The 72089-nt window shown below is 38.4% G+C and overlaps 4 protein-coding genes across 4 annotated transcripts; 3 read left to right on the top strand and 1 right to left on the bottom strand.

The window, feature by feature from the left end:
- Positions 1-19335: 19335 nt before the first annotated feature.
- On the top strand, positions 19336-26425 carry LOC134654782 (uncharacterized). The gene is made up of 4 exons (XM_063510252.1): positions 19336-19519; positions 19683-20115; positions 23718-24410; positions 26202-26425. Exons 1-3 carry the CDS (start codon positions 19336-19338, stop codon positions 24400-24402), a joined length of 1302 nt encoding a protein of 433 aa, XP_063366322.1. The 3' UTR covers positions 24403-24410; positions 26202-26425.
- Positions 26426-29166: 2741 nt separating this feature from the next.
- LOC134654484 (uncharacterized) lies at positions 29167-32201 on the top strand. Its single transcript, XM_063509926.1, has one exon. The coding sequence runs from the start codon at positions 29201-29203 to the stop codon at positions 32192-32194; it is 2994 nt and encodes a 997-aa protein (XP_063365996.1). The 5' UTR covers positions 29167-29200; the 3' UTR covers positions 32195-32201.
- Positions 32202-41865: 9664 nt separating this feature from the next.
- LOC134654781 (uncharacterized) lies at positions 41866-45053 on the top strand. Its single transcript, XM_063510251.1, has 4 exons — positions 41866-42624; positions 42974-43402; positions 43594-43822; positions 43936-45053. Exons 1-4 carry the CDS (start codon positions 42328-42330, stop codon positions 45051-45053), a joined length of 2073 nt encoding a protein of 690 aa, XP_063366321.1. The 5' UTR covers positions 41866-42327.
- Positions 45054-45264: 211 nt separating this feature from the next.
- On the bottom strand, positions 45265-45950 carry LOC134654780 (uncharacterized). The gene is made up of 2 exons (XM_063510250.1): positions 45392-45950; positions 45265-45284 (listed from the first exon to the last, which is right to left on the bottom strand). The coding sequence occupies exons 1-2, from the start codon at positions 45948-45950 to the stop codon at positions 45265-45267; spliced, it is 579 nt and encodes a 192-aa protein (XP_063366320.1).
- Positions 45951-72089: the final 26139 nt, after the last annotated feature.

Below are 72089 nucleotides of genomic sequence, written 5' to 3'. Positions count from 1 at the left end.
AGGACAGACAGGTTACTCAGAACGAGGATCTTCATCAAGTGAACGAGGTTTTTCATCAAGAGGACGGAGCTTTTCATCAAGAGGACGAGGTTTTACTAACAGAGGACGAGGCTTTTCAAACCGAGGACGAGGATCTTATGGGAACGATTATGGACGTGGACATTCGTATGTGGCGTCAATTGACAGTGAAGTTGAGCATGCTTTTCTTGCGGAGACTGAAACCCAAGGATATGACAAAGAAGATAAGTGTGACTTAATGTGGTATATAGACTCAGGGTGTTCGGACCATTATGTTAATGATAAAAGATATTTCTCAGAATATATTTAACTCAGCCAGCCTAAGCCCATCTCGGTAGCGAAGAAAGGAGTGAATTTAATGGCAATAGGTGTTGGAAACATTCGGGCAAGGGCATTCATAGGTAAGCGGCCAGTTATTTTAAACATAAAAAATGTATTCTATGTGCCTGATTTAAAGAATAATTTATTGTCAGTTTCAAAGATTGAAGATTATGGTTACAAAATTGAATTTAATACAGGAAAAGTCAGAATCTACAAACACAATTGTTTGACCATGATAGGCAATCGTGTAGGGTCATTATATACCATTCAAATGGAAACATTAATTGAAAAACAATGTAATTATAGTAATAACTGTGACAAAAATGTGAGACAGCTGTGGCATCGACGGTATGCTCATCTAGGTGTAAAAAATTTGAACTTATTATCATCACAACAAATGGTAAATGGTATGGATGACTTAACTAAATTTAAAAATAATATTCCTGTTTGTGAGCCATGCTTGTTAGGTAAGATGACAAGACAACCTTTTAACAGACCTGGGTTACTACGGTCACAACGTAGGGTCCTAACCACTAGACGATCACGGCCCCTTGAATTAGTACACACTGACGTCTGCGGACCAATTACCCCAATGACTGAAGAAGGATATAAGTATTTTGTGACGTTTATTGACGACTATACTCATTTTGTATGGGTATACCTACTAACCAATAAGAGTGAAGTGTTTGACAAATTTAAACAGTACTATTTCTATGTGACAAACCATTTTAATGCTAACATGTTGAAGTTAAGATCAGATAACGGAGGAGAGTATATTTCTAAAGAATTTCAGAACTTTTGTTACAGTAAGGGGATACAGATGCAGTATACAGTCCCGTATAACCCAGAAATGAACGGAGTTTCGGAACGTATGAACCGGACCTTAATGGAAAAAGCTAAGACTATTTTAATTGACTCACAACTTAGGAAGGAGTTTTGGGGCCATGCAGTATTATTTTCAGCGTACGTCACAAATAGGAGCCCGACTGAAGGGAAACAGAAAACGCCAGCAGAGCTATGGGAAGGTAGGAAACCAAATGTATCTAATATGCGAGTGTTCGGATGTACAGCGTACAATCATGTACCTAAAGAATTAAGACATAAACTGGACAACTCCGGTAAAAAACTGATTTTCATTGGATATTATACCACCGGATATAAACTTTACGATCCTGAAACAAAGAAAATTATATTGGCACGGAACGTGATCTTTGATGAGACAAAACCAGATTGTGACAAATATACAAAATATGTACTGGACAAGACAGAAGAGACAGAGAAGGAAGTGAGTAAAGATGAACAAGAAATTGAAAAGGTAACCGAAGAAGAAAATGAACTTACAAATAATGAGGAAAAGAAAATAGAGAAGATAAAGAACAAAGAAAATGAAGAGAGTAAAAATCAAGATGACAAAAACCAGATGAAGACTGTAACAGAGAAGACAGAAAGCTCAGAAAGAGGGAGAGCAAGGAGAGAAGTAAGAAAACCAGTATGGCAACGGGATTACGAAATGGACCTGGACAAGGATGATTCAGCATTATATGCATTACTAACAGGTTATCAGGATGCTCCTACCAATTATGATGACATTAAAGGAAGAAGAGATGAAAATGAATGGAAAAAGGCAATCAATGAAGAATTAAAGACTTTAAAAGAAAATGAAACATGGAAATTTGTACCTGTACCAAAGAATGAAAAATTACTGGATAGCAGATGGGTCCTTACAAAGAAGAATATAGGAAAAGAAGAAATATGTAAAGCAAGATTAGTTGTGAAAGGTTACCAACAAAAAGAAAAATTAGAAAATATATACTCACCGGTTTTGAAGTTACAAACATTAAGAGTTCTTTTATCAGTTGCAGCTCAGAAAGATTATGAAATACACCAAATGGATGTCAAAGGTGCTTTCTTGTATGGAAGAATTGATGAAGCAGTATACTTAAAACCCCCACAAGGTCTGACAGTTCCTGATGGCCATGTTTTAAAACTACAAAAATCCTTATATGGTTTAAAAAAGAGTCCTAAGTATTGGTATGAGAAATTCACTGAAGTTGTCACTGAATATGGATTTACCCGTTCGCAAAATGACTACTGTCTTTATAGTAAAGGGGAATTATACTTGATTTTGTATGTTGATGACATGTTGATTGTAGGGCCTAGTGTGACTGAAATAGAGAGTGTTAAGAAATTTCTAAATTCATAATTTCATATGAAAGACTTAGGTAATGAAAAACTCATGTATTTAGGCATTAATATTCAAAGGAAACATGACGGTATTTATCTTAACCAGACAAACTATTTGCAGAAAGTAGTTCAACCTTATAATATGGAGAATTGCAGAGGTGTCAATTCACCTATGGACCCTAATTTCAAACTGGACTTTGACTTGAGTGAAATTGACTTGACATTAGAACACAAGTGTAGATCACTTATTGGCTCTTTAATGTATGCTATGGTAAGCACCAGACCAGACTTAGCAACAGCTGTGTCATATTTGAGTAGATTCCAAACACAACCAACTTTAAAGTTATGGCAAGCCTTAAAGCGTGTATTGAGATATGTTAAACAAACTGTTAACTATAATCTTATATTTTGTAAATGTAAAAATGAAAGCCTAATAGGTTTTGCAGATGCAGACTTTGCACGTGATAGTGACAGAAAATCCACAAGTGGATATTTGTTTCAATTGTTTGGTAATACTGTGACATGGAAGTCAAAGAAACAAAGTACAGTCGCTTTGAGTACTACGGAGGCCGAACTAGTTGCCTTATGTGAAGCATCTGTTGAAGCCTGTTGGCTAATTAAGCTAATGACAGATTTTAACATTCAAATTAATAATGTTGTTATATTTGAAGATAATCAGAGTACTATAAGAGTTGTTCAAAATCCTGATCAGAAACGCTTGAAACATGTTGATGTGAAATGTAATTTTATAAAAGAAAAGGTTGAAGAAGGCTTAATTACCATTGAATATGTAACTACAACAGATCAGATAGCTGATATACTAACTAAACCTTTATCAGGTGAAAAATTTGTAAAACTGTGTAATTTACTTAATTTGTTCAAATGTTAAAAGGATGTACAAACATTGAGGGAGAGTGTTGAAGTACAATGTCTGTACATCCCCTTTACCTTATTTACTCTATAATATATATAGTCTGTGGCACTTGAGATTGCATCACAATGACAAGCTGTGGAAATTTTTTAGGCTTTATAATAAATCTAAAGATACTGTGTGTGTAAGAAGAAGATTAAATAAAACTATATATAATAAGAAGATGCAGTTTATTTTAAACAATATAATCAACAGGCATTGCAGCAGTAATTGTATGTTCGCACTTGACCAAAGTAAATTGAATGGGGTCAGAGTTAAAACATCTAAGCCAGATTATTTTAATATTTTATTTTCTTTTCAAAAATTGCCAGTTTTTTAAAGGTTACAATCCAATTTTTCACCGAAGACACAGATACTTCACCTTGTCTTTCATCAATAAATTCTAAAATTTATAGCATACAATTCGTGGTGTTACTCGTAGCAGTGGCGTCCCTACTCCCTAGGTGACCAAGGGCAAGGAGTCCGGGGCCCCTTAACTGTTTAGGTTTTATCAATTCTTTATCGTACCTAGGGCTTGCAATATCCGCAATCGTCGACGGAGGTTTGCACTACATCGGTTAGCCGTCGTTTGTGTGTTACGGATAGGGAAAGTGGACTTAAGTTTTTAGTTGATACGGGCGCTGATGTTTCGATTTTGCCGCCAAAGAATCGTTTTTATAGTAACGAGTGCGCGAGATATAAACTTTACGCCGCGAACGGTACGGAAATAAAGACATTCGGGACTAAAACGTTAGTGTTGGACCTTAAATTACGTAGACCGTACCGTTGGGAGTTCGTCGTCGCCGACGTTAAGCAGCCTATTTTAGGAGCCGATTTTTTAGCCCATCATAAGCTGGTTGTCGATTTAAGTGCACGTAGGTTGATAGACCTGACGACGTTCCTCAAGGTCGCCGCAAAAATGGTAAGTACCACTCAGCCCTCTATTTTCGCATTTAGCGAGGAGCATCCCTTCCGTAAACTGTTGTCCGAGTACCCGGAAATTACCAAACCCGCCTCTTTCAAGGAAACGGCACCGCATAACGTGCTACATTACATTGAAACTACAGGGCCACCAGTTTTTGCGCGTGCTAGGCCACTTCCCCCAGATAGGTATAAGAAAGTTAAAAAAGAATTTGAATTGATGCAGGAGTTAGGTATTTGTCGTCCATCGAAAAGTGCTTGGGCTAGTCCGCTACACGTAGTAGCGAAAAAGAATGGCGACATTCGACCTTGTGGGGACTACCGGATGCTTAATGCTATAACTAGGCCCGATAGGTATCCCATTCCGCGATTGCACGATTTTACTTACATTCTGGCGGGAAAGCAAATATTTACTAAGTTAAGGTAAAGGGCCCCTGTTTCGGCAGGTTAAGGCTCTTGAGAGTTTGTATATTACTAAGCAATTTTTTTAAATATTACTAAGCATATCAATACCTTGAAAGCTTTTGAGTAAGTTATATTAGTTCATTGTTAATAATTTAATGTATAAACTATAGGGTTTTAGTTGAAACTTTTTTTTATATGAATATTTTCGTGAACCTCTTATTTGGCTCCCATTTCGTGATACAAATTTAGCTCAGCTCCTAAGTTCGTGAATTCGTGTCCCCTGTTTCGGAATAAAGTTTTCTTAGAGTAATTGGTGATAATTTGCTGATCATCATTTTAAATATTTAACGGTCTTACCTACTAGGAGTAATTGTAAGGTCAAATTAATAGTAATATTAAAAAAAATGATAAATTGAGAGCTAGTTTAAAGTTTTTTGTAGGTACTCGTCGTCTTTAATGGTTGAATTAAGACTTCGTAAACCATATGGGTACTTTAATACTTGATTAAAAGCCGAACTATATAAATAAAAAAAATTAAAAATAAAAATTAAAAATTTACAAAAAAAATTAACTATCTTATACGTTAAATATAAACATACACAAAAATAAATCAAATAAATTGAATTATAAATAAAATTGTGCTAGTAGTTAATATGAGAATATATGTGGAATATACCTTAAAAATTTAAACTCGGGTCACATTCAAACTCGTTTTATGAGAATTCTAGTGAAAAAAACATATACCGAATTTCGCTCATACGAAAGTTCATGAAATACATTAATTGTTTTCTAATTTATTTTTTTAATTATCTCCGTTGTTCTATTTAAAAACAAGCACCCAAAATGTATCTATAAAATCCTTGATTCGTTAGTGGCACGAAATAGGAGACACACGGAAAATAAAATGACCGCTATTTCGTGAGTCGATTTATTGCAATTTTAAGGTATTTCTATGCATATATTCAATATTTTTTCTTATCAAATCAATTACTAAGGAACCCACAGAAACACTCCCAAAAACTTTTATTCGAATGGGTTTAGCTTTTCCTTCCTATAAGCTTAACAAGTGAGAGCGCGCACCTTCGCCTAAAAAAAGTGCACGCATACAACACAGCTGTTCGCGGCCGTCTGATAGTTTCGACCGTCGTATTACTCTCAGTTTAATCACTAAAATATTGGTTATTATTTTATTGAAGAGATTAAATAATACAGATTTTTTCCATATGTATAATTTAAATAAAAAATACTTGAATTCCTTATTATTTGCGCCAGAAACAAAACTAACGAAATAACGTACTAACACGAACTTGGGGCCCTTTACCTTAGATATTAACCGCGCGTACCACTGTATTAGCGTTGCGCCCGAGGACATTGAAAAAACGAGTATAATAACACCATTCGGGCTATTTGAGTTCCCCCGCATGAGTTTCGGGCTCAGGAATGCTGCCCAGACCTTCCAGCGATTTATGAATAATTCCGTACTTCAAGGATTAGACTTCCTTTTCAACTACCTAGATGATGTCATCATAGCTAGCGACAACAGTGAGCAGCATGAGCGACATCTAGCTTTAGTGTTCGAGAGGTTTACGAAGTACGGAATTACGATAAATCTTGACAAATGCTGTTTTGGACGCTCTTCGGTTGAATTTTTGGGGCATCATGTCTCGACGGCAGGTATCAAGCCGCTCGAGGATAAGGTAAGTGCCATAGTCGACTATCCGAAGCCAGAAACCATGGAAGAGCTGCGCAGATTCCTAGGAATGCTGAATTTTTATAGAGGTCACATTCAGGGCGCAGCTGTCAAGCAAGCAGAGCTAGATAAGTACTTAGTTAACACCAAAAAGAAAGACAAAACCAAGATCGAGTGGACAACAAAAGCAGAGGAGGCATTTGCGCAGTGTAAGGCAGGTCTTCAACAGGCAGCTACACTGGCGCACCCCAAGCCTGACGCCATTTTAGCTCTGATGTGTGACGCATCAGATATCGCCGTAGGCAGTGTCCTTCAGCAACGGGTAAATAATAACTCATGGGAACCCCTGGGATTTTTCTCAAAAAAGTTGTCCTCGGCTCAAGCTAAGTACAGTACGTACGATCGCGAACTCCTTGCTATTTACTTATCAATCAGGCATTTCCGAAAGTCGTTCGAAGGTCGCCAATTGACCTTGTATACCGACCACAAGCCCTTATGTACGGTATTTAATAAGGTAGGCGACGACAGCAAGGAAAGTCCTCGACGCGCGAGGCAACTCCTTTTTATAAGCGAGTTCACTACAGACATACGTCACATAAGTGGCAAGGACAATATAGTCGCAGACACGCTGTCTAGAGTCGAAACAATTGATTGCCCGTCAGTATTAGATTTCTCAGAATTAGCCGACGCACAGGCTAAAGATGATTATGTTTTGCGCATGGCGCAATCGAGTCCCAATGACGCGAGCAAAGTGCAACTCAAACTAATAGCATTGCCGACTTGCACTGAACCTATCCTTTGCGAAACTTCTACGCGCGAAGCTCGACCTTATTTACCTTTAGAGTTCCGTCGAAAAATATTTGATAGTTTACATTCATTAAGTCATCCCGGAATTCGCACCAGCAGGAAAATGGTTAGTAAGCACTACTTTTGGCCAGAACTAAATAAGGATGTAGGAAATTGGGCTCGGTCGTGTATTCAATGTCAAAGGGCGAAGGTCAGCCGACACACAGTGTCAGATCTAGGCACATTCCCCGACTCAGCAGCGTTGGAACATATACATGTAGACATCGTGGGGCCATTGATAACAACTTCAAATGGGTATAGGTATTAGGGATTGCAGAACCGGTACTGTTTAAAAGAACCGGGATTTTCGGTACCGGGCGAAAATGGAACCGGGATTTCCCGGTATTTTCGGTACTTTCGGGACTGCCTTCAAAAATCAGTTTTCTTATCAATTTTCAGTAAAAAAAAGCATAAAACGCCCACGAATCTTTCTTCAAACAATAAAAAAGTAGCACAGTGAAGGTACACACTTCTTTTGTACCATAATATGTGTCTTTAAGAGTTTAAGTCACACAATCATTAATATAATTTGTTTTTTTTTTCTAAACTACATCACATTTTTACTATCTTTGTTGATTGGCAAAAACTGAATTGAGGCTCAGTAATATCATTTTTTTTTTAAATATGTAAGACGTTTTGTGAAAAAGGATAAAAAAAAATTGATAATTTTCGCATGCGTTCAAAATGGGCTGTGGACCTTCGAACATATAATAACAGAACTACCAATACGACAAATCAAGAAATTATTCAGCCAGAATTATTAATTCATTAAAAATATCATTATCACATGTGAGTTTCTTATACCGTGTTTGAATTTGAATTAAAAGTAGTATTTTATTAATTACAAAATTGTCTCTATTTTTGCTTCTAGTTAGTATACAAATATAAAATAACTAATTGTTCGTATAAAATTATTTATCGTACAAACATTTATGCCCGTAAAGTATCAAATTACGCAATTTTATATTGTCGGCATTGTCAAACCCATTGACTTTTTTTAAATTTATTTTAATGTAGTGGTCAGCCGTAAAAGTATTACCATCAGCCTTAGATTGATAAAATATACATATTTATTTTCTTTATAAAACATGATATTTCATGCTATGTAACAGAAAGCAGTCAAATATTGTGCCGGAAATTTTAGTCCCGAAAATCCCGGAAGTACCGGGATTTTAATTTTGAAATCCCGGTTCTTTGCTTGGCTCTAAATCCCGGGAATTCCCGGTACTTTCGGTACCGGTATTTCCCGGGAGCAAACCCTAATAGGTATCTCCTAACCATCATAGATAGGTATACGCGTTGGCCCGAGGCATTCCCTATTACTGAAATAACCGCGGAGATAGTGGCCAAAACCATTTACGAAGGCTGGATTGTTCGCTACGGTTGTCCGCTAAGGCTAACTAGCGACCAAGGACGCCAATTTGAAAGTAGGTTATTTGCGGAACTAATGAAGTTGTTAGGGGTAGATAAGATAAGAACCACCCCCTATCGACCAGAGTCAAATGGTCGTATCGAACGTTGGCATAGGTCACTCAAATCTGCGCTTATGGCAAAGCTCGGAGACGGAAGCTCATGGGTAGATCTACTTCCCAGTGTAATGCTCGGGTTGCGCACCGCGGGTAGGTCCGACAGTGGCATAAGCGCAGCGGAAATGACGTTCGGTCGCACACTTCGTCTGCCAGGAGCGTTTTATGAAACGACGCGGGATAGGGACCCCGTTGACCCTTATAGCGTGGTAGAGAAAATTAGGGATCACATTTCGAGTCTCAAGCCAGCGGTCAAGCGTGATAGACGAGATAGGGCTATTTTCGTACATAATGACTTGCTCACGTGCACGCACGTTTTCCTTAGAGACGACACGGTGCGCAAGCCTTTAAAACCGCCATATGATGGACCCTACAAGGTCATCGAAAGGGGTGAAAAAGTGTTTTTAATACAACTTCCCGGCAGGGTAAAGCTCGTGTATCTATCGATAGGTTAAAACCGGCATTTATACTTAATGAGCATACCGACCAAGACGTTACCAATAATCATAGTAGCACAGAAAAGGAGAGTACGTCACAGGATATGGGGGATCGGGAAACGCCATCAGCCGTACCATCGCCCATACCTATTCCGGCGACTCGGACCACACGTAGCGGAAGGACTGTTAATAGACCAGTCCGATTTCTAATCGATGATTGAGTTGTTATTAACCTATGTGCACAGTAGATTTTAGGATCGATCCGTAGTATTAGTATATTTTTTTATTGTAATAATGTATAGAGTTTATGTTATTATTATTATGTGTATCGATTTCCGTGAGGGGAATTTAAGCATTCTAGTATAAAGAAGCAAAGTCCTCCTTACATACAAGTTTTACCTACTGTTATGTTTTATTTGCAACGTCAGTAATGTTTACGAGGTCCGCTGTAATGCAAACGAATCAAATTAAATTGTAATTAAATTGTACTTACCTATAGCGCTATATCTTAGGTTGCAACCTAGTTAGGTAGTGTTTTGAATTAGACATACTTTTTAATAAATCTTGTGTAATTTCAGTTAGTATTTTGTCTGTAAGCAAATTTTGTAATACTTAAATAGCGATTTTGACGGGGCGTAACCAATTTCTATCAGAGACCAGCGTAAGCGCTACTGTCTTACGTTGTGTTATTATTTTTATTAATCATTATTCTACTTGGAAAAATGGGTCTGCGTCAAAGTAAAGACGAGAAGTCCCTGAACAGCAACAACGCGATAGCCCAGGTCCAGTCGATCTCCGGGCAGGTCGAAGCAAAACTAAATTACGTGGGAATAGGACTCATAGCAGTTGGCGTGGTCCTGTGCATAGTGCTGGCGTATGTACTACGCGCCAGATGTAAGCGTCACGTTCGAAATTGGTTACGTAAGGCCGTCGCATCGCTGCCGCCACCTGCGGCAACTCGAGCCGGCAATGTGATACCGGAGCAAGTGTATTAAGTGTAAACAATTATGTCTATGTTTAACAGTGTAATTTTAAGTAAGGTTCCGTCAAGGAGATAATTAATATTTTTTTTGTGTGTTTTTGTTTTCTTCCTTTTTTTATTTCAAAAAGGGGGGATTACTGTGGGAACACACTTGGATAGCCAATCCCACTACGCAGCGATATTGAATCGGCGCGCGGGACGCGCGGGGAGTTTGGCGTCCATGTATGTTCTCACGAGCCCCGCCACTTCTTTCTGTAACATTATTGTGTGAACACGAAAATAAATATAAAATTAGTACTTCTGATTTTCAATGGGTCACCACACCTAGTCTCCTAGACCTTGAGCGTGCGACATTAAGACCATAGTCGCACAAAGTCAATCAAGGTTTTCACTACAGATTTATTCAAATACAAAATGCTAAAACCTTCATCATATCTGCTAATGCATTTCGTTTAGCAGTTCAATATCAACCGAAGTTCTCCTCCGTTGGACTCATTTTAGTTCTGTTCGCAGTTCGCACTTTGTTAATCATGTACTCGTACGCTAACAATAATGACAGCGCATCAGTTTGACAGGAACACGGTACAAGTACACTCAAAGTTACTTTTACGGAGCTAAGTGTCATTCAATAGAACTTCCTAATTATGTAAGTAACAAACCGCCATACTAAAATTGACACTGAATCTCAATTTACTAGTAACTTTTGTTTACATATTAAGCATGTTCTATTGAATGACACTTTAGGTCGATCTGCATAAGATTATTCTCAAATATTAAAAAAATAAGGGTGTAATCGGCAATCAAGGAGTAATAATTTAAATAAACAATTTTTATAGCGTAAAAATGTATCTAAATAAATAAAATCAACCGACAACGTGATTTACATTATAACTTTCAACGTTTTTTTAAGTAGTTATCTTAAAAATTGTAGTATTCGAATTATTCGTTTTATCCGGATATCAACTTACTCGAAATCCGGATAGTGATTTTTACGGATATCCAGATAAAACGGATATCCGGATTGCAAGCCCTAATCGTACCCACCACCGCCGGTGCTGGGCTCGGCCTGTCCTTCGGTCCCCTTGGTTGCGCTGCGCTAGGCCTGGTTCCTGATCCTCTGGGATGCACTGTGCTCGCGGTTGCGGCGCGACCCTTTGCGTAGGTCGGACGGTTAGGGCGGCGGGTACGTTTACTGCTGCTGCTGGCGTTGTCGCGGCTGGTGGTCCAGAGGGCGTGGTTGTTGCTGGCTCTGGTGCTTCTGGAAACGAGGCCGGTGTCCCTATCGTCATTGTTAGATTCATGGTCTTCTCCACCGTTCGCTCTTGGCCAGTGACGGTGATACGTAGGCTCTCGACAAATTGTAGCGGCCCCACTACGTGGATGTCTACTCCTTCAAAGCTTAGTTTGATGGCGGTCTTGGTTGTGGCGTCCATTTTCGTTTTCCTCTTAGTTTTATGATTCTTGGTTCCTTGGTAATTCGGCTTCTGATTCTTGCTTCAACTGGTTTGCTTATATTTGATCTGACTGCTTAGTTTTCCTTTGGTTGCTTATGGCAGGGTCGCCATATTAATATCACCGGTTATGGTGATAATGTGGACCGAGGCAGAGCCGGGGTATTAGGGTAGTATAATGAATAGTCGAGTGCAGGTATAACAATGAACGTGTTTATTAGGATGTTTGCCTGTTTTATACATATGAAGTTATCGCTGATCCAAGCAATGTGCGTCTATGTTACGGTAAACCAGAGTGCTACCGTTAAACACTGAAAGTGGCTAATTGCTATATTACACACTACAGGGCACAGCAAAACCACTTCAGAAATGTATGTTTAGATTAATAGTATTGGTGTTAACGTTAAGCAAGTATTACCAATGAAGTAAATCAAATCAAAAGGTTTATTACTTTATTTATAAACTGCGATACAATTTGTAAATATTATGGCTAAATTAATTTTCATTATCGGCCATGGGGCACCTTATTTCAGGTTTCGTGCCCTTTATCAGGTGTATAAGCATGCAGTGTATGTCGTAGACTTTGGAACTCGTTGGTGTCCCGCAGCAAAAGTAATTGGAATTATTGTATTTCTACACATTCAGCAAATCCCACAAGCGCATCTCTGCAAAGCGGGTTCCCGTGAAATCCGACTCCAAAAACATCCGCACAAACTGCGCTCGGTCGTTAGACAGCAGGTTAACTGAGTACATCTCCAGGGTGGCCACCGAGACACGAGCAATATTCACGCTAGTGTTTAAAGATGATCGCTCCCGTCTCGCGAGGGATTCTGGTCAGCACCTTGTTCAGATCCATCGTCGCGTAGTCCCCGATCTCTCGCACCACCCGTTCGGTTAGCTGGAAATTGTCGTCGTTCCGGGACGCATCCAAGTAATTGTCGGACACGGGCTGCCCAAACACTTTACTGTACACTAGCTGCAATACGATACTCCCTTTTTCTATTTTGCAAACAATCATATAGCTTTCCCTTAGCACATCTTTTGATTTTCAATTTCTTGTTGTTGATGTACGGAATGAAGTATATGCTTATGTTTTCTTTTTTTTTAAACTTCTTTGATTTGACTGGCTATATCAAACAGAACAGAACTTGGAATATTGGTTTTCGAGGGGTCATCCCCAAGTAAATGTTTAATTATTATGTTACATATTCTTCTCCTAGAGCTTCTGCTCAACAAACCGTCGTCCTTGTGCAGGGAAGTATACTTTTGACCTCTGCGCTTGACTGCAGTAAATCCAGAAGTTTCTGATAACCAAAATATTTTTTTAATTGCTGTGCTCATATTATGTCAGCATGATGATATACATACATCTACTGTAAATTTAGGTAGACACCCAAAACTGTGAATAGCACCTGAGTGACTAAGGTACTTAAATAATCAGATTGGGATATTTAATTGCAATGCACTCCTTCACAAACCCTAAACATCATAGCTATTAGATGATTTATTTTTCACCTCAGAAGCACGAAAATGGTTACTTTTTTATTCGAATTTAATGAGCAAAGTTTGGCTTTTGCGTATTTTTCTAATACCGTAGGGTCGGGGTACTTTAGCTCCCCAAGGTTACTTTGTTCACCCATGAAAACCTATTTTATTGTATTGATAATATTTTTTGTGGAAGCGTCTAGTGTCGTTTTTAAGAATATATTATTTCAGTAAATGGGTTTTCATGGGTGGACAAAGTAACCTTGTAAGGGCTAAAGTACCCCGACCTTACGATACCTATTTTTAAGCCGCAAACAGTTGTGCCTCCTGCCTTCACGAACAGTACATTATTGTCACTTCCGAAATACATTTCCCTCACTGACAATATTTTTTTAATGTCATCTTGATGTTCAGTAGTGAATAGAACTGGTATTGGTCTACCTCTTACCCCGGATTCCGATTCTCTTTCATTTATCTACCAATATCCTTTCTGTTGAAGAAATAACTTTGTCGAATTCTTCGTATGTTTCCACAATAACAAGAATGAAGCGCGCGCGCTACGTAAATACGACGGAGATCCAGCAGACTTGTTCACCCTTGACGGCGACGTTATCCAATGGATGCAGGGTTTAACCATAAGCCTATAAACGACTGACAATATGCCATACTATTAAATAAAAAAAAAACAAGAATGAACATGATGTAAATCTGTATTTTCATTTCTATAAACTAAAAAGTATTTTCATTTCTATAAACTGAAAAGTATTTTCATTAATGTTTCTACTTACAGTCGAAGGCGACTTCTGACGGCAGTTCTCACTCTTGTGAGTCTCGGTGGCCCGATATAGTTCTCGGGTCAATAAGCGCCGCAATATTCGTTTCCACCTCGCCGAGAGGTTGCAGAGGCCGGCCTCCTCCTGTTTTGTTAAGGTCCTTGTTTATGGCACCTTTTTTAGATTTCGTTTTGCTTATACAGAGTGCTTCCGGTAACAGGAGCAATAAATTAAACTGTAGGCTGTACTCCTCAAACTGACCAACATTTGTTCAGCACCTTTTGAAAATAACTCAGGTTTTGATTTTTATTACACTTTAAAGTTTATTCTAAGACGCAATGTATTGCAAATTTTGTTATGTTTAAAGCGTGACAAGCAACGTCAAACACACTGATGTCAGCGTACATTGAAGGCAATATTTATTTTGTATGAAAAAGAGGAAGTCTAAAGGATTCATGATTTTTAAAAGTTGCTGAACAAATGTTGGTCAGTTTGAGGAGTACAGCCTACAGTTTAATTTATTGCTCCTGTTACAGGAAGCACCCTGTATTGTGGAGTCAAAACCATCGTGCCGGCGGGGCCATAAATCTCCGGGCCGGCCACGTGCCCTTTTCTACCTGCGTGCCGCAACCTTCGCACATTATCGATGGATTTATTTATAATAATAAGGTTGTATTTAAGTGTAATATGAATATAGAAGAAAATTTCGTAACAAAGGTTTATTTTTATATTTAGGTAGACAAAATAAATTATAAAATATATAAAAACATATTGAATAATTTTAATTTAAGTATTATAATAAGTTATACTCAATAAAAAGCTCTAAGTTTCGCTGTCAGAACTGTCGGTGTCGGTATCACTGTCGTTTTGTAGATTTATTACCACACGATTCTGGTCTCTGACAATATATTTTTGTAGATCAGCTAATTGTAGATCTTCTGCGTGTCGAACACACTTGGCCCAGTCTTCTTGAGAAACATTGTCGACGGCTTGGTGAAATAAAACTTCTACATCTGCTAAACGGAATGTATTATTCTTTGCTGCGACCTCTCCTTTTATTTGAGCCCAGATTAATTCAATAGCGTTGTATTGACAGTGGTAAGGAGGTAAGCGTATCACTTCATGGCCTAATTCGTTTGCCAATTGCTCCAACGCATACACTTTCGATGGATTGCTGGCGTTTACTTTTCGAAGCAGCTCCTCTATAACGTCCGTTCTGCCAAATGGGATATTTTTTTTCGGAGCCATTCTTGAATTTTTGCCTTTTTTGTGTTGGTATTCGGTATTTTTTCCAGTTGAACTGAGTGGTAACTTGCATTGTCAACGACAATCACGGACGGTTCTTCAAGTAATTTCAAAAAGTTTTCAAACCACTCCATATAAGTTTCACCATTCATCTCCGTATGGTAGTCCTCGTTCTTCGATTTTACTGCTCTGAATAATAATTTGGCTTCAGGTACAAATCCAGTTCTTGCAGATCCAGCATGGCAAAGGATAAGTCGGGCTCCCTTTCCAGTTTTTTGATTTTTTAAACATTCATTCTTTTTCTCGAATGGTTTTGATTAACCCAGGTCTCGTCAAGGTAAAATCGCGGTCGAGAATCATTATTCCGTATTAAATTGTCCATCTTCCTTAAAAAATCCATCCTGGCACACACAATATCACCCCTTTCCATTAAATATTTGCGTCCTTCATCGCCCTTCTTGTATTTGTAGCCAATTTTCTTTAAAATAGTCTTCATGGACGTGGTCCCGCATTTTACTCCAGGTATAGCTTCCTTGAATTTCTTCAGTACTTGTTTGACGGTTGGATATTCTCCATTGTCATAAAATGACGAAACGATGCGTTTCAGCACATCGACGTCGAAATCGTCCAAATTTGTGACTTTTGCTGGAGCCGTGAACGTCTTCCTTGGTGTAGAAGGTACTCCGTCTTGTAAAACTTCTCTCTTTATTTTTCCGACGGTCCTCACTCCTGCTCCACATATAGCACGATAACATATTACTAATTAACGTTTAGGACTTAATAATGACCGCTATAATAATCTATAACTACTGTCACATTGTTAGGTCATTATAATACTCGTACCCTAATAGGTACACTAATTATATTGCAACAGTAACAAAATGCCATGATATTAATGACTGCTATTTATAATTAACCATTTAGATATCACTAAAACCTAACGAGGTAAATATATTTATTTATAGATAATGGAATCGATTTTACTTATAACTACCATGCACATGCATAGTACTTTTCATAGAACAAGCGTGATTCATCGATAAGAAATATCGACTTTAGCCGCATCCTTGCTGACAGCTCGTTTTATTGCCCGGCCGGCACGTTGGTTTTGACTCCACTATAGTAGATCTTGCCATGACTAGGGTTGCAAATAGAAAAAAAACCAAATGTTTTTTTTTTCAAATTTATGAAAAAAACCTGTTTTTTTTCTAAATGAGGTTTTTTTCAGATGAACAAAAATATGCCATAATAACGGTTTTTCGTGATTTATTTATATAAGTAACTTAAGACTAAGTACATTAAAGTAAGTATGTCAGTACAGTATCCGGAATCCCTGAATTCCCCGATGCGGCGACGAGAGGCGTTGGTGTTGCCAACAGTAAATTGCGATAACTACCACTACAGATTTCATTTATGTTGTTATTAATCAAAGTTGTTAAATTAAATTGGTTTAATGGTTAACATAAAGTCTAAAACAAGTAAAACAACCGTATAAAAGTATTAACTGCCTAGCAAATTTTGAGTTTTCATACTTTTGAAAAAAAAAAGTACTCCAGAAAAAAACGGTTTTTTTTCACGGTTTTTTTTTTCAAGTCAGAAAAAAAACCGTTTTTTTACAACCCTAGCCATGACTGAAAAAAAAAACAGTGATTAAGCTTAAATGTAATAACACATTACTGTGCTATACAGGGTGCTTCCTGTAACAGGAGCAATAAATTAAACTGTAGGCTGTACTCCTCAAACTGACCAACATTTGTTCAGCAACTTTTAAAAATTATGAATTCTTTAGACTTCCTCTTTTTCATACAAAATAAATATTGCCTTCAATGTATGCTGACATCAGTGTGTTTGACGTTGCTTGTCACGCTTTAAACATAACAAAATTTGCAATACATTGCGTCTTAGAATAAACTTTAAAGTGTAATAAAAATCAAAACCTGAGTTATTTTCAAAAGTTGCTGAACAAATGTTGGTCAGTTTGAGGAGTACAGCCTACAGTTTAATTTATTGCTCCTGTTACAGGAAGCACTCTGTATAATACCATCAAATAGATTTTATAATTACCTTTCTCCATTGCTGCGAGGTCTTATTAGCACCTGGCAAGGCGTTTAATATAACTGCGATCTCCTCCTATTCCCTTTGCGCTTTTTATGTGTGAAATTTGCAGAAAACTTGCCATATCGTAACTCTGGTTTGGAAGCCATAATATTTGCTAGCCTTTTTTTGCGAACTCGTCATATTGTGTTAGAGAGTAAGCCCATTTTTAATAAAAATAAAAAAAATTCAGGACACTAAACCCGCCCGCAAATACAAACAAACACGAAATTCTAAGTAGTGTCGAGAGTGGCGACTGGCGAAGTAAAATAAAGTAAAATAAAATACGAGTGCAGTCAAAAAGTAATATAATATATAGGACAAAGAGAGCCCTCTCGTGGAACTTTTTTGTACCTACAGGAGCCAATCCTGGGTAAACATAACGTTATTGTATGCTATATAAAGTCCTGAATGACTAATATCAAAGCTCAGCCCAAACCGTTTGACCTAGAAAACTGAATTATTGGCAATCGGCTGTTTAAAATTAACGCATTCACTGTCAGTAACCCGCCAGGCGGGTGCACTATCCGTAGTCGCTTTTAGCTACATACGGTTTTTCCCATGTTATCGGCTACACTCGTAGCGTGTAGCAAGCGCTGGCACTGAATGTGTTAGGGCTCATTTAGACGGTGCGAGAACACGCATGCGAGTTTCCTTACATTGCGTTATTTGATCGGTCGGCTGAATTGATGTTACATTAATGGTCCGCAATGTAACTAAAATCGCATGCGAGTTCACACAATATGAGCCCTAAGTTTGGAGATGTGAAAGGTACTGTCTCATCATCTTCCGCGCGTAATCCGAGCTTTTTGCCACGGCTCAATGGGAGCCTGGGATCCGCTTGGTAAGTAATCCCATGAATCGGCGTAGGCACTAGTTTTTAAGAAAATGACTGCCATCTGACCTTCCAACCCAAAACTATATAGGTACCTTCACCGAAAAACGACTGACAAATGTTAAATGCTATTTCGCAAATAAGTTTCGAAAATCTCATTGATACCAGCTGAATTGAATTTGAGGCGTAATAGACATTTCATGAAATATTAGGCTACACAGTCTGTCAGCAGGTTCTTTTGAAGCCATTGTTTTTTTTAATTTCTTCGAATATAATTGTATTTATGACACTGGTCAGTTTACTTTCGCCTAATAATCGTTTAATGGCTTTGCCAGATGGCAGTGAAAAATATTCACACAACAGCCTGTAGCACTTAGGACTCTTTTTGTAAAGCGACATTTCCAGTATTTTTTCTTTTAATGAATAGCGTCGTCCTTTAGGTTGCTTCGTTGATTGTTTTTGCATGTTCACTAAAAGCCGAGCTAGTTTCGTCATGTGCCGCTCTACTTGTAACAGTTGAGATCAGCTCCACTGGTACTTCACCGGGTCGCAACAACGTAGGCATGAAACTGTTAATATTTAGAACCTCAGGGCGCCTTTACTGGGTTGTAATGTAAATGAAAAGATGTAGAAAATCTGGAGAAAGTCTTTATTTATCACTGGGTCACACAGCTACACTTATATCGTCTACTGACGTTGAGTTAGGGCGGTTTCGCACTACGTCCGATCCGAATCAGATCCGAACCCGTGAAAATATGGTCCGTTGTAGCCGTAGAACTATTTCTATGGTAATGTAAGGATGGTGTCCAGTAGCATGACCTAAATTCCCTTCCTTATGTGGAGGAGAGTCATCTTACATGACTCTCCGTATATGGATACATTCTAACCTAACCTAACCTAATATGGAGGAGAGTCATATTACATGCCTTTCCTTATATGTATTACAATAATATTATATTTCGCAACTTCATTCTTTGCGATTTATGGTTTACATATTGTAGTTACGCCCCCACGCATTAGCCTTGCACGATTTTTTAAAGATCTTTTTTTTTTTTTTTTCAATACACTGGCAACACTAAAAACTTGTTCCCACTTCCATCCCCTCTACGGCGTCCCGGTAGGTCCGTTAACCGCCATTTTCAATCATTCAACGGTTCCGTGCTCAAGCCTTCGCACGTCACGCAACACGTTACCTACTCATCAGTCAGCAGTATGAAGAGGAAACGCAGAAACAACGACGACGACGAATATATTATTCGGAATAAAATAAGAAAGTTGGAGCGCAGACTTTGGCAAAAGTCACGCCGCCGCATAAGAGTGGCCGACTCGTCTTCGGATAATGATAGCAGCGGTAAGTCTATAAAGAACACGTGGTGTTATAAAAGTGATGCGTACTGCTAAATTTGGGCTGTTACTGTCACGCTATAAAACGATGCGAGCTACTATCCTGGGTAGTCTCTGTCGTAATTCAAAAAACCATATATATGGCTTTTGTAAAAAGCTTCAATGTAATGCGAGAAACTATCCTGGGTTATCTCTGTTACAAAACACAAGCTAAGATTTTAGCTATATACCTACACGTTTTTTGTTCGAAACAGGCGAAGACGGGTCCGTTTCGGCGGATAATGAACCACGTGCTTCACGTCGAGCCTCGTCGGGTCAAAGGTCTGCTTCACCAGCGCCGGGGACATCGCACCAGGAGGAAACAGCTGCAGCGCAAACCAGTCGAGATCCTGTACGTCTGACATCTCCTCAACCAGGCCCGTCGTCTGCACCAGATCAGTATGTACCCGCCGAGCCCGCACAGCCCGCGCCAACCGCGGAGCCCGCACCGGCCTCGATCGAGGACATAGAATTGGACGAGGATATCCTCAATTTACTGGGCGAGGCTCCAAAGTTGGATACGCCCTTGGGAAAAGGTATTCACAAGGACGTAGCTTGTAGATGGCAGGAGGTATTAAACAAAGGATTACAAAAAGAAGTTAAAGACAAGTTAGTTCAACTTCAACTTCAACTTCAACATTTATTCAGCAAATAGGCCACAAGGGCACTTTTACACGTCAACATTGAATTTACATAAAAGCAAAATAATAATAATTATACATCAACAATTATTAAATACAACTACAACTACCAAATCAAACTAACGTAATACAATTACTTAGAGATGTATAAGGTCTCTTAATGTCGAATTACATAAAAAAACTATAATAATAATATTAAAATAAAAACAAAACAGATACATGGAAAAAAAATCTAAACTTATTTAGAGGTGTAAATGTCTCTAAGTGTCAGAACTAAAAAATAACATAGTTTATCAAATTATCCTTAGAGATGTATAGGGTCTCCAAGAGTCACAATCCTGTATGATTAACACATTACGAGAAAAAAAAAAACATACGAGAACCGAATGAGGCGTCTCACTGCAATTAAATTAAAAAATAAAGTTACTAAATATATTCGTGTTAGCTTAAACAGACCCGTCTCCACAAACAGCACCCGTTCACGAGTACGACGCGTATCTCAGCCATCGCCTCCCTCAACCTTCATTCGGGAAAGTGGCGACCCGATCAACGACGCCACCGTAAGCAAAGACTTTTAAGCGAGCATGACATGTTCAAGCTACCGGCCTATATTAATATTAAAATAGTGATAACACTTAACTGTGAGACACAGCATTTTGTGCTCGTATGTTACATAAAAGACGGTATAGCTTCACATAATTACTAGCCTAAATTGACTTAGAGATGTAAAGGTCTCTAAGTGTCCGAATCATTAAAAATATAAGTATGTACAATAAAATAAAAATAATAAAATGAATAAATACTTAGGGATGTAAAGGTCTCCAAGTGTCAGAATCATTAAAAATAAAATAAATAATTACTTAGAGATGTATATGGTCTCCAAGTGTCCAAAACTAAAATTAAATTAAACAATATAATCAAGCGAGAACATGATTGTCTCATGTGTCAATTCTACTGGACACTAGCATATTTAATTTACAATGAAAAAACAATATTTATTGAACTCTTATCATACTATCGAAATCAAGCTACAGGCTTAAAGGCATCTCTATCGTGTATAAAATCATTTACAGTGTAGTACGCCTTACTTAACAAGGAGCGCTTAATGTGTGACTTAAATTTGGTAAGTGGTAAATTCGCTATGTCAGTAGGGACTTTGTTATAAAAACGTGTACAGTTCCCGACGAAAGACGTACTAACCTTACGGAGGCGGTGGGCGGGCACAGCAAGTTTATGTTTGTTTCTAGTGTTATAGTTATGGATGTCACTGTTAAGCTTGAATTCGTGGATGTTTTTCCGAACATACATAATATTCTCAAGTATGTATTGAGATGCAATGGTAAGAATGTTAACCTCTTTGAATTTCTCTCTCAGAGATACTCGAGCGCCCAGTCCATAGATGGAACGTACAGCTCGTTTTTGCAGCACAAATATTGTCTGAATGTCTGCCGCTTTTCCCCACAACAGAATTCCATACGACATAACACTATGGAAATAACTAAAGTATACCAGCCTGGCCGTCTCTACGTTTGTTAGCTGTCTGATTCTCCTCACTGCATAGGCTGCTGAACTGAGTTTGCCGGCTAGAGTGGCTATATGTGCATGCCATTGCAGTTTTGAGTCTAAAGTGACTCCCAGGAAAACAGTTCGATCTTCAAATTCCAGCGTATCACCTTTTATTTTAATCTTGCTGTTAGTTACCTGCTTGACGTTAGGTAGCGTAAACTTGATGCATTTGGTTTTCTTGGCGTTCAAAAGCAAATTGTTTGCCGTAAACCAGTTTACTACGGTAGATAGCGCTTCATTAATGCTATCGAAGCTATTTTCCTTTCTGTCCACTTTAAATATAAGGGAAGTGTCATCTGCGAATAACACTATATCATGTCTATCTTGCACAACTTTTGGTAAATCATTAATGTATACCAAAAACAGGAAGGGACCAAGAATTGAACCTTGAGGCACTCCGAGGGCTACCGGGGACCCCGCTGATTGAGCTCCATTAATAACTACTCGCTGAGTTCTATCCGAAAGGTACGATGAGACTAGGTCAAGGGCACTAGCCTTTATCCCATAGCGGCTTAATTTTCTCTTTAAATTTTCGTGATCAACGCAATCAAATGCCTTTGACAGATCACAGAAAATTCCCACAGCATCTTGAGCTTTTTCCCAAGCGTCAAAGATGTGTTTTAGAAGTACCGCACCGGCGTCAGTAGTAGATCGACCTCTGGTAAAACCAAATTGATTGCTATCCAGCAGTTTATTTCTGTTGAAATGTGACAATAGTTGATTCAGAATAAGTTTCTCGAACACTTTGCTTAATGCCGGTAGTATTGAAATTGGTCTAAAGTTCGCTGGATCTGTTTTCGTTCCTGATTTAAACAGCGGGATGATTTTACTATGTTTCATAATATCTGGAAAAATACCAGCATCAATGCATCTGTTGAAAATCTCAGCCAAGTATGGTGTAATCGATTCAATAATGGAATGTAATACTTTGACTGACAGGCCCCAAAGATCTTCTGTTTTCTTTAAATTTAATGACCTAAAAGTCTTAAGAACAGTGTTCGGAGTGACATATGAAAATTTGAAGATTTCTGTACATGCCGCCACATTTGTCTTCAAAATTTCTTCAGCGACGTCTGGCGATGAATTAAGAGCCTTTGTCGTTTCTACCGGTATATTCGAGAAAAACCGCTCAAAATGATCTGCCACTTCACGATCGGAACTTACTAAAGTGTCAGCAATTCGTAGGTTGTAGTGCGGATCCTTCATTTTACGTTTTCCAGTTTCATTGCTGATTACTTGCCATACAGTTTTAACTTTATCACTAGAATTTAGGATCTTTTTGGACAAAAAATCAGCTTTCGCGGCGACACACATCATCTTAAAAGATTTAGAAAAATTCTTAACGTACTCCAGAAATTCCGGCCTTTTATCAGTTGCTTTTAAATCATATAAGTCGTAGAGTCGGCGTCTTTTCTCGTGAATATCCGGCGTAGCCCAGTCGCTAAATTTAGTCTTGGTCTTACCTTGAACCTTCTTCTGAATGAAACAGGCATCAAATTCCTTTTTAATACAGTTAAACAACTCGGAACTCAAACAATCGGGGTCTTCCTGAGTACATGAAAGATAACATAATTGTTTAGTGATATTACGATTGAATAAATCTAGGCGCCTTTCGGAAATCGGCCTGCACATAGTATCTTGAGGAATTTCTTCAGTTTTCCCGCTGAAAGAAGCTTTTAGTCCACAGTGGTCAGAACTTAGGTTGTTAATAACAGATTTACTAATCGCATCCCTGTTACTAAAGATGTTATCTATACATGTAGCACTGGTTGCTGTGATTCGAGTGGGCTCACAAAATAAGTTATCTAAATTAAAAGATTTGAAAGTATTTAGTAACCTTCCACAAGTTGGCGAATTTTCAAGCAAGTTAATATTAAAATCGCCACAAACAATTATAATTTTCTGAGTTCTAAAAACACTACTAAGTACTTCATCTATCACAGATTCAAATAAGTTATAGTCCGCCGAAGGGGGCCTGTACACGCATACAATTATAAATTGAAGAATAGCTGAAGAATACCTAATACCTAACAATTGCACTTTGTTAGTTCCTCCCATTTTAAACCCTGAAGCTAAAGCAGCGTTACCGGATGCCTTGATAAAAAGAGATACCTCTTTAATGCTTAGACAAAAACAGATAGCGTTAGCGTTGTCGGCACTCTCGCACGCTACGGATATTCTAATAAAACAAAAGTCTTCATCGCCTGACATACTAAAACCCATTAGCGACGCATGTCGTATTCTATGCGATTCTCATTTTACCGAAACGAAAATGAGAAGAAACTTTGTGATTTCCGCTATAAACACTGATTTGAAGGACACTTTAATTAATACAGAAAGGGACAAATTTTTATTCGGCGAGAACGTGTCCGAAAAACTGAAAGCTGCGCAGACTGTACAAAAATCAGGAGATACATTAAAAAATACACAAAAGTCATATAATCCATTTAATAAAGCAAATTTCATAAAGAAAAACAGGTATCAACAAAACAAAGGAAATTTAAACTACAACACCCCGTATCGGAAGATGACGAATTACAACAACAAGTCGGATGCGGGGCGGCCTCGTGCAGCAGCGGCGCGGCCCGCGCCGGCGCCCTCCAGCAGGTACAACACCCGCTACCGGGCCCGGGAGCGCCAGCGCGAGCGCGAGCGCACGCCTCCTCGGAGATACCAGCGGAGACAATAGACCATGAGGTAAAATACGCCGGCCGCTTGCAGTACTTCACTGAATCCTGGTCTGACATCACTGATGATCGTGTTATTTTATCGTGGATACAGGGTTATAAGATACCATTTTTATCTCCTCCAATTTGTCAAGATCCTCCGGTAGTTTATTCAAAATCAGAGCAAGAAAGATTTGATTACAATATGGCTATTAAAAAACTATTAAATATAAACGCAATTTCAATATGCGAACACCATCCTGACGAGTTCCTATCTAGCGTATTTTTAATACCTAAACCTGACGGTAGTAAGAGATTTATTTTAAATTTAAAACGTTTAAATGAATTTGTAAAAACATCCCATTTTAAAATGGAGGATTATCGTACAGCGTCAAAACTGATTACGAATAAATGTTACATGTCTACGATTGATTTAAAAGATGCATATTATCTAATCCCCATTTACAAACCACATAGAAAGTACCTTCGATTCATGTTAGATGATGTTTTATACGAATTCAATTGTTTATGCTTTGGGTTATCGTCCTCGCCGTTTGTGTTTACGAAAATTCTAAAACCAGTATACGAATACCTCAGACGGGAGAAGTACCTCTCTTGTTGTTATTTAGATAGGAAAAACATACGATGAATGCAAACAGAACGTAAATTTAACAATATCTACATTAACAAAGCTTGGTTTTCTAATTAACTATGAGAAAAGTAGCTTGATCCCTAGCACCAGTTGCAAATTTCTAGGATTTATATTCGATTCGAAAAATATGCAATTAAAATTACCCTCATCAAAAATAAATAAAATTAGAGAAAATGTCAATTCATTCCTAAACGTTAACAGGTGTAAATTACGCGAGTTTGCAAAACTAATTGGTCTTCTTACGTCAGCTTGTCCTGCATTGCAATTTTCCTGGTTGTACACCAAGTTACTTGAACGGCACAAGTATTTATGTTTACTTGAAAACCCTAGTTACAATGCAGTTATATCAATCCCAAAAACCTTACAATCTGATTTATTATGGTGGGCACGACACGTAGATCGTAATTTCAACCCTTTTAGATTTAATCAATTTGAAACTGAAATTTATTCTGACGCTTCTACTACAGGATGGGGGGCTTACAACAATGGTAATGAAGCTCACGGGTATTGGAAGCAATCTGAAAGATTATGTCACATAAATGAACTAGAATTGAAAGCAGCATTTTTTGGCTTAAAGGTTTTCGCTCATGATATGTATGATTGCGAAATACTCTTACGTATTGACAACACCACGGCCATTTCATGTATAAATAGAATGGGAAGTGTACAATTCGAACATTTAAACTTAATTGCAAGAGAATTATGGCAGTGGTGCGAACATCGTAAAATTGTGGTGTTTGCTTCATACATAAACACGAAGGAAAACATTCAAGCTGATGAATTATCCCGTAAAAAGTTTAGTGATACTGAATGGGAATTAGGAAATTATGCTTATGATCAAATAAAACAGTTATTTGGTGAACCGGAAGTAGATTTATTTGCCAGCAGATGTAATGCCAAATGTCACAAATATGTCACATGGAAAAATGATCCCGATGCTTGGAAAATAGACGCTTTTACAATATCTTGGAGAAAACTATATTTTTATGCTTTTCCTCCATTCGCTTTAATTTTAAAAATGCTTCAAAAAATTATACACGACCGAGCAGAGGGCATTGTAGTTGTTCCAAATTGGCCAACACAACCTTGGTACCCATTGTTTAAACAATTGATCGTTTCAGAATCCATACATTTTGATCCGAATATTAATTTGTTACAATCTCCTTTCAGAACAACCCACAGTCTTCACAAGACTCTGTCACTAGTTGCCGCCAAATTATCAGGAAAGCACTATTAAACAGGTCATTGACCCCTAGGTCTGTAGAAATAATGTTGTCATCATTAAGCGATAACACTTACAAACAATATAATGGTTGTATACAGTCATGGCTTACCTTTTGCAAAAACAATGGATATGATTATGAAAATACGTCGGTAGATGTTGTAATTAATTTTCTAACTGAGATATTCGATTCAGGTGCCAAGTATGGCACTCTTAATAATTATAGATCTGCTTTGTCATTGTTACTAGGAAAAACCCTTGATGACGAAAAAATCAAGCGTTTTATGAAGGGTGTTTTTAGATTGAGACCTACCGCACCGAAATATAATGTAACATGGGATCCAAGCATTGTGTTAAACTTTCTAGCTCAAAAGTGGCCTAATGAAGGTCTAAATCTAGAAACACTTTCTAAAAAGACACTCACTCTGTTGGCTTTAGCTACCGCACACCGTGTACAAACTTTTTCGTTGATTCAAATGCAAAATATTGATATGAGTTATGCTTCTGAAATAATTATTAAAATACCTGAGATAATAAAGACGTCTCGACCAAATACTTCTCAACCGGTGTTAAGACTTCCATTTTTTAATGAAAAACCAGAAATTTGTCCAGCTAGATGTTTACAAACGTATATAAATAAAACTACTTCACTTCGCAGTTCAGAAAACAACACTTTATTTATTAGTTATAAAAAACCACACTCAAAAGTATCATCACAAACATTGAGTCACTGGATTAAAGACACACTTCACAATAGCGGTATAGACACAAAAATATTCACTGCTCATAGTACTAGGCATTCGGCCACTTCTACAGCCAACAGATTGGGTGTTAGCCTAGACGTTATACGCAAAACTGCAGGTTGGAGTGATTCTTCTTGCGTTTTTGCCAAGTTTTACAATAAGGAAATTGTAGTTGATTGCAATCAGTTTGCTCGGGTAATTCTATCAACGAACCTGTAAAGAAAAAATTATATTATTAATGTGAAAACATAATGAAAAATAAATAAATAACAAATTATAAATATTATCTTGTTTTGATTACATAACCTATACTTACCTTTTAAGAGATAATTTTATATCTCTAACTTTATTTATTTTATCTCCACTGTGAGTTTGAGAATTATTTCACATTTTGTGCTCTGAACATCCTACAATATGTAAACCATAAATCGCAAAGAATGAAGTTGCGAAATATAATTGATGATCAAACGAACTTACCAAGTGAAGTTCGATCACAATTATGTGAGCAACTTCATTCGACGCGATTTATCACAACCCACCCTCAATATTTAAGAATTTTGTTGACTGACGTCACCCTACCCTACTTGCATAAGTAAAAATGATGAAATAAATTCTCAATATTTATACTGTAAACAAAATGATTGAAAATGGCGGTTAACGGACCTACCGGGACGCCGTAGAGGGGATGGAAGTGGGAACAAGTTTTTAGTGTTGCCAGTGTATTGAAAAAAAAAAAAAAAAAAGATCTTTAAAAAATCGTGCAAGGCTAATGCGTGGGGGCGTAACTACAATATGTAAACCATAAATCGCGTCGAATGAAGTTGCTCACATAATTGTGATCGAACTTCACTTGGTAAGTTCGTTTGATCATCAAATATATCAAGTTACTTATACCTACATTCCATCTCCCTCCTTTTGGAAAAGGAAAAATATATCATTTAATATATATTTTTTCTTTTCTTTTTTTTAACATTTATTTCATGTATATGTATTGTTACATTTAAACATTATATTTCTTAGTTCTATTTTTATGAATAACTTTTATTTTACCATTATCTAAAATTTCTATATTTGGACTTTGTTTAAGTGTTAAGATTAATGATTATTTATTTGTGTTTAGTAATAAGATTCTGGGCTAGATGTCGCTGTACTGGTCACAAACTGGTGCGTACAACGTATAACCCTGCCCTAATCGTTCGCTAGATGTCGCTGTTCCCACGGCAAACTAACTAACGACCTGTTATCATAAATTGTACAAGCATGATTAATATTATTTTATGTCCTAATTTCTCGCTAGATGTCGTTGTACCGGCTACAAAACTAGCTAACAACAGTCCACTGTTAATTATATATAATAAGATTGTAATTTTAATAAATGTCTTCTTTTTTTGGCAAATAAATTGTGTTGAAAAATTGCATTTGCGTTTTCGTTGAATGTGAACAACACAGAAGTTTGAACATGGTCCTACGAATCGGACAGTTTTGGCGCTAGTTGCGAATAAATTTAAGTCAGTGCGTGGAGCCATTCTTCGCTTCGTTCCCATAGTGGCAGTGGATCGCTGTTCAGAGGGATACGACGGAGACGAGAACAAGTGCAGTGAAGCAGCGCGCAGTGGCGCCATCTAGCGGTGTCCAGGCTGAGTCACAGGCGGTGTGGCAAAGACGCATCCGTCAGGAGAGATCAACGAGGAAGGAGCTCCTACGTCACAAAGTGTTGTTTATGTTCAGTTGAGTGATGCAAAGTGAAAACCGTGAGTACTCTTAGATTATATTTATGCAAAATTGAACCATAATTCAGTGAAGATTAAAACTTAGAGAAAAAAGAAGAGTGTCAAGCTAATTTCAACTTTAACATCTAGTGAATTTGGGACTTTAACTATTTATTGATAATTTAATTTGGACTTAGGAAATTCACTAACTTTAATTTAAGGACTTAGAATAGTTACAGTAAAAACGGAGGTACGGGGAATCCATGCCCGATTTTCTACAGAGTCCTAAACACTTGTAAAATTTTGAGATGTTGAAGTGGACATAGAATTATTTCTGTGGTTTGTTGGGTTTAAACACTTGTAAATTTTGCGAAGTTGAAATTGTACTTAGAACGACTGTGTTATTAGGTATATCAGTGGTGTTTGTTTACAAGTTACCTGATTATTGATATACCTACTTACAATTAATAAGTTAAGATAAAGTCAGTGTTCACTATGGAATCGTTAATTTCTTATCAGGAAGAAATCTCAGATCGTATTTCTAGGGCAAAGGTTAATTTCAAAAAGTCACCAAAAGAACGGATTACACAAATTTATGTGGAGGGAAGATTAGAATTGTTAGAACAGTTGTGGTCAGAATTTAGAGTTGGGCATAAAGAACTATCGCAAACAGTAGACAAAACGTTGTTAAAATCTCAAGACTACATTAAAAAGGATGTTTATAATACTACTGAGGAAATGTACATGGAATATAAGTGTGATTTAAAACTTATTTTGGCTAACCTTCAGCCAGCAACCATAAGTAAATCAAATGAACTTACTGTTGTGAATAATGACCAAAGTCATATTCGTCTACCAAAGATTAGCATACCAAGCTTCTCAGGCAAGTACACCGAGTGGATAACATTTAGAGATCTATTTGTATCTATAATTCACAATAATAAAACACTAGATAACGTTCAGAAGTTGCATTATCTCAAGGGGTACTTGACTGGGGAGGCAGAACAAATAATTCGGTATACACCGGTAACAGAAGCAAATTACATGACGTGCTGGAAGCTGTTGGAAGAGCGATATAGTAATAAAAAGTACCTTTCATATAGCATATTGAAACGTTTGTTAAACCAACGTACCGCCAATTCGGAATCGGCTAGCCACTTAAAGGAACTTTTGGATACGTTTTCCGATTGCTTGAGCGCGTTGACTAATTTAGGGATTGATGTATCTACTTGGGATATTATTGTTATATATTTGTTATCGTCAAAATTGGACCCAGAATCTCGCAAACAGTGGGAATTAAGTGTCACGTCGAATGTAAATCCAAATGATTTACCCACATTCACACAATTTAAAGATTTTTTGGCTAGTAGGTATCGAGCTTTAGAGTTTCTTGAACCTGGAAGTAAAGGGAAAAACATGTATGTTAAGCCATCAACTTCGAATGCAACCAGTTCGAAAACATTTTATGCTAACGATTCTGTAACTTTAGTGTGTGAATTTTGTAGTGAGAATCATAAATTATGTTTCTGTAAAAAATTTGCTGCGGAAGATTATGAAAAAAGACACGAATTTGTAGCAAACAATCGTATATGCTATAATTGTTTAGGGGCCAATCATTCTGTACGGTTCTGCCAAAGCACCATGAATTGTCGCATTTGTAATAAGCGGCACCATTTACTCCTTCATCCGAAGGGGGTTTCAACTTCAACTGCTCATGTAAGGAACGTAGATCAAGCAGTTTCAGCGTCCTCTGAGGAAATTGTTGAGATACAAACTGAGTCTGATAGTTCATCTAACGACATTGCGTCGCAATCTCCACAAGTAACTCTATTCACTAATAGAAAGGTAAAACAACAAGTTCTCTTAGCTACAGCTTTGGTGAAAGCCGAGTCTAAGACAGGTCAATTTCAAATCTATAGAGCTTTCATAGATCAAGGGTCTGAATCCTCATTCATCACAGAGGCTACAGTACAAGGATTAGGCTTAAAAAATGTTCCCATTAAGTCCACAATAACAATGTTAGAAGAAACGTCGGTAACGACAAATTACATGGTATTATTGAAACTTAAATCGTTGATAAATCCGGATTTCAATGTACAGTTGGTGGCATATGTGTTACCGAAAATCACAACGAATCTCCCAGCACGCAAGGTAGACGCGTCGGAATGGCCACATTTACAGAATTTGGTTTTGGCTGATCCCGGTTACGGCACACCAAATAAAATTGATATTTTATTGGGAGCAGTAGTATATGCCCAGATACTGGAGGAGGGTGTGAAGAAGGGTCCTGTTGGGACTCCAATAGCGCAGTGTACTAGTTTCGGTTGGATCTTGTCTGGTGGTTCAGCAGATCATAACGAAAGGAAAGTTGTATTACATGCACAAGTGGATACGGACAACGAAATAATAAAACGGTTTTGGGAGATGGAATCAGAACCTTTATTAAACTCGAAAGAGATGTTGACGACCGAAGAACAGCGATGTGAAGACATCTTTTCAGCTACGACTACACGAGATAAACTTGGCAGATATGTAGTGAAATTACCATTTCGTGACGAGAATCCAGCCTGTAAAGAAGGAAATTCAAGAGAAATTGCTATTAAGAGGTTTAGTTCACTGGAAAGGAAATTTGCAAAGGACAAAAATCTAAAAGAAAAGTATACAGCTGTTGTGAAAGAATACTTACAGTTGGACCACATGGTGTTAGTCCCAGCGGCTAGAGAAAGTGAAAATCAGGCTGTGTACTTACCCCACCACGCTGTTATCAGAGAGGATAAGTCAACAAGCAAGGTCCGGGTGGTATTCGACGCGTCCTGTAAAAATGAGAAGGGTATATCCTTAAACGACAGTTTAATGGTTGGACCTACGTTACAGCCGGAGTTGCGTCATCTCATTATGCAATGGAGAATGCATCCCGTATGTCTGATTGCAGACATCGTGAAGATGTATCGAATGGTAAGAGTGACTGACCAGGACGCTGACTATCAACGTATTGTATGGCGAGATAACCAAAACGAAGAAATAAAAGACTATAAATTAGTAACAGTTACGTTTGGAACAGCATCGGCACCATATTTTGCTGTGAAAGCACTGAATCAGGTCGCCATTGACCATGCGAGCGAACACCCAATGGCAGCAAAGAGAGTTGCTGGTAGTTTTTATATGGATGACCTAATGACAGGATGTGAAACCATAGAAGAGGGTATAGAACTTTATAAAGACATGAAGACTCTACTTAAAAAAGGAGGCTTTACTTTACAAAAATGGGCAAGTAATAAGGAGGATATACAGAGTGCTATAGACATATATGAGAAGGGAGAAACAGTTTTGGAAAGGGAAGAAAGGAACCTGGAAATAAAACAAGATAATATAGTTAAGATTTTAGGACTTACCTGGAATAAAAGGAAGGATGAGTTTCAGTACTCAGTCACGCTGCCACCTGTATCTGCTCCTGTAACCAAACGGAAGATTGTATCAGACGTCGCATGACTTTTCGATCCTTTGGGTTGGATCGCCCCATGTGTTATAAAAGCAAAAATATTTATTCAGCGGTTATGGTTAGCTGGTACAGGTTGGGACGAAGAACCAACAAGAGAAATATTACATGATTGGTATACTTACCGCGAGGAATTGAGTCAACTTTCCGGCTTTATCATTCCGCGATGGTTTAACACGCAAGCAGATGATACTCGAGTGGAATTTCATGGGTTTTCAGATGCTTCTAAGCTGGCGTTTGCTGCTGCAGTGTACATTCGTGTTATCAGTGTATCAGGGGATATTAAGGTTCAGCTGGTTGCAGCCAAAACTCGAGTTGCTCCAGTAAAACAGGTCAGCATACCGCGCTTAGAACTATGCGGTGCCGTACTGCTAGCTAAATTGTTAACGGAGGTCGCAAAGGTGTTAAATGTTCCGAAGAGCAACCTAAGAGCCTGGACGGATTCAACCGTCGTTCTTGCATGGCTAAATAAGCACCCCAGCCACTGGAAGACATTCGTGGCCAACAGAGTTTCCGAAATTCTGTGTCTGCTTGAGCCTTTTCAGTGGTCCCATGTTTCGACGAAGGAGAATCCAGCGGATTGTGCATCTCGTGGAATTCGTCCAGCAGAATTGATCGGCAATTCGTTATGGCAAAATGGTCCTCAGTTCTTACAACAACAGGTTGTTATATACACCAAGCCAACTGACAACGAAACACACCTGGAGGAAACGATTAAATCTCATCACGCTCAGCGTTTAGTAGATGAATGTATACTTAGTAAGTATTCGTCACTTCAAAAACTCATAAGAATACTTATTACAGGAACTTATTGCAGGAGATTTCTGAAATCAAGAAGTGAGAGATCGCAGAAGCCGAGAGAGCAAAATAATCATTTAAGCGCGTTCGAAATAAGCGAAGCTCTAAGCACCTGCATTAAAATAGCTCAAAATAATGAATTTAAACTAGAAATTTCCCAAATAGAGAAACACGGTTGTATTAAAACTAAGACTTCAAAAATTTTGTCATTCACGCCGTTCTTAGACGTTAAGGGAGTGCTTAGAGTGGGAGGCAGATTAGCAAAATTGGATGAAGAAGAGGATATCAAACATCCAATTCTGTTGCCACATACGTCACCCTTGTCAAAATTATTAGTTGCCGATGCACATAACAAAACTCTGCACGGGGGAGAGCGGCTGATGCTCAATTATCTACGGGCTGCATACTTCATTATGGGTGCGAAAAATCTAGTTAAAACCTATGTGCATAAATGCATTACATGTGTAAGAAATAAAGCGAATATACAAACCCAACTGATGGGTTCATTACCACGAGTTAGAATTACTCCAGCTAGACCCTTCTACCGGAGCGGCGTAGACTACGCTGGACCTATTCATTTAAGGACGTCGAAGGGCAGAGGTCATAAGGCTTATAAGGCATACATCTGCCTTTTTGTATGCATGGTAACAAAGGCCGTGCATATTGATGTTGTCAGTGACTTAACTTCTAGAGGTTTCATCGAGACGTTCAAACGCTTCGTTGCGCGTCGTGGCTATTGTGCTGAACTCTATAGTGATAATGGCACGAATTTTGTGGGTGCCTCCAAAGAGTTAAGAGACTTATTTCAGTCAGAACAATCAGCCATGGTTCAAGAAATTTCGGAAGCCTTGGCCACGCAAGGAACAACGTGGCATTTTATACCACCTCGATCTCCCAACTTTGGCGGATTGTGGGAGGCGGGGATTAAATCCACCAAATTTCATATAAAACGAGTCATTGGTGAGTCAACTCTAACATATGAAGAGATGGCCACTCTTCTTTGCCAAGTTGAGGCTTGCTTGAATTCTAGGCCAATATCAGTGCTGCCAAGCAATCCCAATGATCCAAGTCCATTGACTCCCGGCCACTTCCTTGTTGGAGAGGCTCTAGTAACAATACCAGAAGTTAACTATGAAGAGTCCAATATCAGTTCCTTAAAACGATGGCAATTGACTCAGAGAATGCTGCAATGCTTTTGGCGCAGATGGTCGAGTGAATATTTAGTTCATCTATTGCATCGCTATAAATGGGCGTTCAAAACTCCTGAGCCGGAAGTCCGACATCGTTTTGGTGAAGGAGGATGATTTACCCCCAACCAAATGGCTATTTGGTAGAATCGTTCAGAAGTTCCCCGGGTCAGATAACCTGACCAGAGTCGTGTCCTTGAAATGTGGGAGCTCCATAATCAAACGACCTACCTCTAAATTGTGTATATTACCAGTTTCTGGTTAACTGCTCTTATCCCGCATGTTTATAAATTAAATATCATTCATTGAATTAACTATATTTGCATCCCTTACGAAGACCGTCACGGTGAGCGGTCTATCTAAAGGAAGGACTTTCTGTCCTTGGTGGGCGGGATGTTTAAGTGTTAAGATTAATGATTATTTATTTGTGTTTAGTAATAAGATTCTGGGCTAGATGTCGCTGTACTGGTCACAAACTGGTGCGTACAACGTATAACCCTGCCCTAATCGTTCGCTAGATGTCGCTGTTCCCACGGCAAACTAACCTAACGACCTGTTATCATAAATTGTACAAGCATGATTAATATTATTTTATGTCCTAATTTCTCGCTAGATGTCGTTGTACCGGCTACAAAACTAGCTAACAACAGTCCACTGTTAATTATATATAATAAGATTGTAATTTTAATAAATGTCTTCTTTTTTTGGCAAATAAATTGTGTTGAAAAATTGCATTTGCGTTTTCGTTGAATGTGAACAACACGGAAGTTTGAACAGACTTACATCTCTTATAACTAAATATGGTCCCGAAAATACACTAGACAATTTACTTCTATTCTCATTTCTTATTAATATTTTGTCATTGGCTTTATATACCACAGAGTTTATAGTCATGTCATATTTGATTTTTCTTATCTCTTTGGTTTTCAACAAGATCTCTTTTGCTTGCATACTTGAGGATGCATACTTTCCCAAACACTAACTCGAACGGTGTAAATTTTGTTTCTGTATGGATAGATGTATTGTACGCAAAGCACCAATATGGTATCCACTTACTCCAATGTTCAGCGTGATTATCTGTCTGAATACGTAGAAACGCGCCCAAACTCTTGTGTATTCTCCAATGCACCAATACTCTGGTGATGGTATGCTGTTGATGTGAGTTTTTCTATATGGAGTAATTTACATACCTGTTGAAAAACTTCAGAGGTGAATTCCGTTCCCTTGTCTGTAGCGATGATGCTCGGAATACCATATCGTAAAATGAAATTACTTACAAAGACGTCTGCAACTTCCTTAGCTGATTTTGTAACTAACGGGTAACACATAACGGGTAGTAACGGGTATTACATTGTTCAAACATTATTTAGATTCTTACCTACTTAAGCATTGTTTTTATAGTGTAAAAGAGTTTCTGGATCAAATTGATTAGCTTCATAGTTTACCTGTTTGATTGTACCTAGTTATTTTAATATATTGTGTAAATAAACCAAAGATATAGATGTAAGACATAGATATAAGTAAAAATATTTGTACACCGTCTTCGCGGTAGAATATGATGGAACTTGCATTAATTCTAATTTAAGATCACATCAATGTACCATATTCTGACAAATAAATACATTTCATTTCATTTCATTTCATTTTAAGCTTCAATGTATTTTGTTAATTCACATTGTATAGTTAATATATAAGAGTAGTTGTCATCATCTCTAGTTAAGGGTCCCACAATGTCCATAAATATTTTTTGTAATGCAGTTTCAGATGTTGTTGTTATTGTCATTGGTTCTTTTGTGTGAATTGAATATTTTTCTTTTTGACATTTATCGCATTTCTTAACGTAATTTTTAATATCATTCTCTAAACCTACCCAAAAATATCGTCTCTTTATATTATTATACATTTTTCTTACACCTGCATGACCACTTGTTGGTAGTATATGAAAATCATTAAGTATTACTTTTTTCTCGTTTTTGTCATTTATTCTTATTAAATCTTTTAATATACATAAACGTGGACCGGTCCAATCCTTCGTATTCTTTATTTCATGCGCTAGCTTTTCAACAAATATATCATTATTTTTATTCTTTATAATTAACACTTCATTTATATTCCATTCTCTACATTTTATACCAAGTTCCTCGACAAAGGCGGCTCCCGTCATTTGCCCTGGGAAGTATGGTTTTATATAAATTATTTTGTTATTTTTCACATATATCATTAATTTAGATTCATTTATCTCATTTATTCCCATTTTATTTATTTTTCTGAGCTCAGTTGTTTCCATGAATTTTAATTCTACACTGTCCTTTATTTTCGTATTAACTTCTACCACTCTCGGTTGATCAGACCGAAGGGCAGTTGAGTCTGTTTTAATGTCACTTCCTAACTCTTTTCTCCTCATTGACCTAGTCATGACGTACATACAGTTTGTCATTTCTTTTAATTCGTCTGATGTCACCTTAATCCTCGATAACGCGTCCGCTACCGAGTTGTCTTTCCCTTTTAAATATTCTACTGTAAAGTCATATTCTTCTAGTGCTAGTCTAAATTTGGTTAATCGACTTGTTGGATCTTTCATGGTAAATAGATATATTAAAGGCTTATGATCGGTTCGTATAATTAAATGTCCATATAAATATGGTCTGAAATATTTAGTTGCCCAGACAATTGCTAAAAGTTCGTTTTCTATCACTGCGTAGTTCTTTTCAGCTTTGTTTAAACTCCTACTTGCAAATGCTACGGGTTTGCCGTTATTATTTGATAGTACTGCACCTAAAGCGTAGTTAGATGCATCTGTATTTAAAATAAATTCATTGCTTGCGTTAAAATCTGGGTATTGTAGTATTGGTGGCGTAGTCATTGCTTCTTTTAACTGTATAAACGACTTTTGACAGTTTTCATCCCACACGAATTTTACATTCTTTTTGCTTAAATTGTTTAAATAATATGCCTTATCTGCGAAATGAGGAATGAATTTTCTATAGTAGATAAATCGTTTATTTGTTTGCTGCAACAACACACATTTTACAAATAGGTAGTAGTTGCCTAAAGCTACGAAACTTTTGGTTTCTGTTCCATTTGTAGGTATTGGATAATTTTTTATTGCTTTTATTTTTTCTGGATCTGGTCAAATGCCTCCTGCTGATACCACATGCCCGAGATATAATATTTATTTTTTTAAGAAATCACACTTTAAGGGATTTAATTTAAGATTTACACTTCTTAATCTTTCAAATACATTTATTAAGTTTTTGTTGTGCATGTCAAGGTTTCTACCGAAAACTACGATATCATCCAAGTAAACAAAACATTTTTCATACGTAAGTCCTGACATGGCTAACGTAATCATTCCGCTGAATGCGCTAGGGCTTGTTTTGAGTCCCATCGGTAAGCGAGTCATTTGAAACTGTCCTGAATTGAAAGCTGTGTACTTCCTAGACTCTGGTTCTAATTCTTGTTGATAATAGCCCGAAAATAAATCTAAATGACTGAAATAAATAGATCCTGACAATGAGTCTAAAATCTCGGTTATGTTCGGTAATGGGAACTTGTCGTCCTGTATCCTTTCATTTAATTTCCTGTAATCAATAACAAGTCGCCATTTCTTTTTCCCTGTTGCATCTACTTTCTTTTCTGAGGTGGGGGGTCGAGGCGGAGACGTAGTCAGTGAAACAACCAGTCAGTTCGACGTTACGTTTAATACTAATCCTAAACTAACACACTACAGCACGCCACACCACACCACCGGGGTTGGCAAAAAAAAAGAAAAATAATACACATTTTTTTTTTAACATAAACAATGTCATAAACACAATTGTAATATGCCTGCCACACAATATAGATGTTTCAATTACTAATTTGTTGTTTTTCATTTTAACAAGTATTACTTAAGAACACTTACAATGTGTAAGGCATTTTAATAGTTTTACATAATAAAAATATAAGTATGACAGTTAAGACACGTTAAGTGTCCGAAACGAACAACTTAGTTCTATTAATATGTACAGTATCCTCTTTTCCGTTGACAGAAATTACAACATTAGGGTTTTCTAATCTAATCACTTTGTATGGTCCTTTGTATAACGTATCGAGTTTGTTACCGGTTTCACTTTTCACTAAGACGAGATCGTCCTTTTTATAACTCACTGTGTTCACTTTTGTATCGTAAGTACACTTTCTAAGTTGTTTACACTTACTTTTGTTGAACACGGCTAACTTTTGTTGAACCGTAAATCGGCACAGTCGTCGATAGGTCTTGGTTTCTTAATGTTAATTGAAAGATTTCTAAGTCAATATGAGCTTTATTTATCTTTAAAAAGTCGAACCCGATAATTCCGTCTGATTTTACAGGTAAATTGTCAAAAATATGAAATTTATGTTCGATTGAATAACCATTCGGAGTAAGTAACGAAATGTACGTATATGCGCGGGAATGTAAAGTACCGCCTAAACCGCGTACCGGTATGTCCTGTTTGTATACAATAGCATGTTCCGATAACGCTTTGGATTTAATAGCTGATAACGAAGCTCCAGTGTCGACTAACCATGAACACTCTTTATGTGTTGTGTTTAAAAATACATATCCGATATTATCGTCAAAGGTTAATACATGTTCTTTAGGCACGAAAAAACTCACTGGTATTCGGCTGTGTAAGTTCGTTGTTTACATGAGTCGTAGTAAGTACTTGTCCCCTACCACGAGAAACTCGACCGCGATTCGAACGCGATCTTACATAGCTGCCGCGAGACTGGTATCTGTTATACGTAGGTATGTTATAGTTACCTCTACTTTGGTAATAACCTCGGGTCGATGCATTGTAATTACCTCTATACTGTCCTCGAGTTGGTGTAATAGGGTGACCTCTATAAGGTCTGTACCCGCGATACCCGTAGCCGTAGTGGCTCCTGTTGGACGACTTACCTCTGAAATTTAGTATGGTCTCTGGCTGCGCGGACTCCTCGTCCTGCGCAGCACGTACCGCGTCCTTAAAGTCCGTGTAGTCTCGAGCCGCTATAATGGTACTGAGACGTCTATTCCGTAATCCGTCGGCAAACTTTTTTATTGCTAGTTGCTCGTTTATTGGCTTAAGTACCTCACAAGCCTTTTCGTTCGTGTTGGCTTGTGAGATAGTTAAGTTAACGAAGATATCTTCTATTTCGTTAGCGTATTGCGAAATAGACTTCTCACCCTGTGAAACACTGTTTAGTTTAATGAGCAAAGCGTTAGCTGATTTTTTGGTCAGCAAGTACTTTTTCATATCCGCAATTAAATTTTCGCAAGTGTCATACTCAGATTTAAGTTTTAATTTTGCAGACTTTGTTAACCTTGTGGCTAGAACAAATTTTATTAGTAGTTGTTTGCAACTACTTTCCTTGAGGCATCCCTCATGAACATACTGACTGCATCAATTAAATTATTTGTTACATCTTCAGAACCATCCATTACAGGCAACAAAGTCGCCGCCGTTTTTAATTCGAACTTGTCCATGGTAGTGGTTATCGTACAGCTATTTTTAGAACAAGCAGGTTGCGTTATGTTACACTGATATGACAAAATCTTTTTATAAACGGACTCTATGTTATCTATTAAGTTTTCTAGTGTATATTCAGCATATTCTATCGCAAAATCACTCTTATTTAAGTTAACAAGAATCAGATTATATTTTTCATACAGACTAGTGGCATTTTTTATTTTGTTACTCACATTTAATGGATACAATTGCCTTTTCTGACCTAGTTTTCTTAATGCGACTTGAATATCCTTTAAACTTTGAAATACAACATCAAGTTCTTCCATAAAAATAAAGATAAGAGTTTACTATTAGTTTCAAGGCGATGAAGACAATTAAAAAAAACTTACATAACTATAGGGACCGCATAGTTACGCGCACACATTTATGTCGCCGGTATCGGTACCTCCTGGTCCTGGACGTCGCCGCTGGAACGATCACCGCGCCCCGACATCCTTAAGCGAAGTCTCCGGAATGCGTTGTCCCGTAGTTCATGTCTCACCAGCTTTCTATGACAATTGTTATATTGTCTGTAGACGATATATAATACGCCAGCTCCACACAGGGCCAGCACCACCGACAGCAAGATATTGTTCACGCTTGTGTGAGCCCTTATTTCGGCTCCGGCATCGTTTAAGTTGCCGTGCTGGTTCACGATGACCTCCTTATTGTCACACACGCACTTAGAGCATTCTTTGCCCATTTTTATTAAAGTTTTCTCTGAGTGAACGGAACACTGCATACACCACAAGCGCACGAGTCGCGAGTCGCGATTGCGTCATTATTCTCGAGTATTCAAAAAGTCCTTCGTTAGCGAAACGCGCTGGCTAGGGTCGCCATCTGAGGTGGGGGGTCGAGGCGGAGACGTAGTCAGTGAAACAACCAGTCAGTTCGACGTTACGTTTAATACTAATCCTAAACTAACACACTACAGCACGCCACACCACACTTTGGAACTAATAGCAATGGACTAGACCATTCACTTTTTGTTGGTTCTATTACTCCACTATCTAACATTTCGTTAATCTGTTTGTCTATTTCTTTCTTTTGTGAATGAGGCAATCTGTAATTTTTCACAAAACATGGGTCAACATTTGGTTTTAACTGAATACTTTGTTTATAAAGGTTTGTAACGGTCAACTTGTCTCCTGGCAATTGAAAAATATCAGCGTACTTGGCACATAGTTTTCCTATTTCTGTTTGTTCTTCTATATTTAAATGTTTTAATTGTAATTGCGAAAATAATGTTGCTACCCTATTTGAATCTACATTTTTACGTTCAAAGTCACAACTATAATAATCGTTCAATTTACATACATCTGGATTTATTTCGCTTAATTCAATTTCTTTCTCTGTAGTGTTTAATATTTGTATTGGTATCTTGCCATCTATAGGTGTTACAATAGCACTTGCCATAAATACTCCTTCGCTTATTTATTTTGCACAAACTACACTATCTTCTGTAATGAATGTACTTACATAATGAATTGACTCTGATCGGGGTGATAAGATGTAACTAGTCTGGCTATTTCCTTTATTTTCGAAGTGTACTTTTAACCGATTTCCATTTATTAAAAGTGAAAAAGTGTTGGTTTCATAATCTAAATTTGCTTTATATTTTCTAAAGAAATCATCTCCTATAATTCCAGTCGTAATGCATGGTAATCATTTAAAAACATGGATTTTATGTTGTATTAATTCACATCCTATTTGAAAATTTAGCTGTACGTAACCAATGGAGTGAACGACTCCTCCAACGCCTGTTATACTTGTTCTATCATATATTATTTGTATAATCCGTTGTTTTACATAACTATATTTAACTGCAGACAACGACGCGCCTGAATCAAGTAGCCATGAACATAATTTCCCATTTGTTATCAATTGCGCTGTTATGGAACGACCACTGGAAAATATGTGATGGTTAATCACGAAAAAACTGATTTTCGTTATTAAATTGATGATTATTCAGAGTTTCCGCTTCTTCTCTTATAATGTTTAGACCTTTTCGGTTCCAATCTCCACGCGAATGGTTGCCGTAACCATTACGACCTGTACCTCTCCGTTGGTTGTAACCAGTGTTACCTCGAAAGCCTCTGCTCGCACCACGCTGAGGACGATATGCATTATGTGAGTGGTGACTGTAATTACCGTACCTGCTAGCAGGGTTGGGCAGTATTTCAATTACATGTATTTGAAATACGTATTTGAAATACAAATTAGTATTTTGTATTTGTATTTCAAATACTACTTGGAAAAGTATTTTGTATTTGGTATTTCAAATACTGCACTCGCATGTATTTAGAATTTTGTATTTCAAATACTTCAAGCTTCAAAATACATTTCCACAAAATACTTACATTTCATTAAATTTATATGAACGTCATGGTAAGTTGGTAACCTTAGACCGTCGAAACATTTCCAACCGTGTGGCCCGTGTGATAGCCCCTTTAGAACACAGTGACATTGACAGCAGCAACACTGAGTGTAAGTGTCAACTTCAAGTGTCATAAGTGTCAAATCACTCTGGGATTTAGTTCGTTACGCTGGTTACGCGGTATTTCTGTTACTTTACTGTAAATTTGATTAAGTTTATGGCGTTGGGGATCGGCGATTATTACCTATTATATGATGAATTCAAATTCAAGTTCATCTTCTGCGAGGTCTGCGGCATCGATATCCAGAGAGGAACAAGGCAGTGGTGTTGACAACAATGACAGTGGCGGTGGTTGTAGCTCAACAACGACAACAACTTATCCACTCATTTTAACTGGTGGCAAATATTTCGAAGTGAAAGTGACGATGGACATCAATGCCCCCGGTGGTAGCAAAGATCCAGAAAAAGTTGAAGCAACTTGTATAAAATGTCAAACAGTTATTAAAGGTAGTCTTAAGGCTACCAGCAACTTTAAAGTACATTTGAAGGTAAGTCAGTTAAAAAAAGATTTGAATAATTGAATTTTGCACATGTCTTGTTCTTATCCCCACTTCCAAGGCCATCTCAAACTATGCTAGGAAAGTAAAGCAAGCGAATTAAACTAAAAATTCTTTGATCGGTATATAATTTAATATTTTATGATGAACTTAGACTATATACCTACTATACTTTATACCATGGTTTCGTCTGAATTATCTATAAACCCTATAGATGGAACCCTAATAGGATCACTTGTCTGTTGTTTTATATATTATTATTGTCACATGTTTTATATGAACAAGATTTATGTAAACTTAAGAATTATGTACTTACATAATGTATATGATTTTATTTTAGCGAAAACATCCGGATGCATTATTAGAATATGAGAAAGATAAAGAAAACAGCCAGGGCAAAAGGCAAAAAACACAGAAAACCCTCAATGAGAAAAGTCTAAGACAAATGAAATTGAATATTTCAAGTTTCAAATCACAAAAAGAACATTCAGTGCAACAAAAGCTAGATAATAACATACTTAACTATGTTGTCAACAGTATGAAACCACTAAGTACTGTGGATGATCCTAACTTCGTAAAGATGTTTACTGACATATCTGAACAGCTTCAGGTTATGTCCAGAAGAACATTAGGGAGAAAAATTGATACAGCCCAAAAAACTGTTACAGATAAACTTATAAGCATTTTCAGTAAATTGGACTATGTGTCCACAACAGCAGACATATGGTCTACAAAAACCAGAAGCTTTCTTGGTGTAACAGCTCATTGGGTATGTATGTCCAGTATTTATATTTTACATTTATATAATGTGTAAAAATCGTCTAAGTATTTTTAAATCAATTACATTACACCAAGATGTAATAATAATATAATCTATGAAAAGTCTATAGTCCCAAAGATCAGTCTAAAAATATATATTTATTTTTTGTTAAAACTTATGACTAAAATGTTTTGTTTCAGATCAATGAGGCTACACTTGAACGTATGAGCTGTGTCTTGTCATTCAATCGCTTTAAGGGTTCTCACACATACGATAAAATTGCTGAAATGCTATTTGAAGTCCAGTCAGATTTTAGACTAACACATGATCACATGATATCTACAACAACAGACAACGGATCGAATTTCGTTAAAGCATTCAGAGAATTTGGTATTGTTGACTATGTACCAGATTTCTTAGGTCCTGAAGGTGAACATTTAATTTTATTCTTAATCAAATAATTTTCCACATTATATTAACTATGTGACCTATGTTAGATTGACAATTTGACATGTATCCTAATATTTAGTTCTTATTTTTAGATACAATGGAATTGGACAATTTTAGCGCAAGTGACACTCTATATGAAGAGGTGCTTTTAGTTAATAATTCTGAAGAACTTGAAACAAGGGAATTGTATTTGCCACGACATCTGAGATGTGCCAGTCACACTCTAAGCCTTTTAGCCACAACAGACTTGAACAATTACATAAAAAATTCTCTCATTAGCAGAATACATTATTCTGCCACTGCTAAATGCACTTTGCTCTGGAACATGTCAAGAAAACCAAAGTCTGCGGAAATAATCAAGGAACATCTTGGGCATCAGTTATTATACCCATGTCCAACAAGGTGGAATTCCCTCTATGACGCTATTCTCCATCTCATGAAAAGCAAAACTAAACTGAATAGTTTATTTGAACAGTTAGGCAAGGCAAACACATTTTCAGCAGTAGAACTCGAATATTTAGAAGAGTTTTTGGAGGTTTTGAAACCTATCGCGTCAGCTCTTGACTACCTTCAGGGTGATAATTGCTATTATGGTAAACTATTACCCACGTTGATGACTATTAAAACCAAACTGGAAAGACTACAAAGCAGTAATCTGCGCCATTTCTCTCGAGTTGTACCAAAACTACTAGAAAGTTTAGAAAAGAGGTTTGACAAATTTCTCCAATTGAGACCTGAAGCCAATGAAGCTATTTTGGCAGCTTGTTTCTATCCAGCGTATAAAATGCGATGGCTACCAGAAACCTGTTCAAACGAGGACAAGCAAAGGTTACAAAATCTTGCGATCACAACGTTGGAATCAGTTCCAGTGCTTCCAAGAAGTGGTAGTGGTAGTTCTAGCATTAGCAAGAATGATGACGATGATTTCATCATCTTCTCTGATTATACACGTGATAGGCCAGTCACATGTATGGAAGTAGAGTTAGTGAGTTTTTTAAATGAGAAGGGGAAAGATCTCGGTGCCCTTGAACGCTACCCAAACATAAAAAAAATGTTTATTAATTTTAATACCAGCCTATGCTCTTCCGGTCCAGTTGAGAGACTGTTTTCATTGGCTGGATACATCCATTCGCCAACTAGACGGAACTTATCTGATAATACGTTTAGGAATTTAGTTTTTATGAAAGGCAATTCCTTCTTCAATTCATAATCATAAAAACATGAATGTTATGTTAAAAGTGTCGAAGTATTTTGTATTTTGTATTTCAAATACATAATTTTGAATACTGTATTTTGTATTTTGTATTTCAAATACCTGTCACCAAAGTATTTTGTATTTTGTAATTCAAATACATTTTTAAATGTATTTTATATTTCGTATTTGAAATACAATGAAGTAGTATTTTGCCCAACCCTGCCTGCTAGTGTTGCCACGGTAGTTCTGGCTCGACCATGTTCTTGGATAATTTCCCCTGTAACTTCTTCTTACTTGACTACCTCCTCTTGCATGGTTGTATGCAGTGTTGTAATGTGACCTGTGATACGTACCGACAACGCCTGTTCCTGGGGTTGTAGCAACTTCATCCAGGGCGGCTTGTACCGCGTCTTTTAATGATGTGAAGTCTCTGGCGGCTATAATGGTGCTTATGCGACGATTCCGCAGCCCATCAGCGATTCTTTTTATGGCTATCTTTTCATTGAGCGGTTTCAAAACATCATAATTCTTACTATTGCCATTGGCCTGCGTAATCGTTAGGTCTACGAATAATTGCGTCAATTCCTGTCCATAATCAGAAATGGTTAAATTATCTTGTCGCATCTGCTGTAATTTTGATTGTATTGTCGTTGCAGCCTTTTGCGGTAGTAATTTACACCTCATATCACTTATTAAACCCTCGACATTTGAATATTTTTCCTCTAATTTTAGTTTAGCCAGTTGCGAGAGCCTACTTTTGAGTACAAAATTAATCAAGCTCTTTTTACAGTCAGCTGACGAGAGAGTTGATTCGTAATATTCTATGTTGTCTATCAACTGCCTGGTCACCTTTTCATCTCCATCCATAACTGGTAATAAGCTTAACGCTGTTTTTAAATTAAAAGTCGCCATGGTTTCTTCTTCTATAGGTTGTTCCGTACACAACTCTTTTATCTCTTTATATATTTTAAGCAGGGCTTGTTAACGTTACCAATTCACATTATAAAGTAACGTTACTTAACGTTAAAATCATAAAAATACCTTATTACCGGTAGTAAATGGTAACGATACTTGATAACTTAACATTATTATAACGTTAGCTAGTTAACGTTAATTTTACCGGTAATTTTACTTTTTATTGCAGGGCTTGTTAACGTTACCCAATTCACATTATAAACTAACGTTACCAAACTAACGTTAACACTATCATTCTTTAAGCTGATATTTGCTTGTAATTTCATACACAATTTTACACACAAGGCTAGTAGACCTTATTGACCATAAATACGGCAGGGCTTCTGTCAAATTGAAATAGAATCAGTCAAAATACATTAAAGATAATTATGTACGTTAGTAAAACTCAACTTTAATTCTAGTAGATAGAGTTCATAGTCTTTTGTCATTATTCTTTATGTTTATCAAATGAAAGAGGTGGTATTCTACTTGTTTAAGATCTTTGTCCAATATGCATTGCGTCTCACTCTCTCATTAAGCAAAATGTGAGACGCAAATACACATTGGACCGAGATTGGACAGATAGAATACCACCCGGCTGTGTCGGAATATATTTGCCAAAATAAGAAGGTTGCAAAACGTCATAAATTAGTTTGTTAAATATGATGGTATAGCTAATTCGTTACTTGGTCGGTTTATATTAGGTACAGGCGTCTTTGATATAATATACGTCAAGATTATATAGGTTGGATAATGTCTTGATTTATTTTGTGAAATATGTTGAGGTGTTGCTGAAATGTAATTTAGTCGGATTATATTAAATGAGACACCTATTTATTGATGTTACTGCTTGCTTGTAAAAATGATTCAATTAAATTGGATTCGATTAAAGAGAATTATGTAGGTACGTTAGTAAAACTAAACTTTAATTCTAGTAGTTAGAGTTCATAGTCTTATGTCATTATTCTTTATGTTAATCTAGAATGGAATATATGTATATAGATTAACTAACTAACATCTAGAATGGTGAAACTTAAATTCTTATTTGAGACATTATTACATGCAATGTGAAATAATAATAATGTCCTAATGTGATAGGTTGTTCGGCGTGCGGTTCTGAAGAGGAACTAAATTTTTATTATTTTTGCGCTACGACGCGCGGTTTAGGAGATCCAGCCCTATAAAGATTTTTATTTCCTTTTTTTTCTTCTATTTACCTATTAGTTTCTTTCTTTTCTTGTGTTTTTTTAAATGTTATTAAAGGGTTTCCTAAAGGGGAACGAAAGTTTGATTACTTTTGCGCTACGACGTACGGTTTAGGACACTTTAGGAGATACAGCATTATAAAGTTTTTTTTTCTTCTTTTTGTTTTTTTTTTTAAATATTAATTAGGGGTTTCGTACAGAGGAACGAACATTTTATTATTTTTGCGCAACGACGCACGGTTTAGGAGATACAGCCCTATAAATATTTTTCTTTCCTTTTTTTTCTTTTTTTGTGTTTTTTAAATATGACTTAGGAGTTTCATAAAGGGGAATGAATATTTGATTATTTTTGCGCTACGACGTACGGTTTAGGATATACCCCTATAAAGATGAAAAAAAAAAAAAAGAAATCGTACCATAAACCAAATACTGCCTATATTTTTTTTTAAAGTGATAACACACCATCGCACCGCACCGCGACTAGGGCTTGCAATTCGAATATTCGAATTTGTCGAATATTCGACCTGTTTTGATATTCGAATATTCGGTCGCTCAGGTTTCGAATATTCGAATATTTTTTATTACTATAAAAAAATCTACGTCATCCGCTGTAGTTACAGTTTCTGTGTGTTTTACGGGTATTTACAGTGAATAAGGAACGGTAGGTACCCAAATACGAAGGAAATAATATTTTTACTGTATTCCTCTCGATAGACTTCGTGAATATTCAGTGAAACCTAACTCAATTTAAAAGAAAACGAAATCAAAAAGTATGTTATTTTTACGGTGCGTAAGTTTTAAGTTAAAGGGTCATTCTGTTTATTCAGTACAAGCGTACGTTAAGGTCGTTAAGCGAATTTTTGAAGTCTAAACCTTGCCACTTATCGCAATTCTCAAATTTAATCATACCGAACCTGCCCAACTTGGTAATCTAACCATGCACCTTTAGCTGACGAATAATCCACCCAGTACTCAACTAACTTTTTCCCTTAAATATTCCAATATTATATAATTAGCCGACCATTAGGAATGATAACTTGCCAAAACAAATAAAGTCAATAAAGATTCAAAATACTATGAAATTAAAGGCCTTTTTACAGGCCTCTGAGTGATTACAAGTTAATTTAAATCGGAAAATAATTACGTACTAAAAAAAATATCTTGCATACCTAGGTGTTTGGATGGTTAAAGTTATATTATTTCACGCAACGACGCATTTATAATAAGTTATATGTAGAAATATTAAATACGTCTAATTTTGTCGTTTTACTTGTTTTTATAAATGTGGGTATCTTATAAATAGTAGGATGATAAAATCTAGTCAATTAAGTGGATTTCTGCCAAATATCCTTAGTTTTAGTAATATGTGAAAAAAGCTTTTGAATAAAACGATAATAAACCGATTTCTCGTTCCTTTTCTTATTTTTTATAATATTCGAATAATTATTCGAATATTCGAATACGTCGTCAGAAAAAGTCGAATATTCGAATATCTGAAAGTTTCGAATATTTGCAAGCCCTAACCGCGACCCTAGAGCGTCCGCACCCATAAGTGAGAGCGAGAAAGAGAAACAGATATCTCTTTCTCGATCTCACCCATGGGTGCGACGCTCCGAGGCCGCGGCGCGGTGCGACAGTGTGTTACCACTTTAATGGCTGAATGCCACGAAGGTGTGTCACAAATATCTGTGAAATGGAAATTAAAAAAAGCAGCCAAGTGCGAGTCGGACCAGGGGGGTGTCACTCCGCAGTTTAGGTACATTTGGCCGGCGCGCCCATCGGACAGGCGTATGGCAGTGGGCTGCCGCTCGGCGCGCACGATAGTCGTGTCACGCGGCACTCGAGCAAAATTGAAAATACACAATGGCTTCGAAACTTACTTCCGTGAGAATCAGACATACTTACTATCTCCGGATAAAAAATGTATGTTTACATAATCAACGTTTGTAATTCCTACATATTTATCTTAAAAATAATAAATCAGTGGGTATAAAAGTCTATTTTTTTATTCGATAGACTAAAATGACAGTTCATAGTAAGAAATGACATTTTATGTTCATACTATGAACTGTCATTTCAGTCTACCGAATAAAAAAATAGACTTTAGGTATAAAAACTTGTCAAGTAATAACCCCGTGCCGACACTCACAGCTCGGTCATAAAACTGCGGCGCGCAAAGGAGATTCACGGTTCATGAGCGGTTATAAGTTTCAATTTTGCTTGCAGGCGGCGATATAATATAGGTGTAATTTTATACCTAAATCTGACTTTTGTGAAGGAGTGAATTTTCTGTACGGTAGTACTGTTAGTTATTCTGTGGTCGGACTCGCCCATGAAGGGTTCCGTAGCAGCAAGTAACATAATAAAATTGCGGTTTACGATTTATGACGTATTAAAAAATACTACTTACTAGATCTCGTTCAAACCAATTTTCGGTGAAAGTTTGCATGGTAATGTAATTTTTTTTTAGTTTTAACATTCTTTTATTTTAGAAGTTACAGGGGGGAGGGGGGACACACATTATACCACTTTGGAAGTGTCTCTCGTGCAAACTATTCAGTTTAGAAAAAACCGGCCAAGTGCGAGTCGGACTCGCGCACGGAGGGTTCCGCACCATCAACAAAAAATAGAGCAAAACAAGCAAAAAACGGTCACCCATCCAAGTACTGACCCCGCCCGACGTTGCTTAACTTCGGTCAAAAATCACGTTTGTTGTATGGGAGCTCCACTTAAATCTTTATTTTATTCTGTTTTTAGTATTTGTTGTTATAGCGGCAACAGAAATACATCATCTGTGAAAATTTCAACTGTCTAGCTATCACGGTTCGTGAGATACAGCCTGGTGACAGACGGACGGACGGACGGACGGCGGAGTCTTAGTAATAGGGTCCCGTTTTTACCCTTTGGGTACGGAACCCTAAAAATGATATTAGAAACCTCATTATCATTTTTGAAGACGTATCCATAGATACCGCATACGTACATGGGTTTGATGAAAATTTTTGAGTGCAGTTCTAAGACTTCTAAGTATGGGGAACCCCCAAAATTTATTGTTTTTTTTTCTATTTTTGTGTGAAAATCTTAATGCGGTTCTCAGAATACATCTACTTACCAAGTTTCAACAGTATAGTTCTTATAGTTTTGGAAAAAAGTGGCTGTGACGTACGCACGGACAGACAGACATGACGAATCCATAAGGGTTCCGTTTTTTGCCATTTGGCTACGGAACCCTAAAAACGTATAAAAAGAAGAAGAAAAAGAGAGAAAAATCTTTATAGGGCTGGATCTAGCGCAAAAATAATAAAACTTTCGTTCCTCTTCAGAACCACACGCACTGAACAACCTATCGTATCACTCCCTGAAACGTATAAAACGACATCCATGACGACTTTTATGACATACTGCATGGTCGCCATCTTGGATTCCAAAATGGTCATTTTCGAAATCTGCACTCCTGATTCAAATAAGGTGCATCTATATCTATTAAGCCAACATCAACAACATAATATCTACTATCGAAATGTACTTTTGATAGTAGTAGTACGAAATATAATCTGAAAGGAATCAAGTAATGCATTCCTGTAATGAGGAATCGACATTGATTCCAATTACTAGTAATTGTAATATTAGAAAAGGTGATTCCTGATACCTTAATTGGAAGTGTACTTAGTAATTCGGTATTGTTAGATTACAAGGTAATCTGGGAATCGGTAATCAGATTACAAAGTAATTTCGAGTAATCGTGGAACCAGGAATCAATTACGAAATGCCCATCTCTGCTTGAGAGTGAATGAACATTCGCTCGATTGTCAACGATGATGGCATCTATCAGTGAATCAAACGGTAAATAAGCAGCTGTTAACGTTACCTACTAACATTAAAAATAGTGTATCGATACCTTTGACTTAACGTTAGCTCAAATTGACAACTGCTAACGTTACCATTTTGTTACCGGTAAAGAGTAGTATAACTAACGGTACCTGGTCTAACGTTAGTTAGAACTTAACGTTAAATCTGTCACCTTGTGGTGACGATACCAACTTTTTAACGGTATTTAAAGCCCTGATTTTAAGGAAATCTACGCTTAATTGGTTAATTAATTCTACGCTTACATCAAAAGTACCCAATTTTACTTGCTCGCTTAATTTTTCCTTAAAACTGACAAATTGTGTATACAATTCTTCGGCTTCTGCTTGTTTTTTATTTAATATTTGACCTTTACGTCTACTAGGTCCTAACTTTATTAAATAAACTCTAACTTCCGTTATTTGTTTAACTAATTGCCCTATTACATTGGCCATTAACTTGCTAAAATACTAACATACTTGTGCTACACAGTGCATTCAGTCATGAATTTACTTACAGTTTGTTTAAGAACTTACGGGAACCACTATTTACCACTATTTGCACTTTTCACTGAGTCATAATGTTTCTCGTTTAACCACTTCGCGAACATACAGTCACGTTCCCACTCGATCTCGTAGATCCAAACTTCTTTTCCTGCGTAAACCAGCTTGATCACAGCCACTGCTTTCGTTCCATCCGCAAAGTCCACGTCCAAATCATTGGAGGTACGCACATAAGTCTCCTTCGATAGCTTGTCGGGACAGAGCAGATAGTGCCCGATCCTTCCTTCAATGTGTGCTCTCACGACTTCTCTATTTTCATGTACCTCGACCCGGGGTTCTATGAACTCATCTCCCTTGCTTGACAGTATAGTGTCAAGTGCTTAAATATTTCACGAATGTACATTTCCATGCTTAAACTTGTGGAATCCTGCCCCTGATCAGCTCGCCTTGGGCCCGTCGCTCGATTCTCTTGTTCAAACAGGTGTTAAGATACCTTAGGCAGATCACGAGAACTATTAACAGAGCTGCTACTGTGACTACACAAAGGTAGATCCCAATCCGCGAAACTTCTACGGTGAAATTCGTATCGAGGTCGATCTGATTAGTTTTCCCGATTTGCGTATAAATATGTCCAACCGCTGGCTCTTTGGGTGTAGTACTGCCTTGATTCCCCATATCGTATGTTATTATTCCGCTGGACACTTTACACCATCTTGACGAATTTGGTAGCGCCGGCCCGCCGTCGCGTCGGTCACCTGAGATGAAAGAATGCGTTCCTAATACGTCACTGGCAGGGTCGCCAAGTAAGGATGGTGTCCAGTAGCATGACCTAAATTCCCTTCCTTATGTGGAGGAGAGTCATCTTACATGACTCCGTATATGGATACATTCCTAACCTAATATGGAGGAGAGTCATATTACATGCCTTTCCTTATATATATTACAATAATAATATATCAAGTTACTTATACCTACATTCCAGTAAGTTACGCACTACATCCGATCTGTGTCGTCCGATTTCTTTCCGTCATTCTAGAATCTCCATTCCGTAGAAGATGTTTGACGGACCGAAGTAGCCTTAGTATTATTTGTATGAACGCTCGCGCACTGTGTCCGAGTTAAAGCCGAGCTGCGTACGAGCAGAGAGGCAGCGGGGCGGGCGGGGCATTCGGATAGAACTAGTGCGTAAGCGAATATCCGAATTCGGTCCGAGTTTTCTAGACCCATATTTTCACGGGTTCGGATCGGATTCGGATCGGACGTAGTGCGAAACCGCTCTTAAAGTTCAAATTAAGTTTTTAACTAACGTTGGTTATTCCTAAAGCACTCGCGAACACTCTTTATTTATTACACATACGGAATCCACTACGCAGACGCCGATGCCTTCAGGAAGCAGGTCCAAGGTCAAGCGGTGATGTCGTGGATGACCAGCTCGGACACCAGATGCCGGCCGGAGCTCATTCCTCGAAATTGTGGGATGCGTAAATGTGGGATGCGTAGCAACGCAATAATATTCTTCACTTATCCACTTACTTGCTATAGGCACGGCTTCGGGCGTAGAAAGCAAACAAGCAGTATGTTTTCAGCTTTAATCTTGAGCACACACATGCGTAAGCGGAATCACAGTTAGACAGAGTTACAGAAGGAGAAATGGCAAAGCGATAGGCACTTAAAACTAGAAGGCGCGAGCCAGATACAATGGAATGCAATTGTAGTGCAAATGCGCGGCGCGGCGACATGCACTTCGCGTCAAAGCGGCTGATGGACTGGCTAGCGCGGCCCGCGAGAGAGTGCGCGGGCGCAAGGCGGCCGGCCGAAAACCGGTACGGCCGTGACGTATGCAGTCGCCGCGCGCTAAACTATCTACTAATAACAAGGGATCTGTTTGTCCGCTTCAACATACAAAATATGTAGGTATACATTAACATTTGATTTTATTATACATAGTTCATTGTTTATATTAATTCATTTATTACAATAAGTTAAATCACTTTATATAAAAAGGTTAAAAGGTAAAATTCATGAAATACTAATTAACAATTAAAATTACTGTACATAATTATTAACTGGCTTAATTAGGATATAAAATAAATTCATTGACATAATTAAATTGATTGTATATAACATTAAATGATTTGGAATAAATAATTAATCGCATTGAAAATAAATAATAAAATGAATTGAAATCGATTGAATAATAAAATTGTAAAAACATAAAACTGTAAAATGTAAAAGTGTATAAACATAAAATTTAGAATAAATACATAAGACATTCGGCTTGACGCCCACATCACTCCCCCCCAGAGACCGGCTAAGGGCGATAATAATCGGGAAAATGAACTACACGACCTGAACGTGTACGTTTGACAACATCTTCCTCATTCAAAGCTGAACCGGTGGTGGTTGTTTCGTGGGAGTTGTTATGTATTTGTGTTTGTTGTGTAGTGTGATTGGTGTGTGTGTCGTGAAGTATGTAGGCCGGCTTTATCCGGTCTACAGATACTGTCACAGACTTACCGTTAATGAGCAGAGTGAACACCTTAGGACCTCTCTGAAGGACCTTATAGGGGCCCGTGTACGCTGGTTTCAACGACTTGCACAGAGTATCGTCTCTCAGAAACACATGCGAAGACGTTGCTAGGTCGTTGAAAATAAATGTACGACGCTGACTTACATGACGGGAAGCTGGTGTCGGGTGCAAGTTCCTCGTGAACGTGCGAAGCCGAGACAAGTAGTCCGTCACATCAGGAAATGGGTCAGCACCTGGGTTGAAAAACTCACCAGGCATTCGCAGGGGCTGTCCGTAGACGAGCTCCGCAGAAGAGGCTTGAAGGTCTTCCTTGAAGGCGTTCCTTACGCCTAACAACACTAGGGGGAGCGATTCAACCCAGGTGGTGCCGGCGTGACACGTAATGGCGGCCTTCAGCTGGCGGTGGAGGCGCTCCACCATGCCATTACACGCAGGATGGTAAGCGGTGGTACGCTTGTGTACAAATCCTGCCAGTTCAGAGAGCTTCTTAAAAAGTGCTGACTCGAACTGACGTCCTCTGTCTGTGACGATATCCACCGGGCACCCGAAGCGAGCTATCCAGCCATGCAGCAGAGCCTGTGCGACGGTATCGGCGGTCATGTCCTGTATCGGGATTGCCTCAGGCCACCTCGTAAAACGGTCAATGGCGGTGAGGCAGTACTTAAAACCCTGACAAAGTGGAAGCGGTCCGATCAGGTCAATATGTATGTTCAGGAACCTGCCTTTGGGGACGTCAAATGATGACAGTGGTGTGGAGACGTGTCGAGTGACCTTCGAACGCTGGCAAGCCAGACAGTTCCGAGTCCATTCACGACAGTCTCTCCTGACCCCAGGCCAGACATACCTGTCAGCCACGAGCTTCGCAGATGCATTTGCGCCCGGATGGCTAAATGAATGCAGGCTCTCAAAGACCTGACGCCTTAACTCTGCTGGAACGTACGGTCTAGCAGTTGAGGAACTCCCACCTTCATCGCAGTACAGCTCAGCACTTGTCCCTGGTACTTTGACTTTCGTCAGGTGCAACGAGTTATCACCACCCAGCAGCTGTTCCAACTCAGGGTCGTTGCCTTGGGCTGCAGCTAGCCTGTTCACATCCACTGGTGGCGTGATCTCCTCGACCCTAGAGAGAGTGTCTGCTACGACATTGTCCTTACCTGAGATGTGCCTGATGTCCGTACTGAACTGCGATATGAAGTCCAGGTGACGGAATTGCCTGGGGGAGCAATTCTCCTTGCGAGAATGGAACGCAAAGCATATCGGCTTATGGTCTGTGTAGATGGTGAAGTCGCGGGCTTCGACCATGTGCCGGAAATACTTTATTGCCTCATAAATCGCAAGGAGTTCGCGATCGTAAGGCGAGTACTTCTGCTGGGCAGGACTCAGCTTGCGCGAGAAGAAGGCTAGCGGCTCCCAGCCCTTCTCCTCGTTGAACTGCTGTACAACCGCGCCCATAGCCACATCGGATGCATCTGTGACTATACAGAGCTTCGCCTGTGCATCTGGATGAGCCAAAAGAGCAGCCTGGCTCAAGTCCTGCTTACAGCGATCGAATGCTTCCTGCTCTGCCGGCGTAAAGTGGACTGGGTGCGAAGCTTTCACCGAACCCACCAAGAGGGCGTTCAGAGGAGCTTGATTCTGGGCAGCACCGGGTACGAACCTGCGGTAAAAGTTCAACATACCCAGAAAACGCCTGAGCTCCCTCACGTTCTTGGGCGGTGGGAAGTCCTTGATTGCATCAACCTTGGCAGGGAGGGGCTTGGTGCCTTCAGCAGAGATACGGTAGCCTAAGAATGTTACCTCTGCAGCTCCGAAGACACACTTGGCAGTGTTAATCACCATGCCATAGTCCTGCAACCGGGTGAACAGCTGACGAAGATGGGCTTCATGGGTCTTCTCGTCCTTCGAGAAGACTAAGAAGTCGTCCAGATAGCTGTAACAGAAGTCAAGTCCCCGCAACATCTCATCCACGAAGCGCTGAAACGTCTGTCCGGCATTTCGAAGCCCGAACGTCATGAACGGGAATTCGAAAAGACCGAACGGCGTTGTTATGGCGGTCTTCGGGATGTCCTCAGGGTTGACGGGGATCTGGTTATAGGCCTTAACAAGGTCAATGGTTGAAAACACGCGGCAGCCTGTGATACTCTGCGTGAAATCCTGGATATGGCGAATAGGATACCTATCAGGTACTGTTCGCGCGTTGAGCATCCTGTAATCGCCGCAAGGTCTCCAACCATTGTCCTTTTTAGGGGCCAAATGCAGGGGAGAGGCCCAAGGGGACTCGGAGGGTCTGGCTATGCCACTAGCGAGCATAGAAGAAAACTCCTCCTTGGCGATCTTCAATTTATCAGGAGCCAACCTACGAGGGGCACTGTAAACTGGGGGTCCAGGTGTGGTTCGGATATGGTGTAGTGTACTGTGTTTGATTGTGCGATGTATGCCAGATGGGCGTGTGATGTCGGGATATTCCCGTAGTATTGCGTGGTAAACAGACTCACCAGTTACAACTTTGACTGAGGCAATGTCGTCAGACGATCGGGCAGACAAACCCGCGGTCGAAAGTAGAGTATTGCCGTCCATGAGTCGATGTTCCCTGCAATTGACAATAAGATTGTAATGAATTAAAAAATCAACGCCTATTATCGCCCTTGTTACATCCGCAACAACAAACCGCCAGACAAAGTCGCGGCGCAAACCTATACTAAGCACTAGATGCACGTAACCGTACGTGTTTATCACCGTGCCGTTAGCGGCGCACAAGTTATAATTCGTCGGCGGCCTGCGTTCTTTTAATATACTACGCGGAAAAACACACAAATCACTACCTGTGTCCACGAGGAATGTGATCTTTGACCTGGAGTCCATGATGAATAAGCGACCTTTGCTAGGGCAGCCGCTCGCCGCCATCACCGACTGCCCGATGCATTTCCCGACTGGTAATCACAAGGCTTGATGCACCTCTTAGCTTGCTCTCCGAACTTGTGATGGTACCAGCAGGTAGGGAACTTCCGGTAGTTGGAGTTGGACCTCTTGGACGCTGAACGCTGCCTGGTGTGACTCGATGACCTTCCCCTGGGCCGGGACGTCCGCCCGACCTTAGCATCCAACGCCTGCATCCGCCTGCTCAGTTCCGCAATCTGCAGCATCAGGGGTTCCGACGACGTGGAGGGTAGCGCTGCTGCTGCCACCTGCGGGGCGGGCGTGACGACGTCATGAAGGCGATCGGCGAGCTCCGCCAAGTCCTCCAGGGATGACTTTAATTGCGACGCGACAATATCCTGCGTCCGTTTCGGTAGCCGGTTGACCCAAATAGAACGCAGAAAGTCCTCGGGTAGTCCAGGTCCCGCCAGGTTCTGAAGGTGCCGAAGAAATTGTGACGGTTTCCTGTCTCCTAACTCTTCAAGGTTCAGGACCTGCTGTACCTTCCTCTCCCGCGACGCAGAAAGGCGCTTAATCAGCTCCGTCTTGAGCTTACCATACTTGTCATCTTCTGGTGGTGACGTAATAATGTCCTCGACCTCCGCCGCATATTGAGGTTCTAGTTGCGCCATGGCATAATAAAATTTGGTCTCGTCTGTCGTTACTCGGGATAAACGAAATTGTCCTTCCAGCTGCGCAAACCATAGCGCAGGTTTGTCAGGATAAAACGGTGGCACCTTGACGCCAACCCTAAATGACTCAGCCGTTAAGTGCTCGGCGCCATTTTGTAACGGTACTCTTTTCTCATCAGTGCCATCTTCGCCTCCCATTCTGAGGTGTTTAGCAGGGTGTCACCAATGTGGGATGCGTAGCAACGCAATAATATTCTTCACTTATCCACTTACTTGCTATAGGCACGGCTTCGGGCGTAGAAAGCAAACAAGCAGTATGTTTTCAGCTTTAATCTTGAGCACACACATGCGTAAGCGGAATCACAGTTAGACAGAGTTACAGAAGGAGAAATGGCAAAGCGATAGGCACTTAAAACTAGAAGGCGCGAGCCAGATACAATGGAATGCAATTGTAGTGCAAATGCGCGGCGCGGCGACATGCACTTCGCGTCAAAGCGGCTGATGGACTGGCTAGCGCGGCCCGCGAGAGAGTGCGCGGGCGCAAGGCGGCCGGCCGAAAACCGGTACGGCCGTGACGTATGCAGTCGCCGCGCGCTAAACTATCTACTAATAACAAGGGATCTGTTTGTCCGCTTCAACATACAAAATATGTAGGTATACATTAACATTTGATTTTATTATACATAGTTCATTGTTTATATTAATTCATTTATTACAATAAGTTAAATCACTTTATATAAAAAGGTTAAAAGGTAAAATTCATGAAATACTAATTAACAATTAAAATTACTGTACATAATTATTAACTGGCTTAATTAGGATATAAAATAAATTCATTGACATAATTAAATTGATTGTATATAACATTAAATGATTTGGAATAAATAATTAATCGCATTGAAAATAAATAATAAAATGAATTGAAATCGATTGAATAATAAAATTGTAAAAACATAAAACTGTAAAATGTAAAAGTGTATAAACATAAAATTTAGAATAAATACATAAGACATTCGGCTTGACGCCCACAAAATCGTTGTCAAAACCCAGCTGTAGAACCAAAGAAATCTTGCAAAGCCAACGCGTGCTAGACATTTGAGGTTATAGAACAGTACTTACAGTTTTGGGATTTTAACCATAATCATAATCATAAATCATTTATTTTGCTTAAAACATGGTACAATAGATGGTCAACAGTTATAAGTGAAGCACATATTTCGCCAGTAGCTTGCATGCAAAATCTACACCTACTTACAACATTTTAAATCAACAAAGTCATAACGAAAAAATATAGTTAATAGAAGTAGGTACGAATCACATAAAAATATTAAAATACATTAGTAATTTACACATTAGTCACAACACACACAACGCAGTAATAGGTATTAATTTAAATAATTAAGAGATTCGAGAAATGTCAAGTATACAAGAACTTAAAACTACATTCCAATTTAATAATTAATCACTGACACTATAGAAGCATTCGTCTATTAACCATTTTTTTAACCTAGGTTTAAATAAATTAAATGGTAATGGTAATTTAATGTCATCATGTAAACGATTATAGATACTAATTGACATACATAGCGCATTCTTGCCATACAATTTTGTTTTTTTAGGCGGAATAATAAGTCTATCAGGGTACCTCGTGTTGAACTTACATATATCTTTTTTTTACTGAAAAATTCCGGATGAAGTTTCACAAATAGACAAACTTCATAAATATATATGCTTGGTACAGTCAAAAGTTTTAAGCCCTTAAAAAGCGGCCTGCAAGATGTTAAAATGTCTACATTACATATAGCTCTTATACACTGTTTCTGAGCTATCAGCACTCGTTCGGCATGGCTCGAGTTACCCCACAGAAGAATTCCGTACCTAAGCAGAGAGCAAACGTATCCATGATATGCCTGTATTGCAGTTTCCCTCGTGCTTATCTTTGTCAGTTTCCATAGAGCAAATGCAAATGAGTTAATTTTACTACATAAATTATTAATGTGATCGCTCCAGGAACATTCATCGTCCAACCATATGCCTAAACATTTTGTGCGACATGATTCTGTTAAGTTTTGATTTTCATACGATACAGTTAATGAGTGTTTATTGGCATTTTTATTTACAAATTGTATATAAGTAGTTTTGTCAATATTGATATTTAAATTATTTTTACGTAACCATGTTATAACATCAGTAACTGTATTGTTAATATCATTATTATATGTGTTAGCATTATGGCACGGTATGACGATGGATAGATCGTCAGCAAAAAGTGTACACTTAGAAACAGTTATATTTGGTAGGTCATTAAGTGTTCATGAATGCGACGACTCCTCCAGTTTTATTATTTATTTAACATTGTTTACGTAGAAATGACTTTAGTTGCCAGGATTGTGGGCTTAAATTATCTTTTGACTTCATTTTGGGATTTTATAATCCAACGCTCTTCTGGTCACCTCGCCGTTCGTATCGAAAAAAAAAAGCATCCACTAGGTTGCGGATCTCACCTGAACTAATTATTAATCAAGTTTGCTAAATTAGCTTGCGCGTGAGTTGGTTTTTCAGGTGAGCCTACCAGTTCTGCGAAGCATACAGAGAGGGCGTTCTTTTTTTTATTTTTATTAGCCTATGTGTGTGTCCCACTGCTGGGCAAAGGCCTCCCCTCTCCTTTTCCAATCCTCCCTGTGCTTTCTTATCAATAACTAATTTTATTATATTTAAATATTTTTATTTTAAAGATTGTAATATTTATGTTACATACTGTCTGGAACGCGGCATTGTCTAGACATTTGGTGAGCTTGTTCCAATCGTTGCTTGTATGAAAGTTCCCTTTTGCGCAAACGGTTAACTTCCATTTGAAGTTGTTTTACCTTAAGCTGCACCTCACTTTTCTTCGAACCTGAAAGAAAACAAAATTATAATACCTATTACCTTTAATTTTTAATAACTTTTGGTTTTGGTTTGTCACTATACATTTAAGTTTGTTATGTCATCAAATATAGTATTGATAATTTTTTTTTATCACCGACTGTTCACTGGCGATAGAATGGACTGTAAAAAGGGGCGACAGGGGGATCAATTTAGGGGTCGGTTGAGCAAGAAAGTTGTTGTATGCTAAAATTAACCTAGGAAATTAAACTATAGTGCCAAATAGTGTACGACGAAGTTACCTTTGCAATCCGGGGGTTGTGGGTTGAACCGTTGGTCTTCGTTGTGGACCGCTGGCCGTAGTCCAAGCTGCCCTTGTCGCTAAGCTAGAGGTAAGCTCAGAACCATTACCTTTGGTCGCCAACTTAGACCTTGGGATTCTCCACTGCACGGATGAGCACGGCGTCCTTCGGCTACACAGCACTGATTCTAAATATTCTAAATTTCGGCAGTAGTGCTTTTAGCAAATTGCGAGAGATTTACGAGAGTAGCGAAAGAACGATGTTAACTGGTAGTAGGCTTATGACATACTGACTCTGACAGCTCATGACAGAGCAATATTCGAATTCAAACTGTAACTTGGGTGTTGCCACAGTAATTACAAAAAATAACCCTAAAATACACAGCCAGAGCTGAACATTTCCGCCCACCAAAATGCATTTGTATTTTGACTAAGCGAAAATTAAACAATAGAGTTAAGTAAGTGCGACAATATTAAAACTAAACAACAAATGGACAACACAAAGGTAGCGCTCTAAAGCGACTACGCAAGCAGTGGGCACAGTTTGACCACAGGCCGCTTGTACAACCCTGTGGCAGTGCGCACAGTAACCACACGACAGATCTCATCAGATCCGGGGTGTGTGTCGATAATGCGACCCAGGGGACATGGGTATTGGGCTGCAGCATCACTGGCTAATTGAGCCATTGTACGAAGAGCTTGGAATGGCGCAGCAGAGACCCCGTAGGTTACCGTTTTAAGACGGTAGTCGCGTACAGGGCCGACAGCAGAGGGCAGCCACAAGATGCGCTGAAATTCAGCGTCCTCTTCAGGAACCAGAATCTGACCGTGACCGTGGGTGCTTCAACATTCTTTGGAAAATGCAATAAACTGTGGTGCGAACGGTGACACACACTACAGCGAGAAGCCCGACAAGTTTTCACTCTATGTGCATTCGAGAAACATAAAATACACAAACCCTTCTCCTTAACAAAATTAAACCGGCCGTCATGATCTAAATTTAGAAACTTACACTTACAAATAGTACGACAAAGTTCTTATCGGGGAGGTTGAATTTGGACAAAATATTTAAATTTTCATTAAAAGTTTTAAAAACCCTTTCCAAATCTGTTTTACTTTTCACTGGCTCACAATTTAGCAGCTTCTCATAATACATATAGGAATTAACTATCTGGGAGTATATAAATGATAATCCGGAATACTTAATTAGAACGTGTATTTCTCAGTACACAGCCGGGGAACAACTGAGGAGCAAGTCGCGCGGCGGGCATTCCGTATAGCGCGGGGAAATGCTGACCACGTAATCTGTCCCTATAGTCGTCCCTCCCCAAAAAACAAAAAAAAATTACAAATTTTTTAAGAAAACTTAATAATAAACAAATTACATAATATTGTTATGCTTCAGTAAGAACCATTTGTAATTACACATTAAACGGATCTACATATTTTGTATTTTATTGTGTCTGTTACCTTCACTATTTTAAATCAAACAAACTTTAAATCAAATCAAATGTGCTATGAAAACAATATCGCGCAGTTACTAGGTACTTGAAATCAGAGCGATAACAGGACACAATGTAACTTGAGTACAATGCTGAACTTAAAGTTGAAATTATGAATGCACAATAGGTAGTCACTTAAGTAATACATAAACACGTCACGATATCTAAATATAGATATTATCCGACCTACAATAAAAAATGAGTAGCTTATTTTACCACGTTAAACAATTTGCACTGCACTTAGACTTTCAAATAAATCTGTTGTGGCACTTGTGGCTGGCTTGGAGTCGCCTGAACTCCAGAAGACAGCTGTTGGTCCTTCGTCAGGACCTGAACTCTCTTGGTGAACCATTTATTCATCCTTTGTTTACAACGACTGTAGAAGTAGCACAGTAAAAATATCATCAAAACAATAATTATTGCCAATAACACGAAACTGAACGTGTTTATCTGGGTAGCGAGTCCGGAAACGTTAATAGATGCTTCTGCCGTAACGGTATTAAATTTATCCATATTTTCTGAGTCTTTCTTGGTACTGTAATTTCCCATGATTAGGTATTAAATGTTTCACTGTTTCGAGTGGAGTGCCAATTGTTTCTTAAAATTACATATTTATAAAACACATGTAACCTACATAAAGTGTTGTCACAATTAATACTTATTTGCAAAATTAAAATAATAGTTGCTATATATTAAGTTTACTCATCGCAAAATCTGACCGACTTCTTAACTGTCCGACCACTGCGCGTAACATAGGGCGCAACGCTATGCATAGGCGGAGCGATTCCGCTATCAGCTTGTGGCGTACTTGGTACAGTTAAGTTTTGTGATGAGTTCACTTTTTCGTTAAGTAAGTATGCAGGCTTTAGCCTGTCAATTGACATATTTACCTCACGCTCATCTAATTGAATTTTAAAAACCTTATCATTTCTTTTCAGAACTTTGAATGGCCCTTCGTAAGGCGTCTGTAATGAGGATTTTACTATTCTACGTACAAACACATAATCACAGGTTTTAAGATCAGGACTTACAAAGAATTTATCGTCTCTATTATGAGAGAATGGTCTTGGTTTTAATTTTCGTATCGATTCCTTAATTTTATCTAACATAGTATATGGTTCTGTTATATTTTTATCAACATTACAATAAAATTCAGCAGGTAAACGAATGGAACAGCCATAAACTAATTGAGCTGCACTCACGCCTGTATCTAATCTAGGTACAGAACGTAAACCTAGTAAAACTGTGCTTAATTCTGTAACCCATGAAGTACTATTTATACGTGCCTTTAACGCAGATTTCAAAGTACGGTGAAATCTCTCAATAGCCGAGTTACTCATAGGATGATATGGCGTAGTTCTAATCCTCTCCGTGCCTGTATATTTCATTAGTTGTCTGAAAAGATTGCTTTCGAATTGCTTACCTTGATCACTGGTTAAAGTAACTGGACATCCGAATCGCACAATCCAGCCATCGTAAATAGTTTGTGCTACTATTTCTGCCGATATGTTTTGCAATGGAAACGCCTCCGGCCATCCTGTAGCTCTATCTATAATGGTAAGGCAATATCTGTAACCTTCCGCTGATGTTGGTAGTGGTCCTACTAGATCAGTATGTATATGCTGGAATCGGTCTACTTCTGGAAACTTACCTGGTGTCGATTTGGTGTGTCTCGTGACCTTGGCTTTTTGACATTGAACGCAGGTTTTGGCCCAAAGACCTACATCTTTGTTCATATTCGTCCAAAAATACCTATTAGAAACCATCTTGCGTGAAGTTCGTACACCGGGATGACTTAAGTTATGAACCTGATTGAAAACATCGCGACGAAACTGTTCCGGTATGTACGGTCTCACATTACCTGTAGTAACGTCACAGTAAATATCATATGTACAGTTAGGCAACATTATTTTCTTAAATTGCCAATTATTATTTTGTAATAATGTTTTCAATTCGCCATCTTTTTGTTGTGCCTTCGCAATCAAAGAAAAGTCTATTGCAATATTTTGAAAATCGACTGTCTCAACTCTAGATAAAGCGTCAGCAACTACATTGTCCTTACCCTGTATATGTCTAATGTCTGTAGTAAATTCACTTATAAAAAGTAATTGTCTTGTCCGTCTTGGTATCTCCTTGTTATTGTCGCTATTTAACTTACTAAATGCGTATGACAAAGGTTTATGATCTGTAAATATAATTAGTTCTCTGCCTTCATGCAGATACCTAAAATATTGTACTGACAAATAAATAGCAAGAAGTTCCTTATCATAAGTACTGTACTTCGTTTGTGCTGTTGTTAGCTTCCGAGAAAAATAAGCTAACGGTTGCCACTTACCTTCAACTTGTTGTTGTAACACAGCACCCGCACACGTGTTGCTAGCGTCTGCAAAAATCGCTATCGGTACTGTGGGAAGTGGGTATGCTAGCGTAGCAGCATTTTGTAAGCTATGCTTACATTGTTCGAATGCTATGTCAGCTTCCTGCGTCCACAGAATAGGTGTTTTGTCGTTTCGTTTTGCCTGATGAATATACCTATGTAATACTTCTTGGTATTGGACAGCATGAGGCATGTGCGGCCTGTAAAAGTTAATCATGCCTAAAAATGTTCGCAACTGATTAACGGTCTTGGGTTTCGGATACTCTTTGATAGCTTGAACCTTCTTTTCCAGCGGTTTAAAACCTTCCGTTGATACCTCATAACCTAGGAACTCTAATTTCTTCTCTTTAAATGTACATTTCTCCAGGTTAATAGTGATACCGAATTCGCTAAGTCTTTTAAACAATTGTTCGAGATGACCGTTGTGTTCTTCCTCTGAGAGAGAAGCAACAAGTATGTCATCTAAATAACAATACACAAAATCGAAGTCTCTTAAAACGGTATTGTTCATGAACCGCTGGAAAGTCTGGCAAGCGTTTCTCAGGCCGAAACTCATCCTAGGGAACTCATACAAACCAAATGGAGTCGTAATAGCTGTCTTCTCCACGTCATCAGGGTGTATCATGATATTATGATATGCTCTACGCATGTCTACACAAGAGAATATGGACTTACCTGCCAATAAATAGGTGAAGTCGTGTATCCTCGCTATGGGATAGCGATCTGGCTTCGTGACTGCATTGAGAGCTCTATAATCCCCACATGGACGGATCTCTCCATCTTTTTTAGGAACTATATGCAAAGGACTAGACCACGGACTCTTAGATGGCCTGCAAATACCCATCTCTTGCATTTGCTGAAACTCCTTCTTAGCCTTTTCATACCTATCAGGAGGCAGCGGTCTAGTTCTTTGGTGAATCGGAGGCCCTGTTGTCTCAATATGATGGTAAGTGTTATGTTTAGGTGCCTCAATAAATGATAATGGCCTTAATATCTCGGGATATTTTTGCAGTAAGTGAAATGCTTTGTTATCCGTACTTAATAAATTAATCGATGACTGAGTATGGTTTATGACCGTTCCAATTACATAAATCCTTGTCAAATCATCAATCAGCCTTTTACCAAACAAATCTACAAGTAATCTATAATTACGCAGAAAATCTGCCCCTATTATAGGCTGTTTGACATCGCACACAATAAAATTCCATTTAAAATTACGTCTTAAATTTAAATTTAATGTTAAACTAACATATCCATACGTTTTAATTTCAGTATTGTTCGCGGCATATAACTTGCAATTATTCACAGGTTGTAACGAGTCTTTAAAAAAATTAAAGTTCTTTGGAATTACACTCACATTTGCACCTGTATCAATTAAAAATTTAAAACCGGAAATTTTATCTGTCACACTAAGGCGATAATTAGTTACCATGGTGCAGGGTTCCGCCGCAAACGCCTGCACTTCCGCTAGTTTCCCTGCGGCGGTTGTGGTCCCTTCCAGCCGCACGGTTGAACGCACTTATACGCCTTCGCCTTGAAGCGGTAGTGATAAAAACACAACCAATCCTGGTTTTTAGAATCCTGGCTTGAAGAGCGGCTGTTGTTGCGTGAGCGACTACGTGCACGCCCTTGTCTGCGGCTATTCCTTCCAGTCCCACCTCGTCCTTGGTTATTGGCAAGTTCAAGTTGATTTATCCGATTGTTGATCTTCGCCAATTCTGCCGTTATAAAATCTGTCGGCGAACTCTGGCGTGATTGACGTGAAGTACTCTGTATAGCGGCAACTTCATTCGGTTTGAAGGTCTCCATTACCTTATCAGCTATGCTTGCCAGAGTCTCAATCTTTTTTGAATCTGCGGACGCTACAACGGCCCTCACCGACGGTGGTAGATGACCTTGCCAAAAATATGTCAAGGTCTCATCAGGAATCTTATCTCTTGCGAGGTCCTTCATCTTCCTCATAAGCTGCGATGGGCGCTGGTCACCAAGCTCCATGTCCGACATTAACTGTTGCAATCGTTTTGCCTCTGTCTCCTCGTAGACACTTAATAATCTGGCTTTTAATGTTGCAAATTTATTCTCCTCCGGTGGTTTCTCCAAAATGTCGGCAACTTGCTGAATCGCCTGCTTTCCCAATTTAGCAATAACCATATTATAGTTTGATTGGTCCCCTGCTTTCTGCTGAGCTAATACCGCTTCTACCTGCAGAAACCACAGCCGCGGTTGGTCCTGCCAGAAGTCTGGTATTTTCGCTGCAAGCGATATCGCTGACAACTCGATGGTTGTCGCGGTTCCATTTTCCATTTTGCGACACAATTAAATTTGCTTCCTTTTACCCAGGTGCGCGGGGAGTTGTCCGGCCGTAATACACACACGCGTACCGAAATAATATTACGAAATAACTCAACCAGATTTTCCTTTAAAAGCCGTTTAAACAATGCACCAACACTAATTGTCACTGTTAATAGTTCACGGTTCACTAAATGTCAAATGTCGGGAAGTCACCAGTTATAGGAATTAACTATCTGGGAGTATATAAATGATAATCCGGAATACTTAATTAGAACGTGTATTTCTCAGTACACAGCCGGGGAACAACTGAGGAGCAAGTCGCGCGGCGGGCATTCCGTATAGCGCGGGGAAATGCTGACCACGTAATCTGTCCCTATATACATTACAGCGATTTGTCTCTTCCTATCATAATAGTTGGACAGCGTCTCATATGCACTGCTATAATTGTCACCCGATAGAGGAAAACTTTTAATTAAATCATATGCGGAACCCTAAACGCTTGACAGTAGGTAATGTAATTTTTCCACGTTACTAATTGTGGTTCGACTATGTATGAGCGAGTCATAAAGCTCCTTGAAAGACACCCAACTTTCCAATTTTCCATCAAATGGCTTAATTGCTATTTTAGGAAGCTTGGCTAAATTATTTTCAAGCGTTAAAGGTTTCACATCAGACTTATCACTTCTCACTTTTGGCTATTTGTCTTAACCTACATTTCACTGACTTTAACTTACTTTCAAACTCCCTCGTAACTTCGTACTCTTCCGCAAGTCTTTCAGGTTTCAGCGGACGTAAAATGCTAAGCTGAGCCTTGTGAAAGTCTTTTTTTAAATCCTTTATGTCCGATTCATCATAACCTCTTAAATCCGAACTCTAAATGTTTTCTAATCTAAATATAGCGTAACCCCGCGCGACACGGAACATGTCTACGGTCGCGGGCTCCGCCTCACTATCACTATGTACACTCATATTGTTTTAAACGCAATTAAACACACTAAAACGGCGAAAATAAACACAAAACTATTTGCAAAATAACGTTAACGACTAAGTACTGACTGACACTAGTGACACATGACAGCTGTCGTCGACACTTGACAGCTATGAAAATGTTGCCAGCAGTATTAACCACGAGTGAACAAATGGTTTAGTAAAAGCACTACTACACGACCACCAACTTTCTTGCTTACCCTCGACTTTTTTTATAAGTCTACCCTAAATTTAGAATTAAAAAGATGATATGACCAAACGAATTTGAATAAGCAACAGACAACGACAAACGAAAAACCAAAGGTCACTTTTCAAAGAATCCGGCTCGAAGGACCAAAATGTTCACTGGCGATAGAATGGACTGTAAAAAGGGGCGACAGGGGGATAAATTTAGGGGTCGGTTGAGCAAGAAAGTTGTCGTATGCTAAAATTAACCTAGGAAATTAAACTATAGTGCCAAATAGTGTACGACGGAGTTACCTTTGCAATCCGGGGGTTGTGGGTTGAACCGTTGGTCTCCGTTGTGGACCGCTGGCCGTAGTCCAAGCTGCCCTTGTCGTTAAGGTAGAGGTAAGCTCAGGACCATTACCTGGTCGCCAACTTAGACCTAGTATGGGTAGCACATCGTAACTGGTGAATTTCCAATACGACTTGGAACTCCGGTAGCCGTTTAAGAAGTGTAACGCTCTTACGGTAGATGTCGCTAGGGTCCCCTAGACCCATAATATGGTGGAAAGATTTGCTGGCTATGGATGAGGTCTTGGTGGCTCAGATGGCAGAGCGCTGGAATATCGATCCAGAGGCCGTGAGTTCAAGTCTCACCCAAGACAGTAATTTTTCCACTTTTAAATTTATTCTATGCTTAATAGCATCGGTCGCAGACGTTTCTGCTTGTCAAAAAATTAAATTATAATTATTAGTAACAAAAACGTACTTGAATAACTTTGTAGGTCGAGCATGGCGAATTCTCGTGGTCCTGACGACGATGTTGGAGAAGAAAACACCATGTAAGTACATGTTGCCTAATACTGTTTTGTTAACCTCCTCGTAGTATTAACAAATTATTTATATTACTTAGGCCCACTTGCACCATTCTACTAACCCGGGATTAAGCGGTTAAACCATTAACCTAGCGTCAAATTGTACTGGTAACCATGGTACCGCCAGGTTTAACCGGTTAACCCCGGGTTACTGGAATGGTGCAAGTGGGCCTTAATGTAGGCTTTAGTTCTATATATTTAGTCAGGTCATAAATTCTTCTCTGTATCATCACTGGCCCCTGCAAGACGCTTAAATGATTATTTAACGAACGCAGGTGACTGTACTTGCAATTAAATTCACTTAGGAATGACTACATAGGCAGGTTTTCAATGAAATATCAAAATGTATCAAAGTTCATTTATTTAGGGAAGTGGCGGGGCCAGGGCGTAAATTTATAATCTTACGCCGTGACCCCGCCACTGTTGAATCGCCAGCCTTTCTTCCATCGCCTCGCCTCCTCCAATTGTCGCCGTCTCTGTAGACCATCACGTAGTTCCCATCCCCAAGGAAAATCAGTGCCCCTTGGGACTGGGATAGGTAGAGACGGCGACGCAGGCAACGTCGGCAACGTCTTCCGATTTTCGTAATCTCGTATTATTCTGAAAACAAACATTTACTTAAATATTCTTTGTAGTTTCCGCGTTTGATCCTTATTTCAATAAAACAAATTAAACGGATTGTATTACGTATTATTCTCGCGATCGCGGATGTAGAAAATAACTCGAAAAGTTGGGGCGTAAGATTCAATAAGACGCTATATAATCCGTTCGATTTTTTTATTTTAGTAAACATTTAATTTTACTCGTTTACCACATATGCTTATTAATATGGATACTTGTTCATGTTTAAAAAATATATATGGGTCAACACCGAAATTCGAAAACGACGAAAAAACTATCTAACACGGCGGCGATATAAGTACCTACATATGTATTATGTACATATGCTTTGTGCTTGGCAACTGTCGCCGCTCGCTAAGTTGAACAGGTTTGTGCCGGTTGAGCAGGTGCAGGTTGAGCGAGTTTACCATATCTAATCACACCTAACTTTTAAGATTATGTTGTATTTGGCATATAAATGATATAAACAGGCGAACTTACTGTTTATGTTCCATCGGAGCGATTCTTCGACAAATCTCCGACACAACATATAGTATAGATGCTCTGAAACAATTAACATAAGCTTTTAATAAAGATGAAATATTAATATTTAAGTTTTCACGATTTTTGTTACACATGATCACTAAAAACCAGGCCTTAATCGTGTAATAACATTTAAAATTACCTTTCGAAGTTTCTTGGACGTCGTTGTACCCTTGGTCTCGGAATAAGACTCAAACCCACTTCAGACACGATTTTTAGTGATAAGATCAAATATTACATGAAATTAGTTTACTAAGTATAATATGGTTGTACAAACATTCAGTACTTACATCATTTTAAACTTCTCGGTGTTTATAAACAAAAAGAAACACTCATAACACCGGCAAATCGGGATTCTGACTTTAAATAATTATGTTGCCACTGACATAAAAGAAACTGTTTGAGCACGTTATTTAAACGACTCGCTGTGCGATAAAATTAAGATCTACAATATTATAATATATTATAATTCGAAATCGATTGTAAACGTAATATTATGATATGATTAAAATAGTCATTATATAGAAATATAATTTACGATAAAGTTTATATATTTTGCAATTGTAGTGGATAAATAAAACACTTAGGTACACAATTAAAAACTTATTTTTTTTGCGATTTTCATAAACAATTAATAATACACAAAAAGTTACTCGGAGTCACTTTCATCAAAACGACAAACTAACATTACCTAAACTCTCTTCTTTTCGTACTTTTATAATATAATCTAACATTTTAGAGTTCGTCATGGGACATTTCTCAATTGATACCCGATCCAGTTCAAAAGCTACCAATTTTAAGAATTCTCTGTTCCTTGGGTCTAGGTTCCTCAGGTTGGACATATATAAAAAAAACTGATTTTACCCCTTACATCCGAAGGCTTACGTAGATTTCTTTTGTAAATGGCACAATTCAAAATGTCCCCATTATTCACTTGCGTTGCCTTGTCAGCTTTGGACAAACACAGTAACGTAAATGTAAACTTGTCTTTACTACTATCTTCGTCATCAGAATCTTCTTTAGAATAAGTATTCTTAACTTTAAACTTATTTCTCGTAGTATAACAGTTATGTTTTTTTTTTAGTTTGGATCGCGTTGATATGGAGGGATCTTCCAGTGACGAAGAAGACGGTCAAGGGCCCAGTGGTTCACGAGATCTACCTGCGGGGGAGAACGACGGATGAAACCTGCATCGTCCTCGCACTGTACCATTTACAGTGCCTCAATTTAGCTTAATTGTCTATAAAAACACTTTTTTTGTATCTCGATTGCTGTGAAAGATCTTACATATACGAAATCAATTTTAATGCTAAATATCTCGAAGTAAATATGGGATAGTATATTGCTTAAAGCCGTTGCTGTTAATATGATATGCTACAAAAATCATTAGAAAACTATTCAGATCGAAAGTCATTTGGGCATGGGATCCCCTTGAGGCCGACCAAGCCATACATCAACAGGTTTATTTTAGCTATTCTAATCCGTTTGTTTCATTTTATTTTTCGATGAGGTAAATTGTAGCTGTCACGTGGTACCATAAATCTGGCCGGACTGCAATAACTGCCAGGCTACGGTGAGGCCGACTACTTTTACTGTCCTCAAAGGCAGCTATCGTACCATACAAGTTTCATACGATTTTTCGATAAGACTATTTTGATGATTTTTTTATAAATGTGGTCGGACTGCAAAATCTGACAGGTTATAGTGAGGCCGACCAAGACATACGTCAACAGGTTTATTTTAGCTATTATAATCTGTTTGTTTCATTCTATTTTTCGATGAGGTAAATTGTAGCTCTCATGTGGTACCACAAATTTGGTCGGACTGCAAAAACTGCCAGGCTAAGGTAAGGCCGACCAAGCCATACGTCAACAGGTTTATTTTAGCTATTATAATCCGTTTTTTTATCCTATTTTCCGATGAGGTAAATTGAAGCGGTCACGTGGTACCACAAATTT

Source organism: Cydia amplana, chromosome 15 (genome assembly GCF_948474715.1).
Source record: "Cydia amplana chromosome 15, ilCydAmpl1.1, whole genome shotgun sequence".
Lineage (NCBI taxonomy): Eukaryota > Metazoa > Arthropoda > Insecta > Lepidoptera > Tortricidae > Cydia > Cydia amplana.
This window is presented reverse-complemented; position numbering and strand designations above follow the sequence as displayed.

What these genes read in the sequence shown, in the direction of transcription:
- LOC134654782 (XM_063510252.1), top strand. Translation starts at nt 19,336, where the DNA reads ATGAAGAGGAAACGCAGAAACAACGACGACGACGAATATATTATTCGG. An exon ending in TTATAAAAGTGATGCGTACT is followed by an intron (nt 19,520 to 19,682) that starts GCTAAATTTGGG and finishes ACACAAGCTAAG; the next exon opens with ATTTTAGCTATATACCTACA. An exon ending in CAAAAAGAAGTTAAAGACAA is followed by an intron (nt 20,116 to 23,717) that starts GTTAGTTCAACT and finishes TATAAATTGAAG; the next exon opens with AATAGCTGAAGAATACCTAA.
- LOC134654484 (XM_063509926.1), top strand. Translation starts at nt 29,201, where the DNA reads ATGGAATCGTTAATTTCTTATCAGGAAGAAATCTCAGATCGTATTTCT.
- LOC134654781 (XM_063510251.1), top strand. Translation starts at nt 42,328, where the DNA reads ATGATGAATTCAAATTCAAGTTCATCTTCTGCGAGGTCTGCGGCATCG. An exon ending in ACTTTAAAGTACATTTGAAG is followed by an intron (nt 42,625 to 42,973) that starts GTAAGTCAGTTA and finishes ATTTTATTTTAG; the next exon opens with CGAAAACATCCGGATGCATT. An exon ending in TTGGTGTAACAGCTCATTGG is followed by an intron (nt 43,403 to 43,593) that starts GTATGTATGTCC and finishes GTTTTGTTTCAG; the next exon opens with ATCAATGAGGCTACACTTGA.
- LOC134654780 (XM_063510250.1), bottom strand. Translation starts at nt 45,950, where the DNA reads ATGGCGACTTTTAATTTAAAAACAGCGTTAAGCTTATTACCAGTTATG. An exon ending in CCCAGGAACAGGCGTTGTCG is followed by an intron (nt 45,285 to 45,391) that starts GTACGTATCACA and finishes TGGTCGAGCCAG; the next exon opens with AACTACCGTGGCAACACTAG.